The sequence below is a fragment of the Theropithecus gelada genome, chromosome 1 (assembly GCF_003255815.1).
Source record: "Theropithecus gelada isolate Dixy chromosome 1, Tgel_1.0, whole genome shotgun sequence".
Taxonomy (NCBI): Eukaryota; Metazoa; Chordata; class Mammalia; order Primates; family Cercopithecidae; genus Theropithecus; species Theropithecus gelada.
In genome coordinates, this window is record NC_037668.1 from 67,733,937 (window position 1) to 67,805,026 (window position 71,090).

Below are 71,090 nucleotides of genomic sequence, written 5' to 3' on the forward strand. Positions count from 1 at the left end.
GCTTCAAATGACTGCAGTGTGGTCTATCACAGGGGCTAATTAAGCTTATGGGATTTAGAGTCAGACAGACGTGTTTCCTTCAGTTTCAACAGTTATTTTCTGACCTTGGCAAGTTATTCAGCTTCCTCATTTGAAAACCAGAGGACATAATGGTACCAACCACCGAGAGTTGCTATTAGGAGTAAATGAAAATACGCTTGAAGAACTCAGCATAGGTCTGGCAAGTAGTCAGCGTGCAGTAAATGGTAGCTGTTATTATAAGAACTTTAGTTGTTGAATGATTGACTCTGGCATATAACTCCTGCATTCAACTTGAAACACGGAGCTGTCACAGTCTTTCAGCCGAAGGGGCGGGAACTGTGGCACTCGCCAGTTTTTTCTAGAAATAAATCTTTGTGGGAGGATAATGACCGGTTGGAGAGCGTGAGTCTTGAGGGAACAAAGATCGGATCTCCCAGCCCAAGGAGCAAGGAAGTGAATCCTCCCCTGCGCGCGGCAGCCACCGTGCGGAACCTCCCCCTGAACCGAGTAGCAGCCGCCTGGGCCCGCGCAGCCCAGGGCGAGGCTGCCTCAGAAGCCGGATTTCAGCATGGTGGGTGCAGGATCTGCTTTAATTTTGCTCATCTTATTCTCGGGGACCACACCCTGCGCGCCGGGAGGAAGGGCTCCAAAACCACAAGGGCGGAGGCTCTCGCGCGGCCCCAGACCTGACCATCTATGGTCACAAAACACACCGACCAAACAGGAAGTGGGGTGAGAGCGGAGGGTTTCTTACCTTCCCAGTCCCGGGACTGCCAGCCGGGCTGGGGCTGACCCACAGCGCCCTCACTGACCCCCACACCCTGCGCCCAGTCTCCGCAAGTCCTCCCACAACAATGTCCAGACTAATTGCCTTCCCACGTCACAAACGGTGAAACCGAGGTATGCACGCCCAGAGACAGGGGGAGCTTGGCCTCGATCCCCACCAAGAGCTGACGGCCGACCGGATTCCTGCCCTCAGAGAATCCTGGACCCCAGTCGTTCCAAGACCCTTTCCGGACTGCAGCGGAAAGGAACCGGCCTCTGCCACTGAGACCAAACTGACAGAGAACTAGCCACTCTTCTGTTCCTTCCAGAGAGGAGCTTAGCCAGGGACTTCTGCCCTTCCTGCGCCCGGGTCTCGGGGACGATTCCGGGTAGGTAAAGCGGCCCGAGGGCGTGACCTCGCTTGTGAACCTCGCGTCGCTCCCGCCTTGAGGGCGGGGCTCTTCCCCAAGTGCCCTCTGTGCGAGCTGGGCCGCTTTCTCCGGGGCGTGGCAAAGGGGGGCGGAGTCACGAGCGGGGCGGTGAGACTTCCTGCCCAGTCGCGGGCCAGCCTAGCGCTTCAGCCGGCGGCTCATTTCCGGTGGGGGTGCCGCGCCCAGTGAGGGCCCGGAAGTGGGTCGCGCGGAGATTGCTGGGCGGTTCTTGCCGGAAGCGGAGAGCGGCTGATCGTAGTCCGGAGGTGAGGCAGAACTCTGAGGTGAGGGTGTGCAGCTTGGTAGGGACTGGGGTCTCCTCCGGGGCCCATGGGCCCCTGGTGTTGTTAATGGCCCTTCTGGCCTGCGCGCGTGTCGTGAACCCTGCCCAGAGGGCCGGGGCTGAGGCCCTCAGGCCGACCCGGACTCCTGGGCGCGGTCTCTTGAGGTGGGGCCGGGGTGAGCAGCTGAGTCCGGTTGCCCGAGGGAGGCCCCTCTGCCCGATTTCGCAGTGTCGCCCATCATTTTCAGCGGAGGCCTGATTCCTGAGGTGCTCTGACTGGAAGGAACCTCCGAGATCGGAGAGTCTTTCCTGTTCCCTGTTGATGCTCCCATTGCACTGATGGGTAAATTGATCCCTAGAGAAGAGGCTAGTCCGAGATATATAGCGAGTGAGGAAAATAATCAGAATCATGGTCCTGGTTCCTAAGATGACCAGCCCTGGTTCCTTCCCTTGTTGTTCGGAACCTCTCTAACTTGGGATGGTCTTCCGGTCGGTGTTGCCCCTAAGGCTGCTGCAGGTCAAAGGCCATCGCTGGCGTGGAACTTTTTTTTCCCCTCTTCCCAAATTGAGCCGTTTGAAATGCCTAGGGAGTTTTTACAAGAGAGGCGGGCAAATCCTTGTATTTACGGGCAGATATCCTCCTTTTCCTCCTCGGCTGTTGCTCTTGTTTTGAAAAGCCAGGCTAACTTTATTGAAGGTGTGTACTTCTGGACCTGAAACCAGACGGCTCAGGTTTGGTCTGGCCTCAGTGCCAAGTGTCTATGGCCATAGGTGCCTTATTTAACTTCTTTGAGCCTCCTTTTGTTCATCATTTAAGTGGAGATCTCTGCTGACCCCACAGGATTAAATTCAGCGTAACAAACTGTGTTTATTCTGTGCCAGCATTTTCCCAGATGCGGGGAATGCAGCTTTAAAACAAAACAATGTAGACCCTGCCCGCATGGAGCTAGCACTGTTTGCAGGGATGTTTAACAAATAATTATGTTGATGAGAGTTAGGAAAGAACACGGTGCTCTGAAAGTATGTAACGGCCGGGCGCGGTGGCTCAAGCCTGTAATCCCAGCACTTTGGGAGGCCGAGATGGGCGGATCACGAGGTCAGGAGATCGAGACCATCCTGGCTAACACGGTGAAACCCCGTCTCTACTAAGAAATACAAAAAATAGCCGGGCGAGGTGGCGGGCGCCTGTAGTCCCAGCTACTCGGGAGGCTGAGGCCGGAGAATGGCGTGAACCCGGGAGGCGGAGCTTGCAGTGAGCTGAGATCCGGCCACTGCACTCCAGCCTGGGCTACAGAGCGAGACTCCGTCTCAAAAAAAAAAAAAAAAAAAAGAAAGTATGTAACAAGGGGTTCAGGAAAAGCCCTTCTGAAGAAGCAGAGTTTTTAAGATGAATTTTGAAGGATAAATAGGAATGTGTTCGAAGAGGGGAATGAGAACATTTGAGACAGATTAGCATCAGAACTGTGTCAGTTGAAGCTCTTTGTGGGATCTCTCTTCAAGTGAAAATCCTTGAGCAGATCAGCACATTTATCATTTACCAGACTTTAATTAATTTATTTTTTTGTATTTTTTTTTGAGACGGAGTCTCGCGCTGTGTCACCCAGGCTGGAGTGCAGTGGCCGGATCTCAGCTCACTGTATTTTTAGTAGAGATGGGGTTTCCCCGTGAAGGCCAGGCTGCTCTCAAACTCCTGACCTCAGGTGATCCCCCACCTCGGCCTCCCAAAGTGCTGGGATTATGGGCGTGAGCCGCCGTGTCCGGCCCCACCAGATATTTGTTAAGACCTTAGCATGTATGAGGCACATTTTAATGAGACAGCCTTTGTGGCAAAGAATACAGTTCTTCTGGAGTTTACAGTGGGAGAGGAAATAGACAAGTAAATGAGGGATGGCTTACAGTTTCATAGCGCATAGCACAGGGCTACAAGAGCACAGAGGAGAAATACCTAAGCCAGTTGTCCAGGCTTCCAGGAGGAAATGGGAGGCTAACTCTTGAAATATTTATGTAGCTATATAGGGAATCTGGAAAAGGGATTTCCAGGCAGAGACTACTACAGGTGCAAGGACCTGGAGAACTGGACAGCTGAAAGACCACGACTAGTTCAGTGTCACTGGAATTCTAGTAATGGTTGGGGAAGTGGAGGAAGTGAGATGTGGTCAGGTCAGTCATATGTGGAGGACATTGTAAGTCATGCTAAAGAATTTGGATTTTTACCCTGAAAGCTATAGAGATGCTTTGAAGGGTTTTATGCAGGAAAATGATGTCATCAGATTTATATTTTAGAAAGTTCATTCTGTCAAGTAGGAGGGGACCAGGCCTATGGGGGAAGTAAACCAGTGTTTGGAAGCTCTTGCTGTAGACATGAACTAAGACATGAACTAAGACGGTGGAAATGGGAATGTAGAGGGATCATATGTGAGCAATATTAAGAAGATAGAATCCGTAGAATTGGAGGCTGATTATGGGAATGAAGAAGTAAGAGTAGCACGATTGCCTGGCTTTCTGTCTTAGGGAACTGGGTAGTACCATTCAGATAAAGAGTATGAGAGGTAAATTAGGGAAGTGACATGGGAAAAAAATGCATTTTGAATGTTTTTAGTTTGAGGTGTTTGTAGCACATCCAGGCAAAGATGTCTAATAAGGTGGGTCAGCTAAAGGAAACAGCAAGAGTAAAGATAACGGAGACAGGAGAGGGCCTGAATTGTTTAGTGAAATACTGGGGCCTGGAGTTTTGCAGAAGACCAGACTGCAAAAAAGGTTAGATGTCAGCCAAGTTGTGAAGGGCTTTTGTTTGTTTGTTTTGAGACGGAGTCTTGCTCTGTTGCCCAGGCTGGTGTGCAGTGGCACTATCTCAGCTCACTGAAACCTCCATCTCCCAAGTTCAAGCAATTCTCCTGCCTCAGCCTCCCGAGTAACTGGGATTACAGGTGCACGCCACCATGCCCTGCTAATTTTTGTCTTTTTAGTAGAGACAGGGTTTTACCATGCTGGCCAGGCTGGTCTTGAACTCTTGACCTCGTGATCCGCCCGCCTTGGCCTCCCAAAGTGTTGTGATTACAGGTGTGAGCCACCGCGCCCAGGGTAAAGGGCTTTTAATGCCTTGTTGAATTTGTTTGGATTTGATTTTGTGGTTGGCAGTTTGCTGATTGATTTGCCCAGGTCCAGCATAAATACATTTCTGGGCCTGGCACAGTGACTCACATCTGTAATCCTGGCACTCTGGGAGGCTGAGGTGGGCAAATCACTTCATATCAGGAGTTCAAGACCAGCCTGGCCAACATGGTGAAACACCGTCTCTACTAAAAATACAAAAATTAGCTGGGCGTGGTGGCGCACACCTGTAGTCCCAGCTGCTCGGGAGGCTGAGGCAGGAGAATCGCTTGAACCCGGAAGGTGGAGGTTGCAGTGAGCTGAGATTGTACCACTGCCCTCCAGCCTGGGTGACAATGAGACTCTGTCTCAAAAAAAAAGAAAAAAGGAGTTTCTCGCTTTTTCCAGAAATACTTCCTCAATTAGGTGGGCATAATTGATATCTCAGAGAAGTTTAAATAAAATGGTAGCAGTGAAAGTACTTTGTAGAATACAGCCTGATGTGCAAACCAAAGGTGGTGATATTGTTAAGATTCAGTGAGTATATTTTTGCTTTGGAGGTTAGCTATTGAGTCTGTAAAATGTTTTGTTTCCAACCTACAGATGATCTTTTATTCTCATGGATGATCTCTTATTCTCACCCTTTTTCCTGGTTGCAGTTATTTTTTTTAGCTTTTAAAAAGTTACTTTCGGCCGGGCGCGGTGGCTCAAGCCTGTAATCCCAGCACTTCGGGAGGCCGAGATGGGCGGATCACGAGGTCAGGAGATCGAGACCATCCTGGCGAACACAGTGAAACCCCGTCTCTACTAAGAAATACAAAAAATAGCCGGGCGAGATGGCGGGCGCCTGTAGTCCCAGCTACTCGGGAGGCTGAGGCCGGAGAATGGCGTGAACCTGGGAGGCGGAGCTTGCAGTGAGCTGAGATCCGGCCACTGCACTCCAGCCTGGGCTACAGAGCGAGACTCCGTCTCAAAAAAAAAAAAAAAAAAAAAAAGTTACTTTCTTGAGGCTGAATTGGAGACTAACCTGGTCAACATAGTGAGACCCCTGTCTCTACAAGAAAAAAAAAAGGTGACTTCCTCCTTTCAGTTTTTTGTGAAGTATTGTGAATCAAAGATTTTTCTTTTAACTTAAGCAAATGCAAAGTGTCACTGGAAGCTGAACCTCTGGTTTGAAATTTAATGCTGAGATTTGAAATCTGAGAGTTCTTGAGCGGTATCTTACCCAATCCTAGTGATTATTCCTTTGAAATGTTGCCATCAGTTTCTTTCTTTATTTGTGCTAACCTGGCATTCATGACCTATACTTCAGCTTCTCTGTGACAACCAGACTAATCTTTAATTTAAAGTTCTCTAAGAAGAAGCATTTTTCGTCTTGTTACTCTTCACTGACTTCATATTTGCAAAGAATCAATTCTAGACTCTTTTGTCCATCTTACAGAGTTCTCCACAGTTTAGGCCCTTATCTTAATTTTTATTAGATGGTACACGTTGACTTTCTAATTTAGAAAGTCCTGAACTAGCATTTACTTAACCTTTCGCACCTCCCTATGCTCCTTGTTAAATTAGAACAGGGTTTCTCAACATTGGCCCAATTGACATTTTGGACCGTATAATTCTTTATTATGGAGTTGTCCTGTGTATTGTAGGATATTAAGCAGCATCTGTCTCTACCCAGTAGATGCCAATAACACTTCCTCAGTTGTGACAATCAAAAATGTCTTCAGACATTGCCATATGTCTCCTGGAGGACAAAATTGCCCCTGGTTGAGAATTGCTGCATTAGAAAGTATCGTAGCTATGATTGTACAATGTCCCCAACTAAATTCTGTGAGGGCAGGCCCCATAGCCATACTTAGCACAGTCAGTGGTACATGATAAGCACTCAGTACCCTGCAATGAATGAATCATTTGTTTTTGTTGAAGCCTCAAGAAATTACCCTTCAAGGAATTTCTGGGTGTGCAGGTTGGAGTACAATGTTGCAGTCATGGCTCACTGCAACCTCCAACTTCTGGGTTCAAGTAATCTTCTCACCTCAGCCTCCTGAGTCGCTGGGACTACAGTGTTTTTTATTTCTTTTGTTTTTTGTTTTTTTGAGATGGAGTTTCGCTCCGTTGCCCAGGCTGGAGTGCAGTGGCGCGATCTAGGCTCACTGCAGCTTCCCCCTCCCGGGTTCAAGCAATTCTCCTGCCTCAGCCTCCCGAGTAGCTGGGACTACAGGCACACACCACCACACTCAGCTAATTTTTGTATTTTCAGTAGGGACAAGGTTTTGCCATGTTGGGCAGGCTGGTCTCAAACTCCTCGATGGAACCACCCACCTCAGCCTCCCAAAGTGCTGGAATTGCAGGCATGAGCCACTGCACACTTGGCTAAAAGTTTGATTTTTTTCAGAGATAGGGTCTCACTATGTTGTCTGGGCTGATCTCAAACCCCTGGCCTCAGGTGATTCTCTGGCCTCAGTCTCCTGAGTCACTGGGATTACAGGCATGAGCCACCACACCTGGCAGATGTGATCTTAGAGAAATGCCATTGATTTAAGTACTAGAAGCAAGCTTCTTGTTTGCAGTGTAAGTCAGCAGATTTCCCTCTCTATTGAAAATTATGTAAATTCCTGTTTTGTTCGCGTTGCTTGTATTCAGAGTGCTTGGTTTTAGTGGACAGGGTCTATTTATTTTATTTTTTATTTTTGAGATGGAGTTTCGCTCTTGTTGCCTAGGCTGGAGTGCAGTGGCACGATCTCGGCTCACCTCAATCTCCGCCTCCCGGGTTCAAGCAATTCTCCTGTCTCGGCCTCCCGAGTAGCTGGGATTACAGGCATACGCCACCATGCCCAACTAATTTTGTATTTTTTTAGTGGAGATGGGGTTTCTCCTTGTTGGTCAGACTGGTCTCGAACTCCCAACCTCAGGTGATCCACCCACCTCGGCCTCCCAAAGTGCTGGGATTATAGGTGTGAGCCACCGCGCCAGGCCGGGACTATTTATTTTAAAGTTGCGTATATGCTAGGCGTGGTGATTCACGCCTGTAATCCCAGCACTTTGGGAGGCCGAGGTGGGCAGATCACCTGAGGTCAGGAGTTCGAGACCAGCCTGGCCAACATGGTGAAACCCCGTCCCTACGAAAAATACAGAAATTAGCCAGGTGTGGTGGCTATACCTGTAATCCCAACTACTAGGGAGGCTGAGGCAGGAGAATCACTTGAACCTGGGGAGGTGGAGGTTGCAGTGAGCTAAGATCACACCACTGCATGATCTGCGCCAGCCTGAGTGACAGAGCAAGACTCTGTCTCAAAAAAAAACAAAAACAACAACAACAAAAAACAAACACTAAAGTTGCATATAGTTTATCGAGTATTCACATTTATTTTAGTTGATAAAATTATACAGTCATGTGTTGCTTAATGACAGGGATACATCCTGAGAAATTTGTCATTAGGTGATTTCATCATTGTGGGAACATCATAGAGTGTACTTGCACAAATTTAGATGGTACTGCACATCTAGACTATATGGTGTAACTTATTGCTCCTGGGCTACAAACCTGTATAGTATGTTACTGTATCTCATACTGTAGGCAGTTTGTAACACAGTGTAAGTATTTGTTTATCTAAACTGTTTTTTTTTTTTTTTTTTTTTTTGAGACTGAGTCTCGCTCTGCCACCCAGGCTGGAGTGCAGTGGCATGATCTTGGCTCACTGCTCACTGCAACCTCTGCCTCCCGGGTTCAAGCAATTCTTCTGCTTCAGCCTCCCGAGTAGCTGGGACTACAGGCGTGCAACAAAACGCCTGGCTAATTTTTGTATTTTTAGTAGAGATGGGGTTTAACTATATTGGCCAGGCTGGTCTCAAACTCCTGACCTTCTGCCAGCCTCAGCCTCCCAAAGGGCTAGGATTATAGGCATGAGCCACCGTTCCTGGCCACATTTTTAAAGTACAGTAAAAATAGGGTATTGTAATCTTATGGGACCACTGTTGTATATGTGGTCCATCATTGACCAAAATGTCATTACATAATGCATGACTGTAGTTTCATAACCTTAAATTAATGCAGCTACAGCATTCACCATGCAATTTCTTCTTGATGTACTGTATGTTAACCTGATAAAAACAAAGTTCTAAAAATATGCCTCAGCTACAGTGCTGCTTTGTTTGCCTTGTATTACCAGACCTTTTGTACCAAACTTTCCCATTTGGCTGGAAAATAGTTGAAATGTTTAATGGAAGGAGCAGGCTTGCTTTGTTTTGTTTTGTTTTGTTTTCCTCCAGAGGGCATTTTTTTCCCTCCAGAGGGCATTGAAATTCCTATACTTTAGTTAATTATAGACTTAAAATATTCCATATTTCTACTTGTAGATGAATCTTGGCTAAGGACAAACGTCATCCTTGAATCCATCTTTAAATATGAGAGTGGGAAATGCTGTTCTTTTAAAGCAACTATTCAAGCTGAAATCAGCCAATACGGTTTTCCCTTATACGCTATAACACATGTAGAAGTAGAAAGGGACTGCTGAATGCTCTGTGCAATTAGTCTTCATAATATTCTTTGAACGTAGGAGAGAAGAGAACCCATGACCACACAAAGTTACCTGTTTGCCCCAGACATTGAAACAGCTAGTTCCCAAGTCTAATTTCACTTTATACAGTAACTTTACTCACTCCTGGAGTTTCAGATAAAGGACATGCGTAAGGAGGAAACAGGAGGCAGGTGTTGATAATGGGTTGGATTCCTTCTCTCCCTAGAAGATAGGCCATTCTTTTTAAATCTAAACCTCGGGTGGCAGTGACTCAGGCACTAAATGTCATTGGTTTAATCAGTGAAACCAAATGCTTAGAGAAGAACAGTGGCTCCTGATTTGGGTTAGATTTAGATGGCATCTTTTTTTTTTTTTTTTTTTTTGAGATGGTGTCTTGTTCTGTCCAGGCTGGAGTGCAGTGGCCTGACCTCGGCTCACTGCAACTTCTACCTCCCAGGCTCAAGCAATTCTCCTGCCTCAGTCTCTTGAGTAACTGGGATTACAGGTGCCCACCACCATGCCTGGCTAAAGAGACAGGGTTTTGCCACGTTGGCCAGGCTGGTCTCGAACTCCTTACCTTAGGTGATCTGCCCTTCTCGGCCTCCCAAAGTGCTGGGATTACAGGCATGAACCATTGTACCTGGCCTAACTGGCATCTTTACTGGGGTAAAGTGGTTCCTGTTACTTGGTTTCTGTGGTAAGCCAACTTGTATCTTCTGGTAGCATGTGTAGGTTTTACTTTGTGACATGTTAAAACCTAGTGATAAGAATTTATTAGAAGTAGAACTAACTAATATATAGTTTAGTGGTAATTTAGAAGAGATACCTAAGTAGAGATTTTATTATCATTATAAAAGATTATATGTTAAAAGAAAGTTTGGAACACTGAGGTAGAAATTGTCAAAAACCCCATCACCCAAATGTGACAAATATTGTAAATTTTGTGTTCAAGTTTTTTTCACACTCCATTTAGCTGTTCCCCTATAATTAGAAATCCAAGATAGGTACAGATAGATCGATAGATCTAACATTGCAGCAAACATCTCCATGCTTATCACTTTCCTCACATTATGATTTACTTTCTTAGGATAAAACCTCAGGAACAGGATTACAAAATTAAGGGCAAGGGAAGCATTTTGAAGCAAATCAATTGGGCTACCATAGTAGACAGGCTGATTTGTACGGTTGCTTTCTTTTCAATTTTACTTAAGGATGATGACTTAGAAAAACAACTATGGGACAAAGTAGAAAACATTTCAAGCATAGCAACTTCCTACTCAAGTGGAAATTCATGCTACTGGCTTCATTGCCTGGTGGGATGTGACAAGAACTGCACGAGTAACCTGGTTCCATTTACTTCTGAATGACTTCCTTGAATAGGCAGAAGGAATTGGGTTAAGTTGTTAGAAGTATGAGAGTGTGAAGCAGCTTTGGCAGGAATCACTAGCCATTTCTGATTTTTTTTTGAGACAGGGTGTCTCTCTGTCGCCCAGGCTGGAGTGCAGTGGCGCGATCTCGGGTCACTGCAACCTCAGCCTCCTGGGTTCAAGAGATTCTTGTGCCTCAGTTCTGGCATAAGATGGTGTTTTTACAAGATGATTTCTAGGATTACAGGCGTGCACCACCATGCCTGGCTAATTTTTGTATTTTTAGTTGAGACGAGGTTTCGCCATTTTAGCCAGGCTGGTCTCAAACTCTTGACCTCAGGTTATCCACCTGCCTCAGCCTCCCAAAGTGCTGGGATTACAGGCATGAGCCACTGCGCCCGGCCTGGTTGTTTGGTTTCAAACCACAATAGACATTGCTGGAGAATCAAGCTCATAGTTTCTTTTTGCTCTGCATGATATCCCTCCAAGAGCTGGTCTATTCTCATGACTTCATGACAGTTCTTTGCCAATGATTTGCAAACATTATGTCCAGTCTTGATTGTTTCCCAGGTTTCATTTCTAAATACTTGCTAGTCATTTCCACTTAGAAGCTTTGTCTTCTTTTCAAACCCAGCATTTCCAAAACTGACCTCATCTTGTTGCCCTAACTAGAACTTGCCACAACCCATTTCTGCCCATAATGTCATTATTCTCTTAAGGCCCCCATATTTGCAAATCTGGAGTCATCTTTGTCTCCCTTCTCTGAATGCTACTGTGCTCACAGTCAGTACCATACAGTTAGTACTTGTTCTCAGTTTAATGCACACTTGTTTCATGTGACCTCCAAGGGCAGAACCAAGATTCGTGGGTGGAAGTTGCAGGGAGGCAGATTTGCCTCCATATAAGGAAGAACTTTTTAATACTTTGAGCTGTCTGAATGGAATGGGCTGCCTCCAGAAGTCCTGGGTTCTCCATCACTGAAGGTGTTTGAGCAGAGGCTGCCTGACTAATTGCTAATTGAAAGGACTGTTCTGGCATAAGGTGGTATTTTTACAAGATGATTTCTAGAATCCCTCTAATCCTGAGAACCAGTGAGTCAATAGCTTTGTCTCTCCTGCTCTCCTGTCTCTCTTTGACTCCCTTAGGACAGGGAAACTATTTTACCTTTCTTTTCTATTTTTACCTTTCTTTTATATTCCGTACAGCACTTAATTCAGGTGCTGGTCTCTTAATTGCCTAAATTGCTTATTTACAGGTTAATTGATTCTTTTCATTTTGTTCCAATATTTGGTTAGACACCAGATGTTGTGGATTTTTTTCCTTTGAAACATCTTTTGTAGGCTGGGCACCGTAGTTCATGCCTGTCATCCCAGCACTTTGGGAGACCAAGGCGGGTGGATCACCTGAGATCAGGAGTTTGAGACCAGCCAGGCCAACATGGTGAAACCCTGTCTCTACTAAAAATACAAAAATTTACAGGGCATGGTGGTGCATGCATGCCTGTAGTTCCAGCTACTCAAGAGGCTGAGGCAGGAGAATCACTAGAACCTGGGAGGTGGAGGTTGCAGTGAGCTGAGATCATGCCATTGCACTCCAGCCTGGGCAACAGAATGAGACTCCATCTCAAAAAATAACAATAATAATAAATAAATACAAATATCTTTTGTAGTAGCCTTATTTTACAGCTAGATGAATAACAGCTTTTCTATTAGGGTCTGACTTTCTAGACCCTAATATCATCACTTGTCTCCACATCCCATTCTGTTTATCAGAGTACTTGTAAGCACTTTGCTTTCATCATATTATTCTTTCACTCTCAAAACACTTGAGTGACTTCACATTTATCACAACATCAAATTTAAATTTTCCCTGGCTTTCAGTGCCCTCCATAATCTGACCCAGATTGCTCATGCATCCTTGTTTCCTATAATACTCCATATTCTATACAGGCTAACCCACTCACATTTTCTGTGCATAGCCTGCTTGGTCTCCTTTTTTGCTTTTGACTTGCTCTGGAATGGCTTCCCTTTTTTCTCTTACCTCTTCAAGATGCCTCACTTCCTTCCTGAAACCAAACTACTGCCAGTCCTTATTGATTTCCTCTGAACTCTCAGAGCATGTAGTAATATTTATGTAATTCAGAACCATAGCAACAACATTCTGTGAAGAAAAATCTGCAAGAATAGGCTGATAATTTAACTTTCCCTAATCCAACTGGATATTCCCTTAAAACCTTTAAAAATATAGGCTGGGTGTGGTGGTTCACATCTGTAATCCTAGCACTTTGGGAGGCTGAGGCAAGAGGACTGTTTGAGCCCAGGAGTTTGAGACTAGCCTGAGCAACATAGTGAGACTCTGTCTCTACCACACACATACACACACGCATACACACACACACAAAAAGCAAGGCATGGTGGCATGTAGTTATAGTCCTAGTAGTCCCAGCTACTCAGGAGGTCAAGGCCTGCAGTGAGCTGTGAACACACCACTGCACTCCAGTCAGGTCAATAGAGCCAGACCCTGTTTATTTGTTTGTTTGTTTGTTTGTTTGTTTTGAGACAGAGTCTTGCTTTGTTGCCCAGGCTGGAGTGCAGTGGAGCGATCTTGGCTCACCGCAAGCTCTGCCTGCTGGGTTCATGCATGCCATTCTCCTGCCTCAGCCTCTCAAATAGCTGGGACTACAGGTGCCCACAACCACACCCAGCTATTTTTGTATTTTTTTTTTCAGTAGAGACAGGGTTTCACCATGTTAGCCGGGATGGTCTCGATCTCGTGACCTCGTGATCCGCCTGCCTTGGCCCAGCTGGTTTTTTTTTTCTTTAAATAAAAACCAAAAAACGTTAACAAATATAATCTACAGTATTCATTCCATTCACATTTTATTTTGTTGTCCTAACCAATATGTGTGCTTCTGGAAGGGAGGGACCATGTGTCGTCTGTTTCTTCAGTAGGCCCACAATGCTAAGCACTTTGATTTTATTAGCATCTTCTATATGCCTAGTTTTTCTAGGTACTGGAAGATACAGTCAGTGCAGGAGGTAGAATGGACGAATTCCCATCCTTGAGCCTATATTCCAGTACGTAATATGTAGTGCTCACATTTTACATTTGAATTGCATTTTTTTTTTTTTTGAGACAGAGTCTTGCTGTGTTGCCCAGGCTGGAGTGCAGTGGCCGGATCTCAGCTCACTGCAAGCTCCGCCTCCCGGGTTCACGCCATTCTCCTGCCTCAGCCTCCCGAGTAGCTGGGACTACAGGCGCCCGCCACCTCGCCTGGCTAGTTTTTTGTAGTTTTTAGTAGAGACGGGGTTTCACCGTGTTAGCCAGGATGGTCTCAATCTCCTGACCTCATGATCCGCCCGTCTCGGCCTCCCAAAGTGCTGGGATTACAGGCTTGAGCCACCGCGCCCGGCCTTGAATTGCATTTTAAGACTTCTGAAGTGATAAGTCATATCTATGAAATCACCTCTTTTGATCCTTATATATCTCTGTATGCTAGATGAGGATTACAATCCGTTATGTGACTGTGTAAAGTTACACAGTTAGTATGTACAGCTTGGAACTCAGGCCTCAGTCTCCTAATTTTATTTGGATTTGTGTAATTTTGACCACCTCTGTTTCTGAAGCTTTTATGATGAATGCTTAAGTAGTTGGGAATCCAGACATTCATTTATGGAGGTTTACATATAGTTCTTGGTTATTGACAATCAGAAATGGCAAGGAGCAAGATGAGGCAGACATACAGTTCTCTGCTCTGATACTTCTGTATTTGGGAGAAGCCTTATTTATTTATTTTAATAAAAGAGATGAGGTTTTGCTATGTTGCCCAGGCTGGTCTTGAACTTCTGGCCTTAAGCCATCCTCCTGCCTCGGCCTCCCAAAGTGCTGGGATTATAGGTGTGAGCTATCATGCCTGGCCTGAGAAGCCTTATTTTAAACATTTGCTTTCCAAATATGTCTCATCTATTCTATATGTGATTGAAAAAAAGTTGGCCTCCATGGAGAAAATTAAAAGCAGAAAAATGGGAGATGCTGGCCAGGTGTGGTGGCTCACACCTGTAATCCCAGCACTTTGGGAGGCCAAGGCGGGTGGATCACCAGGTCAGGAGACCAAGACCATCCTGGCTAACACGGTGAAACCCCATCTCTAATAAAAATACAAAAAATTAGCCTGGTGTGGTGGCACGCACCTGTAGTCCCAGCTACTCAGGAGACTGAGGCAGGAGAATTGCTTGAACCCAGGAGGTGGAGGTTGCAGTGATCTGAGATCGTACCACTGCACTCCAGCCTGGGCAACAGAGAGAGACTCCATCTCAAAGAAAGAAAAATGGAAGATGCTAATAATGTAACTAAAGACACCATAAAGAGGCCTTGAGCCCATAGTGCTGTGCTTAGCAAACAAGTCAGGACTGGATACTATGATAAACCATGTAGTCACTTAATTTCTTAAAAGCCATTGTGGAGTAGCGAGAAGAGCCGCAGCGTAGGATTCAGAATATTTGTGCTCTAGGCCTGGGTTCTTTACTCACTGGTGGTTTGATCTCTGGCAAGCTTTTAACTGCTGTGAATGTCAGTTCAGTTTCTTCATTCTAAAAGCAGGGATCAATGTCTACATAACATACCGTGCAGGATTATTTTAAGTCTCAAAAGAATCAACAGATTAATAATGTTAAGCATTTACAACTATGATTATTATATTTAATTAATATTATATATTCTAAGAAGAGTACTTTCCTTATGGTACTTAATCAGTGTGATTTGTGCCTGAGAAGGCAACATTTATTTGAAAGACAGGAGGGGTTGTAAGGTCTTGCAAGAGCAGATAAGCAAAAAATTAAACAAAAAAAAGGAAAAAAAACCACTTCTCCATGGATTCAATAAGGAAGATAGCCACGCTGTGTTGAGGGGAGAGTGAGTAAGAGCCTTTATTTATTTGATTTCTTACTTAAACACCCTTATTAGCCTACTTTTTTTTTTTTTTCTTTTTTTGAAACGTAATCTTACTCTGTTGCCTAGGCTGGAGTGCAGTGGCGCAATCTCAGCTTACTGCAGCCTCCTTCTCTCAGGTTCAACTAATTCTTGTATCTTAGTCTCCCAAGTAGCTGGGACTACAGGCACACACCACCACGCCTGGCTAATTTTGTATATTTTAGTAGAGACGAGGTTTCACCACGCTGCCCAGCTGGTCTCGAACTCCTGAGCTCACGCAATCCACCCATCTTGGCGTCCCAAAGTGCTAGGATTACAGGCGTGAGCCAAATATACAGTGTTTTTAATGCCTCCTATGTTTATAGTACTGGAATTACAGCGGCAAGACATGGTCCTTGCCTTAGGGTGGCTAGTTGCCTGTTGACTAGAGGAGATCAGATGCATTCAGGGGAGTATGGCCATAAACTCTTAGACTCTGCTGAAGACTATTAAATAAATTATTTTATTTTATTTTGTTATTACTAATGTTTTGAGACAGAATCTTGCTCTGTCACCCAGGCTGGAGTGCAGGGGTACTATCTTGGCTCATTGTAACCTCCCCTTCCCAGGTTCAAGCCATTCTTGTGCTTCAGCCTCTGTAGTAGCTGAGATTATAGCATGTGGCACCATGCCCAGGTAATTTTTGTATGTTTAGTAGAGACGGGATTTAGTAGAGACGGGGTTTTGCTATGTTGGCCAGGCTGATCTCAAACTCCTGGCCTCAAGTGATTGCCCGCATTGCCCTCCCAAAGTACTGGGATTACAGGCATGAGCCATCACGCCTGGCCAAATAAATGATTTTAAACTAGTGTGGGCAGTGTTGTGACAGAGATAAGTGCATAGTGTTGAGGTAGCACATACTAGAAATACTTCCCCAGGAGGTGATACCTTAGCTGAGACTTAAAGGACAATAAGAGTTCTAGAGGGGCAGATGGGAAAGGGAAAACATCTAAGCAGCGTGGATAGCATTATAAAGACTCAGAAGTGAGAGAAAGCATGACTTTTTCTGGAAAACGCAAGTAGTCCCAGGTTACTGTAGTGTGCTAAGGAAAGGTGTAGCAAGAGATAAAACTGAGGAGTGGTAGAAGATTAAACAGGACCAGATTAGAGGAATTCTTGTTTGGACTTTACCCTGAACGCTCTGGGGTATGTGTCAAATGCAACTGTAATATTATATCTCAAATGCAAATATAAATATTTCTTTAATGCCATTTAATACTCTGGGAAATGTTGAGATATATCACTCTGACTATAATATGGAGAATGGATGAAGAAAGTTTATTACTGTAACTAGGGGAGACTAGCCAAGAAGTCATTGCAGTAATCTTGGTGAAGTCTTGATATCCTTTTTTTTTGAGACAAGATCTTGCTTTGTTACCCAGACTGGAGTGCAGTGGTACAATCATGGCTTACTGAAGCCTCTACCTTCTGGGCCTAAGCCATCCTCCCACCTCAGCCTCCAAGGTAGCTGAGACCACAGTTGTACACCACCATGCTTGGAAAAAATTTTAAATTATTTTTGTAGCGACGAGGTCTCCCTATGTTGCCCAGGCAAGTCTTGAACTCCTGACCTCAAGCAACCCTCCTGCCTTGGCCTCCCAAAGTGCTGGGATTAGAGGAGTGAGCCACTGTGCCTGGCCACTATCCTAACTCTTATCAGTCAGGATGGAGGCAAGGGGCATCTATGCATAAGCCTGTGGATTTTGATGACTGATAAGATGTTGTGGGGGAGTTTGTGGAATCCTTACTATTTTCCAGGACTGTGCCAAGCACTTCTACATGGATTCCTTCATTTATTCTCACTGAAGCCATTTGGATTTTTGTACTATTATTGTCTTCGTTATAAAGATAAGGAAATTGAGTCTCAGAAAGTTTGATAACTCCTTATAGTCACAAAGCCAGTGCATATTGTTATTCAAACCTCCAATCTCTCTGATTTCTCTAAAGAACACTCTTTTTTTTTTTTTTGAGATGGAGTCTCGCTCCATCACCCAGGCTGGAGTGCAGTGGCGCAATCTTGCTTACTGCAAGCTCTGCCTCCCGGATTCATGCCATTCTCCTGCCTCAGCCTCCCAAGTAGTTGGGACTACAGGCGCCCACCACCACACACGCCCGGCCAATTTTTTGTATTTTTAGTAGAGACGGGGTTTCACTGTGTTAGCCAGGATGGTCTCGATCTCCTGACCTGGTGATCCGCCTGCCTCGGCCTCCCAAAGTGCTGGGATTACAGGTGTGAGCCACTGCACCCAGCCTAAAGAACACTCTTACCTACTATATAATACTGCCTAACAGTTTCCAGTTACTGACTTGATCAATCAGGTGATTGATGGCAGTGCTAGAGCAACGTTAGGGAAGATGATTTCTGGTTTTGGACATTTCAGGTTGTCTTTGGGACATCCAGGTAGAGATGTCTAGGTGAAAGCTGGATTTTTATTATTTTTTTATTTTTATTTTTATTTTTATTTTTTGGAGACAGGGTCTCACTCTGTCACCCAGGCTGGAGCGCAGTGGAATACAGTGGTACAATCACTACTCATTGCATCCTCGACCTCCTGGGCTCAGGTAATTCTCCCACCTCAGCCTCCTGGGTAGCTGGGACTATAGGTGTGTACCATCATGCCTGGCTAATTTTTTTATTTTTTGTAGAGATGGAATTTTGCCATGTTGTCCAGGCTGGTCTTGGACTCCTGGGCTTAAACACTTCCTCCCACCTTGGCATTCCAGAGTGTTGGGATTATAGTTGTGAGCCACAGTACTTGACCTGAATCTAAAATTTAATCCAGATGAATGGCCTGAGCTAGATGGATATGCTGCTGTGGTAGTCTTTAGCCTATAGGTGGTTATGGTAGTCTTTAGTCTATAGGTGGTTATGGTGGTACCACCTGGCAAATAGGCTGGCATTACTACAATGAGGGTAGTCAGAGGTTTAGGAGTGTACATGACCACCTGAAGAATGTACATGTGTGTAGGGAATGAGAAAAGGTGTATCTTTCACATTACAATGTCATGCTTCAATTCTGGACATTGTTTTCCATAACATCTCAAATCTCATCTTACTCCCACCAAGAACAAAAAAACAGTTTCTGTTCTTTTGTATTTGGTTAGTGGTAAAATGAGATTAGCTATAAATGGTAGCTGTATTGTCCTTTTTCATTCTGCTTAAGTCAGACAGCAGACTGTAGATTGTTTAGCAGCGAAAGCCTACAAATACAAGTGAAATATGGAAAAAGGGAGCCAAAGTCCCATGAAGCTCTATTATTCAGCATTTAAGATTGGTAAATGTTCACAAACTCTGGCAGCCTCTAGCAACACATGTACTGTGTCTTCATGTTAACAGTGGTCTCAACCTGAAACATCCATGTATGAAGGAACCTGTTTTATAACAGAACCGAGTGGTATCTGTTCATGGAAGGTAGCATAGGAGTTTATTGCATTCCTTGCCTTTTCTCCTGGATTTATAGCGTGGTGGATTGTATATATATGTGAGTCTGTGCCTTGATCAGTATGCATAATGGAACAGGACAGGAATTCAGATATCAGTTGATAGTGTCATAACATCAGGGAAAGTATGTTGACTGTTTATGGTCTTCTCTATTTGAGAGTAGACATAGACCTGGAGGCTTCTGCTGCTGCTGCAGGCCAGGGAATGGAAAGGTTTGTTTGGTTCTCATTCTCATTTTTTTCCTTTGCTTCTCTTTTAAACAACACTCTCTGACAAGTGATTGGGTCCATAGAGACCAGAGCTTGTACACAGAGAAGAATGGACAGAGATTATATTGTTTTCCTTACTTTATCTTGTGAGCTGCTTCTCTCTTCCACAGGGAGGACAATGTGTTAAATTGAGATAATTCTGGCATGCTGTCATCTTTGGGGGAATCATAATTGCTCTGGTCATTTTAGGCAGCTTCAAGGGAGTTGAGTTCATTCAGCTTCAGTTACTTGAACTGAATTCAGTTACCTGAATCGATGCTTTCATGAAATGGAATCTTTTCCAAGTCAAAGCTTGGATTGAAATTTCACTGACTGGTTTTTATGAGATCACTTAGGGTCTCAAATACTTTATGTAGCAGTGCACTGATCGTATTTCACTCTTATGTGTGACTTATGGGCAACTTTTAGCACCCTTGTCCCTCTGGAGTTTTGGAATGCTATTTGTGAGGTTCATAACTTCATAAATATTTATTGAACATCTACTACCTGCCAGGTAGTAGTCTAGATGGTAGAGTATACAATAAGGAACAAGCTATATAAGGTCCTTTCTCTCTTGGAGCTTACTTTCTTTGGGATATTAGACATTGAATTAGGCTAGTTCAGATAAGATAGTACTTGTGAAAGATCTATAACAAGTTCTTTTGGATGTGTCTAGTGTCCTTCCCTACTGCATGTCCAGATCTTTCTCATCTTCATTTGAAGGCTGGCTCAAATGGCAGCTTCTCCATCATATCCTTATCTGATCCTTCCAGCTGATATATTCCTCCCGTCTTTGAAATCTCATGCCTCTCTATCAGCAACTTTCTTATGTCACCTTAACATTTTTTTTCTATTTGTTTCCTAGCTGTTAGTGCATATGTTAAGTCTCCCCATTAGACTATAAATTATTGAGGGCAGACTGGGCACAGTGGCTCACGCCTGCAATTCGAGCACTTTGGGAGGCCAGGGCAGGTGGATTACTTGAAGTCAAGAGTTCGAGACCATCCTAGCCAACATAGTGAAACCCTGTCACTACTAAAACTACAAAAAATTAGCCGGGCATGGTGGTGTGCACCTATAACCGCAGGTACTTGGGAGACTGAGGCAGGAGAATCCCTTGAACCCAGGGGGGCGGAGCTTGCAGTGAGCTGAGATCCTGCCACTGCACTCTAGCCTGGGTGACAGAACGAGACTTTGTCTGAAAAAAAAAAATTATTGAGGGAAGAGTAAATATCCTGTTCATCTTGGTTTGGGATATTTCACATTCAGGCAGAGGATGTTGTGGGAAGAAACACACTGAACTTAGAGCCAGAAGATGAATTGAGTACTGGCTTCTCTATTCACTGGCTGTGTGACTAGGCAAGTCATTTAACTTCACTGAAACTAAGTTTTCTATCACTAAGCATGTAGTAATCATCCTTCTGTTCCTGAATAGTTGTCGGGAGGCTCAAACTGAGATAATATATATGACTATCCTTTGCAAATTCTAACTTTCCACACACAGTATCATAGTAAATATTGAGTAAGTATTTGAATGAGTAAGCATTTACTTCAGTGAACACCTTTTCCTGAGCAGTTCTCTTGCTTACTGAGGTCTTTTGATTTTGTAAATATACTAGACTACTTTTTTATCTGATTTTTTGTATTGTTCCATTTTGCAGATGACATCTTAATTTTATTAAACTATTCTGTTCCTGAGAATTGGCATCCTCTTCATCCACCTGGGGGTGACCAGTAATTTTCTGTTTTTCTCTCTGTAGGTGCTATTTAATATTTAAATAACAAATGACATTTGATCTGTTTCAGCAGGTGGTCCATTATGGCTGACATGCAAAATCTGGTAGAAAGATTGGAGAGGGCAGTGGGCCGCCTGGAGGCAGTGTCCCATACCTCTGACATGCACCGTGGGTATGGAGACAGTCCTTCAAAAGGTAAGCAGTCCACAGCCCAGCAGAATGCTTTCTTTGAGTGTCTTGGCCTGAAAATTTTCTATTATTCTCTCCTTTGGAGCTAACTTCCCAAAACTTAATCTAGATAGTTTATCTTTTGTAATTTGTATTGCTGTGAACAGATAAGAGAGGAAAGGAAATGACTTGTACAGGGAGGCCTGTGGTTAAGTTATTTTAACACAAGAACTTCCTGCTTGTGTGATATTTCCTGTTCTTTCTTTAGCAGAATGACTCCAATATAAGTCAAATGACAAGTGATAATAAAATTCCTGTCTCCAAACAATTGGCAAATTGGACATTTTGCACATGCAGCAATTGAAACATAGAATGTTAGCACTAAAAGAAACCTTGGAGGATCATTTTGTTTATTTTCATTTTATAGATAAAGAAAATTAAGCTCAGAGAGGAAAAGGGATTTAGTCAAGGTCACACACCAGTTAGTGGTGATACTGAACCTAGAACCCAGGTTTCCTTACTCCTGTTCCAGTATCCTGTTGACTGTATTACCTTGCCTCCTCACTTCCATATAGAAGCACATTTTAAAGAAGCCTCCTTCTGATGCATGGCTGATTCTTTGTGGTGTGTTTGTCTTTAGCAGGAGCAGCTCCGTATGTGCAGGCATTTGACTCACTGCTTGCTGGTCCTGTGGCAGAGTACTTGAAGATCAGTAAAGAGATTGGGGGAGACGTGCAGAAACATGTAAGGATGTTTTGCCTTTTTCCCCTTCTTTTAAGGACTGACAGCTTTCTTCAGTCAGCCAAGGTCCTCATCCTTGGTTTAAGAGCTCCTTGAGAAGTGCCTCTTGGTTTGAGGCATTACACATGTTATTTTTCTTTTACCTGTACTGAGGAGTTCAGTCCAGCCACAGAAACGATTCCTCCTATTTTTCTAGGACCCTTGCTTTTATCACATATTTGTACAGAAAGCTTGCTTGGTACATAAAATATGGTTCTGTTCATCTTTGTAGCGAAGAACATGCACTCGTTTGATCCCAACATATTATATAATCAAACTTACAGTGGCTTATTTAAAGGAGTCATTATCATGACTTAGCATTTATAAAACTATGCTTGATAGTTATTAGTTATGCTAATGTGGGTTATTTTCACACTCAACCCACAGCAAGAATATGAAGTAGGCAGTGACAGGTGCCTTTTCTCCCACCTTCCTTTATGCCTCCTACGTCATCACCACCACTGCCTACTCCCACCCCACACACACATATACATTCTACCTCTATTTTTGGGACCCAAAAAACCTTCCTGCTAGCTCACCGAATGATCCTTTATAAACAGTAACCATGCTCGGGATCTTCTTCACCTAAACCTTTCTCCAAGACTGGTTGCTTGGGTTTTGGAAAATCTATTTTGAGCCTCTCAAATACCATCTGTTGCCAATGGTTTTGGCTCTAGAGAGTGGGACTGGGACTTTAATAAGGGTGTGGAGGCTTGCATTTTTACTTTATACAGTTCTGTAACATTTGAAAAAACTTTAAAACATTTATCATTTGTGTTTTAAAAATGCAAATCCAGAAAAAAATAGATTGCTTTCTTTGAATTTTTGTATTTTAATAGTGCTTATAGTCTCATGTTTCTTAAATTCTTTTGACTACGAATGACCCTTAGAAATAAAGAACATATTCGCAACTGAGATAAAAGTTTCACAAAATGATATTTGTACTACTTCTGCTATACTTTTTTTTTTTAACTTTTTATTTGGAAATAACTTGAAGTTGGTGTGCTGCACTCATACTTTTGCTGTATTAAGCTCACTAAATTTATTTATTTATTTATTAATGGGTCATGGTATCTAGCATTTGAGAGATAGCTTTAACCTAAAGGAGTAAATACCTTGAGAATTTTTGGCATAAATTTAGGCCTTTGCCTTTACTCCTGTCTCCAATTTTTGAGAAAAGAAAGGTGTTTTTTTGGTTGCCATTTGTTTTATTTTGCTGATGTGAAATAGGAAGGATTTTTCAGTGCACAGTATCACAATGCATGTGTAAGGTGCTAACATGACTTCATTTAAGGCTAGGTGATTATCCATTTAACTTCACTTCCAACTCTGGATGTGTGTCCCTGATGAGTTCCAGTAGGAACAGTAGTATATGTAATTCTGCTATCAGTCCCTGGAATCCGGAATACATGAGGAGGATAACATGAAGTGCCCTGGGTTGCTATCAGAGTACATGGAAGTAGAGGTTTCAGGTTATTCTTATCAAGACTTCTCCAGTTATAATGTGTCATCAATAGCTGATTCTTCTTTCTGGCAGGCGGAGATGGTCCACACAGGTTTGAAGTTGGAGCGAGCTCTGTTGGTTACAGCTTCTCAGTGTCAACAGCCAGCAGATGTAAGTTCACTACTAGCTGGTTTCATTTTGGTTTGATGCTCAGGACGAGTTGAGAGATTTCTGTCAAGCTATTATAACATTTTAAAATAGACCTACTAGGCTTTTGATAATATATATTCATACCAAGTCCCAGAGGTAGAGCCATACTTCAAGTGCCTTAATGGGAAGGTACTATTGAGTACTTAATGGTCTCTACTGACTTTTTCTCTGTCATTTTGCATAGGCCCGTGGTTATTCCTGGGACTTTGCTTGCCTCCCTCTTTGCTGAGTCCACATTCATCATAGTGTCTCCAAAGCCCTTTAAAGATGATTCTTTTGCTTCACTGTGGATAGGCTTTAGTAGTGCTCCTGTGGAGATCTTAAAACTCCTGTAGTATTGCTTCTCTCTTCATCCTTCACTGGTTGGGAGAATCTCCCTTTAATTTTACTCCCACCTCAGAATTTTATGGTTCAAGATGTGAAAAGCTGAATTAGAGAAAATTTAGATTTCTCTTGGAGTCAAAGAAAATAGGTTTCCTTCTTTTGCATTTGGCTTTCCTACAGAGGAATAATAAAGCAAGTTGTCCTAAATGCTGTATTAAAACCCTTGACTCTCAGCATGCCTAGATAATATAAAAATAATGTCATATATATTAGATTCTGGTTAAGCATACTGGCTTACTTCTGTAATCCCAGCACTTTAGCAAGACCTTGTCTCTACTAAAAATTAAAAAAAAAAAAAAAAAAGTAGCCAGGCAAGGTGGTACATGCCTATAGTCCCACCTACTTGAGAGGCTGAAATGGGAGGAACATTTGGGACTGAAAGTTTGAGGTTGCAGTGAGCCCTGAACACACCATTGCACTCCAGCCTGGGCGACAGAGCAGGACCTTCTCTCAAAAAACAATGTGTGTGTATGTATATATAGATACCATCTAATTCTAATATGTAGAATTAGATTCTAATTCTTAATCTGTCCTGAATGGTTAAGATCTGAGAATTGAGATGTTCAGGAAATGGAGCTTTGGAGGAAGGGTGCAAACAAACAAAATTCATCCATTTTGCCAAGGTGCCTACTTGAATGCTAAGCCCCTAATTGTTTTTTATTTTATTTTATTTTTTTTAAATCTGTTTTTTGAGACAGGGTGTTGTTTTGTCATCCAGACTGGAGTGCAGTAGTGCAATCACAGCTCACTGAAGCCTTGACCTCCCAGGCGTAAATGATCCTCCCACCTCAGCCTCCTGAGTAGCCTTGACTACAGTGTGTGCCACCACGCCTGGCTTGCTTATTTATTTATTTATTTATTTATTTATTTATTTATTTTTGAGATGAAGTCTTACTCTGTTGCCCAGGCTGGAGTGCAGTGGCAGGATCTCGGCTCACTGAAACCTCCACCTCCCAGGCTCAAATGATTCTCCCACCTTAGCCTCCTGAGTAGCTGGGACTACAGGCATGTGCCACCATGCCCAGCTGATTTTTGTATTTTTATAGAGATGGGGTTTCGCCATGTTGCCCAGGCTGATCTTGAACTCCTGGACTCAAGCGATCTGTCTACCTTGGCCTCCCAAAGTGCTGGGATTACAGGCGTGAGCCACCATGCCTGGCCCTAATTCTTTCTATTATTTGTAGAGACAAAGTCGTGCTGTGTTGTCCAGTTTGGTCTCGAACTCCTCGTCTCAAGCATCTCTCCTGTCTTAGCCTCCCAAAGTGCTGAGATTACAGGCGTGAGCCACCATGCCCAGACTAAGCCCCCTAATTGCATTTGATTCATCAGTTCTTTACTCAGCAGCTACTACATGACTAGCAATGCATTGAGGGCTTTAATGATGATAAAAGAGCTCATCTTTGAAGAATTAATGAGAAAGTAAAACATATTCACATGGGTCCATTAATAGTTTGTATTGGTGAGTGATAAAATGCCAAAATTGGTTATTCTGACAACAAATGCACAGGAATGATGTCCTGAGTGTATGTCCTCTAAGTGGAACAGAAAAGAGACAAGTGGCTGAAATGGAGGTATTGTGGTATAGCTGAGGTATGGATCCTGATCATGAAGAACCATCAGGTACAGCCTGAGGAGTTGGAACTCTATGAGGAGAGTGAGATGATGAGCAGTATTTTAGCCTTAGGAATCAGGACAGGACTAATGCAGTTTATTTGGGTACTCACTAGAGTCCATAGAGAATTCGTACCTTCAGGATCGGAAGGCATAGACACCTTTGTGGAAAGATGTTAACCTGAATCTTTTCTTGTATCTTTTCCTAGAATAAGCTTTCCGATTTGTTGGCACCCATCTCAGAGCAGATCAAAGAAGTGATAACCTTTCGGGAGAAGAACCGAGGCAGCAAGTTGTTTAACCACCTGTCAGCTGTCAGCGAAAGTATCCAGGCCCTGGGCTGGGTGGCTATGGTGAGCAGTGCAGATTCCAGGGCTGGGGGTGTGGGTATAGATTCTAAGAGGCAAGGCAATATAGTTGGAGAGGTCCTGAGTCACTGACAGCTTGTTTCTCTCTAGGCTCCCAAGCCTGGCCCTTATGTGAAAGAAATGAATGATGCTGCCATGTTTTATACAAACCGAGTCCTCAAAGAGTACAAAGATGTGTAAGTTCAGCCTTTTCTTTTCTTTCTTTCTTTTTTTCTTTTCTGAGACAGTGTCTCGTGTTGTCACCCAGGCTGAAGTACAGTGGCACAATCACAGCTCACTGCAGCCTCAACCTCCCAGCTCAAACAGTCCTCCTACCTCAGTCCCCCAAGTAGCTGCGACTTCAGGCATGCTGCACCATGCCTGGCTAATTTTTTAATTTTTTCGTAGAGATGAGATCTCACTGTTTCCCAGGTAGGTCTCTAATGATTCTCCTGCCTTGGCCTCCCAAAATGCTGGGGTTACAGATATGAGCCACTGTGCCCAGCCAAGTTCAGCCTTTTTTCAAGGGGTAAAGGATAAACCCATTTGGTTACTTGCTGGAGTAGCACTTTGGAGTTACTGAAGGCTGCCCTTAGCCACTGTGCTGGTTTTATCTCAGGGCTGCTTTCTGGAGAGCTTTATAGATATTGTCTCACAGCTGCATTTGCAAACAGGAAATGTTTCTGCTTCCACTTCTGCTTTCTCTCCTTTGTTGGTAGAGGCCCTTTTAGCCTTCTCGGTTTAGGAAGTTTTGCTGACAGTAACATGGACTAATGCCCTTTATATAAGATTTTGTTTCTTTGTTGAGAATTCGTTATCTGGCCCAATGGCAAAGGGTTCAATAGGACTTAATAGAAATTCTTCATGCAGTCAGTTAAAGTGAGAGTAAGGCTGCCTAGCCAATGCAGGTATTACGTAAGGCAGTCCTTGTATGTCTAACCACATACGTCTACCAGTTCTGACTTCTCCATTGCTGGTTTTGAACTGGAATGATTGCAGGCAAAATTTATTAAGTTGCATGTCTATGCAAACCCTTCCTTTCTTCCATCCTTCATCAATCAACAAACATTTATTAACTACTCTTTTTAAGGAATACTGCACCTTCCTGTGAGTGAAATGTGTCCCAGAACAACAGGCACTTCTTTATCCTTCTAGCAACATGGAATTAAGCATGACAGTGTTTTGATATATCTCACCATTATCCCATCACTTTACAGTTGAGGAAACTAAGTCTCAGGCTAAATAACCTTCCCAGCTAATATACAAGAAGAGAGGGGACTTGGACCATAGGTACAATGCTATTTCTATAATTTAATGCTGATTGTCTCTTCCTAAAGGAAAGTTTAAGTTTGCTTTTGGTGGGGGTGGGCATATTTTGACATGAGGCATTGTCTCGTAAGGCAGTTAAGTTTCTTAGAGTTCCACAGTGATACTTAAGAGCTCTCCTCTCTACCATGGTTTTATGTACAGAATGTCTGCTTGTCTTCTTTTATCAGTTTTACATATTAGATGGTGTTTAGGTTCTACTTTGGAAAAAGTTTCAATAAGCAAATGGTCAAAAGAAAAAAAGTTTTGGTACTTAAAACAGTTTGAGAAACATTGCTATGAGAGATAGAGATAGAATCCAGAGTCTCTATCTTAGTGGAGTTTGGTCTGATTAGGGTAATAGACTAGGTTGTGTATACACAGAAGTTTGGTGATAACAGAAAAGCAGCCATTGAGCAGAGCCTAAGAAACACCACAGGTAGGAGAATGTGAGCCCATAGGAAAGAAGGGTTCTGGAATCACCATTGTTATGTACCTGGACCACCTGTGACAAGTTCTTCTTTAATCCTCCCAGGGATAAGAAGCATGTAGACTGGGTCAAAGCTTATTTAAGTATATGGACAGAGCTGCAGGCTTACATTAAGGAGTTCCATACCACCGGACTGGCCTGGAGCAAAACGGTTAGTGAATCCTTCCTCCCTCCCTCCCTCCCTCCCTCCCTCCCTCCCTCCCTCCCTCCCACTTTCTCTCTCCAGCGTGGGGTCCACAGGTTTCTTAGACTTCAGCACTACCAAAGTCTGTGAGGGAATGCTAGTTTTTTCAGTGGAAGGGAGGAAGAAAAGGCGGAGAAAGAAAGGGAAAAAAGAGTAAAGGAAGCAAGGATCATAGGAGAAGGAATACTTGGTGGTATTCAATTTCAATAAACATGTCAGGGACAGTGATTGGTGCTGGAGTGGGAGACACACACAAATGAGTTACACTGTCCCAGCCTTTAAGGCGCTTAAAAATAGGAACGCAAAACCCCAGTACAATAGTACAAATCACTAAGCCAAATGCTATAATAAAGATACAGACTCTAGAGTATGAGGAAAAGAAGAGTGCTTCTCACTAGAAGAGATTATGCTTTGAAGGTATATACTCTTCTGTGAGACTTGAAAGAAGTATAGGGCAGTGAGAAGTGGGATACTACAAAAGGCACAGCTTAAACAAAATAAATGCAGAGTAAATGTAGAGATTGGTCATCTCTGGCTTCAATAAGGGGAAATGGTCAGATTTTTAGGAGAAAAGGCTGGAAAGGAAGGTAGGCTGAGACTTTGGGATGAGGTATTTGAGCAAGGGAGTGATAATGATCCAATTTGTCTTTAAAAGAGTCTCAGTGTATAGGTTAGGGATAAGGACTCATGCTCGGATTATGAAAGTAGTCATGGTGTTTGGGAGATAGTAGAAAAACATTTGCAGGAGATAGCACCAAGATAATAGAAAGATATTTGATAAGGTTGAAGAAGTTGGAATCCTCAAAGAAGATTGAATAGTCAGCCTTGGATGGTAACATCTTTCACTGAAACAGGGACAAGGGGATGATTATACAGGGAGGGGAGCAGGCAGGAAATGATGAAATCAGTTTTGAACTTGTTGAATCTGAGGTACTGGTAACACACTAAGGAAGATGTCAAATAGATTTGTGGAAAGAGTTTTTAAAGCTGGAATCAGGTGAGGTCAAAGGCAAAATGTGATGGTCAAGAAATAGAACTGAGAGCTGGATCTTCAGGAAAGGGTAAGAAGGCATAAAGCCAAGTTGGGTATGGGTAGGACGCATTAATCATTGCCTCAAAGGCTGTAGTGGGGACCCCATGTGCACTGGCCACATGTAGGGTGCTACTGGGAATGGTACAGTGGGGAAGAGAGAGGATGACGATGTTACCTTCTCTTATTGTTTCAGGGGCCTGTGGCAAAAGAACTGAGTGGACTGCCATCTGGACCCTCTGCTGGATCAGGTCCACCTCCCCCTCCGCCAGGCCCCCCTCCTCCCCCAGTCTCTACCAGTTCAGGCTCAGATGAGTCCGCTTCCCGCTCAGCACTGTTTGCGCAAATTAATCAGGGGGAGAGCATCACACATGGTGAGTGAACACTTTGACACAAACAGTCGGTACAACAAGTTGTGTGGGCCAGACCCCACCAACCAGAACCCAACAACTAGTCTGTAAACCACAACCCCGACTTGTGTGGGAGTCATTTAGTGTGTCCTGTTCCTTTAAGGGACAGCAAAGCTGGCCTAAATAGAAATTGAAAATGATGATCACAGTTGGAGGAAGCCCTCTGCCCCATGGGAAAGTGACTTAATATTAGGTAGCATATATAGAGTACCCTCTTGTGCCAAGGCACAGAGCTGGCAGTTTTCCCCAGAGCTTTTTCCGTAGCACCACATGGCCTCTGGGAAGGCACTGTGTTAGGAGTTAACTTCCTTAGAAGATGCATACTGGTTACATGGAAAATTTGCATGAGAGTGACCTAATGTTGGTATAGAGAAAGTAGATACCCTTAACACAGCTGGTGGAAGTCTGAGTTGTCCAGCCACTTCTAGGAATCATAGTAGCTAAAAATGGTGTAACAACCTAAATCCAACAGTAAGAGAAATGGTTTGTTAACTATCACATGTCCTGTTGATGAAATGTATGCCATCATTACATGTTTTTCTACAGTGAACCACGTAATGTTTAAGAAAAAAAAATCTAGTATGTAAGTTACAACCACGAGGAATAGTGGAGATAAAGGCCATTCAGTATTTGTTATACAGTTAACATAGATCAGGCCATGTTCAAAGCAAGGCGTGTGTCAGCCTGCTGTGGGAGATCATGAATTATTTTTCCCTTAAAACATAAAAGAAATATATTTTTACTTTTATTTTTATTTTATTTTTTTGAGACGGAGTCTCACTTTTTTGCCCAGGCTGGAGTGCGGTGATATGATCTCGGCTCACTGCAACCTCTGCCTCTCAGGTTCAAGCAGTTCTCCTGCCTCAGCCTCCTAAGTAGCTGGGACTACAGGCACCTGCCACCATATCCAACTAATTTTTTTGTACTTTTAGTAGAGACTAAAAATACACCATGTTAGCCAGCCTGGTCTCCAACTCCTAACTTCAGGTGATCCACCTGCCTTGGCCTCCCAGCGAGCTGGGATTACAGGCATGAGCCACAGCGCCTGGCCTAGAAAGATACTAAACTACAGGTTAACATGAGAAAGTTTTTAAGTGTCAATAGTTGAACTAAATGTATTAACAATGTGTATGATCATAACCAACAAAACCATATATATATAGAGAGAGAGAAAACTATTATTGTAGAGTCGCAAATGCCAACACTGACTGAGGAGGTACGGGAAGTAGGGTTAGTTAGCTGTGGGGAGTGAGGGTTTTTTGTTTTGTTTTGTTTTTTCCTTTTACCAAATTTTCTTTACTGCCACTTATTTTTCTTCCTTTATTGCTTTAAAAACTACATATTTGTGCATATATATTTGATATGTCTTTCTAGGTCTTTTTCTGTGCATTTACTCCCTATTGCCAACCACAGTATATACACATTCCATGTTGTTATTGTTAATGGAACCATATAATTTAACCTTGGGGAGAAGAGAAATGATAAAAGTACTTCTTCAAAACTGCTTGCAAGAGAACACCTCAAAGGCTCTGGTTTTTGGCTTTGAATTTTCTGTTAAGGATGTTTAATGTGATGATAGCAGCTCAGAGGTCTGGTATGAAGGACAGGAACAAGGTAGCTGTTGTTCTTACAGCCCTGAAGCATGTATCTGATGACATGAAGACTCACAAGAACCCTGCCCTGAAGGCTCAGAGTGGTCCAGTACGCAGTGGCCCCAAGCCATTCTCTGCACCTAAACCCCAAACCAGCCCGTCCCCCAAACCAGCCACAAAGAAGGAGCCAGCTGTACTTGAACTGGAGGGCAAGAAATGGAGAGTGGTAAGTTAAAAATACCTAGACAGGGGCAGGTATTTTTATTATATTTTTTTGAGATGGAGTCTCACTTTGTCGCCCAGGCTGGAGTGCAGTGGCGCGATTTTGGCTCACTGCAACCTCCGCCTCCCGGGGAAAAGGAGTAGGGACGGGGTTAAATGGAGCTTAGCTAGATGAGGGCAGAGTTCTGGCTTCAATTGCAATAACAAAAAGTTTGGGATAGCCTGGGTTTTTTTTGTTTGGTGTGTGCTTTATGATGAGAATCCTGGGCTCTCTCTAATAGGAAAATCAGGAAAATGTTTCCAACCTGGTGATTGATGACACAGAGCTGAAACAGGTGGCTTACATATACAAGTGTGTCAACACGACATTGCAAATCAAGGGCAAAATTAACTCCATTACAGTAGGTGAGTCTTTGTCGCTGTCCCATGCAAGCCCCGTCCCAGAGCCCGAGAAGGCGAATATCATTTTACCTACCCTATCTTAAAGATTCCTAAATGTATATTACTTTCCTTTAAAGTTATACTGTTGACAAACTCCCTTTCTTCCCCTAGATAACTGTAAGAAACTTGGTCTGGTATTCGATGACGTGGTGGGCATTGTGGAGATAATCAACAGTAGGGATGTCAAAGTTCAGGTAACTCGATATTTTGGCTCCTTCTTTTTGTCCCTGAGGAATTAATTGAAAGAGACATGGTAGACCCACAGATGTTGCTTTCGTGGGAATCTGATTCTACAAAGTCTGTAAGCTGAGATGCTTTGGACGTGGCAGAAGAGGGGTTGGCTCTTCAGGCGAGTTCTTTTCAGGACCCATCCCAACCCACCCAAGTATCCACTGTCTTGCGCACCTGTGAGCTTTTCATGTAGTTGCTGAGTCACATGAAACAGGAAAGCTTTTCCTGCAACTTACTCTTGTCCTCCCCAGCTGCTGGGACTCAGTTCTCTTGGTTTACTCTGCAGGTAATGGGTAAAGTGCCAACCATATCCATCAACAAAACAGATGGCTGCCATGCTTACCTGAGCAAGAATTCCCTGGATTGTGAAATAGTCAGTGCCAAATCTTCCGAGATGAATGTCCTCATTCCTACAGAAGGCGGTGACTTTGTAAGTTTCTTGATCTCTTTAGTATGATGTTAAAAACAGAAGGGACTGAAGATTTCTTGCATTGGAGAAAGCTGTTTCATGAACATTCTGCACTGAGCAGCTAAAAACCCAATAATGCACACCAAAAACACACAGAAATGAGGTAGTCCAGTGTAGTGGAGCTCCAAAGGAAGGTGCTTTCTGCCTAAATGGAGCTCAAGGTAGCAAAAAAGAATGGGGATGAGCCATGGCACTTTGTCAAGCTTTTGCTATAAAGCCATATGTACTGTTATTTACACCCCATAGACTATTGTCTGTCCAAGATCGCTGAACACTAGAACACAGCATGGCTCTATGATTTGTCTCTTGCTACATCCTCCCGTGCTCCTGGGGTTAAGTGGAAGCAAGCATTGGGAGAAATGTGTGAGATTTAGCCCCAGCTCTTCTTTAGCTCAGATTTAAACCTGCTGTCTCTTCTTTATTTGCAGAATGAATTCCCAGTTCCTGAGCAGTTCAAGACCCTCTGGAATGGGCAGAAGTTGGTCACCACAGTGACAGAAATTGCTGGATAAGCGAAGTGCCACTGGGTTCTTTGCCCTCCCTTCACACCATGGGATAAATCTGTATCAAGACGGTTCTTTTCTAGATTTCCTCTACCTTTCTGCTCTTAAAACTGCTTCTCTGCTCTGAGAAGCACAGCTACCTGCCTTCACTGAAATATACCTCAGGCTGAAATTTGGGGTGAGATAGCAGGTCAGTTGATCTTCTGCAGGAAGGTGCAGCTTTTCCATATCAGCTCAACCACGCCGCCAGTCCATTCTTAAGGAACTGCCGACTAGGACTGATGATGCATTTTAGCTTTGAGCTTTTGGGGGTTATTCTACCAACAAACAAACAGTCCATTGGAAAGAAAACAGTCCCAGGAATTAACAGATCAGAATGTTCACACTGGTTAATCTTTTTCTAACAGTGAGCATGAAGGTAGCAGAAGCTGGTGTGTTTCCAGATGGTTCTTCTAACCAAACTAATTTTCACTGTTGACAAGTGAGGCAAGGGTTGCACTGGACCGAAGGCTGAGGCTTGGCCATCTAGCATTCCATGCAGAATGGTTTCCCATAAGCATTCCTTTTATTCTCTGTTCTATCCTGGGTCTGCCTCAACCATGAGATAGGAGAGTCTCCGGTACTAGCTGCTATCCAGGGCAGTTAATGGAGTCTTGAACCCTTTCTTTCTCTGGGATCCCTGACTAGCACCTTCCTATAGAGATGACTTTAAAAGGAAAAAAAAAAAGGAAAAACAACACACCATTTCAAGGAGTCTGGCATTCCTGAATCCTCCTTCCCTGCTAGGTGCCTGTCACCTGTCTTCACTGCCTGCTTTTCCCTGTCATGCTCATCAGCTTATGGCTTCTCTCCAAGCACCTGAACAGAGGACTAAAACCTCCACTGCAGGCTGGTTTTAGGTCTTGATTTATGTAAGAATCTTGCACAGCACTGCTAATGTAAATTTCAGTTTTTCCCCTCTAGGACAAACACTTACCAATATATGCAACTTTTTTTTGGTGGGAAGAGAGATTGTCCTGTGATTTCTACCCATTTCCTGAGGCCTGTGGAAATAAACCTTTATGTACTTAAAGTTATACAGAAAATAGAATAAAGTTAATACCAAACTTGCTTAGTTGTTTACCTGTGATACTTGCTGTACAGGAATGTAAAAAATACTGAAAACACGAAGCATAAGAAACTACTCTTTATTTTAGACAACCTCATAAAATTATTTTCACATCCCCCCCACTTCTTGCTCTTAATCCTCATCTTTTAGTTGAAGAATAAGGCTTGAGAGAGAGAAAGGAAAAACCATAATGGGTAAACTTAGCAGCACCAACACGGTTCTTTCATCAAGGCGTAGCTCATCATTTCTCCAAACTGACATTCTACAGAAATGTCTTCCAAAAAGCGTTAAGTTTTCACAGAGTGGGGACTATGATTTCCATGCTCAAGTAGTGTAGGAAATGGGAGATTGTTAGTTTTGTTTACTGTAACACGAATTCTCAGAGTCCTCAGACCCTCTAATGTGGGTGATCTCCAGAAGGAGAAAGGGAGTGTGTAGTATTTTCCCAGCTTTTTGAGCAAACAATCCTTTTCTCACAGAACCCATCAGAAACAGTTTGGAGTATGCTGGTAAATATGTTTTGGGGATTGAAGTCAGAAAGGCTGATCTTTTCATATGGTTCCTCCTATTCTCTGCTAAAGCCAGCAACAGAGTAAGTTGACTCTAGCATCAAGACCACTAGTCATATTAAGAAAGGGCAGGTTGGTCAAGAATGGAATAGGAAGAACTAGCTGCCTCACTTTTCACTTTCGTGCCTACATTTTCTTCACTCCCTAAGTTATACAAGATGTACATTTCCTCTCTTAAGCAACTTAATTGGATGCTACTTCCCTCCTTTTGTGACAGAGCAACTAATTCATCACTACCTGAGGAGACAAAGTGGGTGCCACAGAAGCAAGACTAGGCCAGTGGGATTTGCCTAATAATAAGATGATAGCACAGAGGGTAACGTATTCAGAGAGGAAGGCAGCCTTAAGAAATGCAGAAATAGCCAAGCAAGATTTTTCCAAGCACTGGTTAAATCACCAGCAAAACAAAGCATTTATGTGAGTACCTCAGGCCTGGGTACCTCTTTGCTTGAAATCCGGCAAGATCTTGGAAAAACGTTTGCCCTCAGAATCTATCTCATTGCTTTAATTAGTTGTCTCCTTTGGGCCTGGGCACAGTTCTGGCACTGATCTGGAACAGACTCCCTTTCTAAAACTGAGCGTGACCACATCAAAAGTTTATAAAACAATCGCCATGGTAATTAAACTTGCATTCAACACCATATGGTAACAGAAGATGGCAAAGGATAAGCTTCAGATCTTAGATCTTTCCAAGTAGGGCATGTTAGATAAGGATAGAAGGATTAGTTGCAAGCTGGATCTGAGCTCAGGCTTGGCATGAAGGAAACTGTCTCCCATGTGGTTTGGAAGAGTTAGGGGCTCCCTGAGCTCTATTGTGAACTGTATGGGTTTCATCCAAGGAATGGTATAATGTGGGCATAAAACCATTCTTCAGACAACTGAAGATGGTCCCCTTCTGTAGCCAGAAACACTAGCTGTCCTGCATTGTCCATTTCTTTTAGCCCCAGGCGGTCCTGCAGAGGGAAAGCCATAATTAATCAAAAAGCTTAATGAAGTTTTGGAGTAAAATGGTAAATATGTTAACTCGAGATATATTGTCAAAATAAAATTGAGGTATATTTTCAAAAATGCCAAAAAGAATATCTCCTAGTTTTTTTTTCTTTCTTTTCTTTTTTTTTTTTTGAGATGGAGTCTTGCTCTGTCACCCAGGCTGGAGTGCAGTGGCACAATCTTGGCTTACTGCAACCTCCACTTCCCGGGTTCAAGCGATTCTCCTGCCTCCGCCTCACGAGTAGCTGGAATTACAGGCGTGTGCCACCACGCCCAGGTAATTTCTTGTATTTTTAGTAGAGATGGGGTTTCACCGTGTTAGGATGGTCTCGATCTCCTGACCTCAGGTGATCAACCCGCCTCGGCCTCCCAAAGTGCTGGGATTACAGGCGTGAGCCACCACACCCGGCCAGTTTTTTCTAAGTATTAAAAATGTATATGCAATTGAGATTGCACTATATAGAGTTCTAGATTCTGCTTTTTGAAAAGCTTCTCAGAGTCAGAGGACTACCTATAGGTGGGCAAGCCATGGACAACACTGCCTCAGCATGCCATAGGTAAGTGGGACTGAGCCAAAGACAGGAGAACATTAGCTAGGTAACTTAAAAAACATCCAACCCAGGCCAGGCGCGGTGGCTCACGCCTGTAATACCAGCACTTTGGGTGGCCAAGGCAGGCGGATCACCTGCGGTCAGGAGTTCAAGACCAGCCTGACCAATATGATAAAACCTCATCTCTAATAAAAATACAAAAATTAGCTGGGCATGGTGGCGGGCACCTGTAATCCCAGCTACTTGGGAGGCTGAGACAGGAGAATTTGCTTGAACCCGGGAAGTGGAGGTTGCAGTGAGCTGAGATCACGCCATTACACTACAGCCTGGGCAATAAGAGCAAAACTTCATCTCAAAAAACAAAACAAAAAAACCATATGCAAGCCTTAGGTAACAAACCCTGGACACTTCCATATTCTGGAGTTGAAAATGTCATTACCCATAGCCTAGGTGCTGGAGAACAACCCTGGTTGGGAAGATAAGCAGTTACGACAGTGCCAGAATGGTGCTTCTGCCATGGCCACCATTATTTTGAGTTTCACAATAGGGAAGTTCTTAGCTGTAATTTCTCAAGCCTTTTTTTTTTTTTAAATCAGACTCTAGCTTCCCTTTTTACCTCACCACTGAAGTTGAGGCACCCAATGCAAAAGAAAAGCCAAGAGGAGACAAATGACCTCTGAAATAACATGGAGGAATTCTAGTAGAAGGTGACTGGTTCAGGTGTAGTACTTATGCATTTTGGAGAGTCTGTCTCCAATATAAAATCCTTAGGGCTGGGCATGGTGGCTCACGCCTGTAATCCCAACACTCTTGGAGGCTGAGGCAGGTGGATCACCTGAGGTAAGGAGTTCAAGACCAGCCTGGCCAACATGGTGAAACCCTGTCTCTACTAAAAAAACAAAATATTAGGCATGGTGGCTTGTGCCTGTAATCCCAGCTACTAGTGAGGCTGAGGCAGGAGAATCGCTTGAACCCAGGAAGTGGAGGTTGCAGTCAGCTGAGACCACACCATTGCACTCCAGCCTAGGTGACAAAGCAAGACTCTGTCTCAAAAAAGAAAAAATCCTTAAAGTGTAGAAGGCCCCAGAACTGGAGGTGGTAAATTACTGCAACTTCTGCTTAAGATACAGGACCTACTGCTAAACAAAATTCACAACGCTAGTCCCAATCAGTCTCCTGCAGGAGCTTCCCTTGCAGTGTGTAATTTAGAAACAGGATTTCACATCTGTTAATGTTTAAAAGTAATGTTCCTTGGCCAGGCACAGTGGCTCACACCTGTAATCCCAGCACTTTGGGAGGCCGAGATGGGTGGATCACCTGAGGTCAGGAGTTTGAGACCAGCCTGGCCAACATGGCGAAACCCCATCTCTCCTAAAAATACAAAAATTAGCCGGGCATGGTGGCACACACCTGTAATCCCAGCTACTAAGGGGGCTGAGGCAGGAGAACTGCTTGAACCCGGGAGGCAGAGGTTGCAGTGAGCAAAGATTGCTCCACTGCACTCCAGCCTGGGAGACAGAGCGAGACTCCATCTCAAAAAAAAAAAAAAAAATGCCCCTCATCATGCCTGGAGGCTTCCTAGATTTGTAGCAGATGCACCTCAGCAAAGGCAGCTAGTTTTAAAACCTTTTTATCAAAAAAAGGGAATCAGACATGAGGTTTCTCTTTTTCTTGCTTGGAAACCATAAGGTTTCAGGATGTGGTGAATTTCTGTAACGCAGTGCCGGATAAGCTAGAGCAATAATCAAGAGCCTAACAAGCTTCACCCATATTGGACATAAGTCAGGTGTTTCAGGCGTACCTAGTGCTCTGAGGTGTACAGGGCAGGGCTCCAGCACCAAAGAATCTAGCAGCTTCAAGAACTGGGAGCTGAAAAAGACAGCACAACCTCCCAAGATAGATTCCCTGCCAGTTACCTGTGTGTACAGGGAGGTCTCCTGTAAGGGAATGGTTTCCTTGGCTTGGCCACTTCTGTAAAATCCAAACCACTGCAGAAGAAGCAAAAGAAATAAGGTCAGATGTGACACACAGCACATACTGCCAAACTAATTTGAGACTGGTTAGAAGCCAAAACTGCCAACAAAGTGAACATCATAAAGCTGTAGCAAGAAGGAAAAATGGATAGGGTGCGTCTGAGTCATCTCTTCTTAAGGGTGGAGCCCGAGGGATGAGTTAATCTTTCTGAGGGGCTGCTTTCCACTTCCCCAGAATTTCTGCTTCCTACATTTATTAAGCAATAAATGTGAAAAATTCCTGGGCTGAGCTCTAGACATTCAAGGATGAATCTATCATCTGTTTCCAAAAACCTCCCAGTCTTGCAAGGCACAGAAACAATTCACTGTTGAGCACAGAGGTCAGCAAATGTTTTTGTAAAGGCCAGATACAAAATATTTTAGGCTTTAAGGGCCATATGGTTGCAACTACTCACTGCTGCCACTGTAACAAAAGCAGCCACAGACAGTATGTGAAAAGTAAAACTGTTCCAATGAGGACACTGAATTTAAATTTTACATAATCTTTATATGTCAAAATACTTTATATGTCTAAGTAAATTTTACATAATCTTTATATGTCAAATTATTTCCCCCAACCATTAAAAAATGTAAAAACCGTTCTTTACGTGTGGGTAACACCAAAACAGGTAGCAGGATGGACTGGGCCTGTGGGCCACAATCAGCCAATCCCTGGTGGTGTGACATAACGTGAGGAGTGTCCTAACACAGGCTGATGATCTACAAAAGAGATCACATTCTGCTTGGAAGGGGGATGGCATCCTGGCCTTGACAGACGAATAGGAACTGTCAGGTGGAGAAGCCAAGGAAGTACATTCTAGAGACAGAAAAACATGAACAAAGTTTGCATACGAGAGGAAAAGCACAAGTAGTACAATATGGCTTGATCAAGAGTGTATGAAGTGTGCAGACAAGGAAGATCAGGCTGGAAAACAGGGTGAAGGCAGATCAAGGCAGACCTTGGAGGCCAAGCTTAGGAACTGATATATTTTGGGCTGCTGATTCTGAACCCGTTTTGGGTCTCTGGTCTCTGGAAAATGGATTAAAATTATAGACCCTTCCCCAGAGAATGCAATTACATAATTTTGCATAGAATTTTGGGGTTGGGGGGTAGATTACAATCTTCAGTATCCCGTTTATGGACCTCAGGTGAAGAACTGTTCTATACAAAAGTTGGTGGAAGGGACTGCAGGATTTTTTCCCCCAGCAGGCAGCTGTATTTTTTCATTTCATTTCACTTCAATTTCATTTTATTTTCTTTTTGAGACAGAGTCTTACTCTGTCAACCAGGCTGGAGTGCAGTGGCACGATCTTGGCTCACTGCAAGCTCTGCCTCCTGGGTTCAAGCGATTCTCCTGCCTCAGCTTCCTAAGCAGCGGGGATTACAGGTGGCTGCCACCACGCCTGGTTAATTTCTTTTTGTATTTTGAGTAGCGATGGGGTTTCACCAAGTTGGCCAGATTGGTCTTGAACTCCTGACCTCAGGTGATCTGCCTGCCTTGGCCTCCCAGAGTGCTGGGATTACAGGCATGAGCCACTATGCCCGGCTGGCAGCCCTATTTTAATGCCATTTACTCTCCTGGCATGTGGCCTAAGTAGTGTCTCACCTCTGAATCTACAGGGTCCACAATGGAATCATTGAGGAATTTCACCATCACAAACTTCTTCAGGGCCATCAGGTTTTTCTTGTAGGACTCATTGATACCCTGAAAGAAAGGCCAGCAACACCTAAGGTCATTACCATCAGATACCAGCAGGGGGAGTAAAGCCTTCCAGTTCTCTGGTCTCCCTGACCCTGTGCCACCATGTTTCTTCCCCATGGATATGGGCTGTTTTCCAGCTTCCTGCCCAGGATATACCTGTACAGCTTTTTTTTTTTTTTTTTTTCCTCTAAAACACAAAACAAAAAAAACCCTTTATTTTATTTTAGATTCAGGGGGGTACATGTGCAGTTTTGTTACAAGGGTATATTGTGTGATGCTGAGGTTTGGAGTTCTGTTGATCCTTTCACCCAAATAGTGAACACAGTGCCCAACAGGAAGTTTTTCAGCCCTAGCCCCTCCCTCCCAGCTTTTGGAGTCTCCAGTGTCTATTGCGCCCATCTTTATATCCACGTGTACCCAATGTGTAGCTCCCAATAATAAGTGAGAGCATGTGATATTTGGTCTTCTGTTTCTGTGTTCATTTGCTTAGGATAATGGCCTCCAGCTGCATCCACGTTGCTGCAAAGAACAGGATTTCATTCTCTTTTATGACTGTGCAATATTCCATGGTGTATATGTACCACATTTTCTTTATCCAGTCCACCGCTGATGGGCACCTAGGTTGGTTTCATGTCTTTGCTATGGTGAACAGTGCTGCAATAAACATGAGTGCAAGTGTCTTTTTGGTAGGACAATTTGTTTTCCTTTGGGTATATACCCAGTCATGGGATTGCTTATACAGCCTTTTTTTTTTTTTTTTTTTGAGATGGAGTCTCGCTCTGTCGCCCAGGCCAGAGTGCAGTGGCACCATCTCAGCTCACTGCAACCTCTGCCTCCGGGTTCAAGCAATTCTCCTGCCTCAGCCTCCCGAGTAGCTGGGATTACAGGTGGCCGCCACCACGTCCAGCTAATTTTGTATTTTTAGTAGAGGTGGGGTTTCACTGTGTCGGCCAGGCTGGTCTCAAACTCCTGACCTCAAGTGATCTGCCCACCTCGGCCTCCCAAAATGCTAGGATTACAGGCGTAAGACACCGCGCCTGGCCTTCCTATCTGACTGACATGCCACCGGCCATGGCATACAGGTACAACTATGAATTTACACCACACTCCATAGGTGTCCATCACATAGGTGAGAGGCTTCTAGTCAGAGAAAGCCAAGACAAAATAAGAAACTGCAAATTCTGGGTGGTTCTGCAAATTCTGGGTGGTTCTGTGTTGTTTTTTGTTTGGCTTGTTTTTCCCTTCAAACTTTCTGTTTAAAAACAAAAAACCAAAAGACTCTCCAGATGAGTCTAATATAAACTGAGCCATCTAGTTTACCAGAACCTACCAAACCATGTTTGTGTCTGGGACATACTCAGTGCCTACTGTATCTCTCATCTAGGTAAATCTCTAGAGAAAAATCCACCCCCAAACTGATCCATCAGGAAAGCTTCCCTCATTAAGACAGCAGCTGTGAATTTCCACCTAGCCCAGTCAGCAACCTACTGAGCGTATCCTGTGTGTTTCAACACTGGGAGAGGGAAAGAACTTAAGGGAAGAAAGGCAATTGAATTTCAACCTCGCTAAAAGGAACTGAATCTCAAAGGCACTGCCTCCCAAAAAAACAGAACTTCTGTTTCCTAGGATCTGCCCAGGACAGTTTGGGTAGTCACCACTGATTTGTTTATGAGGACCTAAACAGGAAAAAGAACGCACATCTATGGGAACAGGGTTTGGGTGCTTACCCGCTCCTGATTTATATCTGCCAAGAAGATGCTGTGGTTGCGATATACATCCTCTTTTATGGGGTCATGCCAGTATTCGGCTTGCACGAGGCTGTAGGAAGAAAAAAGAATGAGGTGATCAAGCTGCAGGTCAGTCAGTATGCCTCGGGCACGCTCAGTGCAAAGGCCACCAAGAGACTTTAAAAGGACAAAAGGCCGGCCGGGAGCAGTGGCTCATGCCTGTAATCCCAGCACTTTGGGAGGCTGAGGCAAGTGGATCACGAGGTCAGGAGTTCAAGACCAGCCTGACCAAGATGGTGAAACCCCGTCTATACTAAAACTACAAAAATTAGCTGGGCGCGGTGGCAGGGGCCTATAATCCCAGCTACTCAGGAGGCTGAGGCCGGAGAATTGCTTGAACCCTGGCGGCAGAGGTTGCAATGAGCCGAGATCGCGTCACTGCACTTCAGCCTGGGCGACGGAGTGAGACTCCGTCTCAAAAAACAAGGACAAAAGGCCAAAGCCCTCAAGTCCCAGGCCTTACCCTTTAATAGAGAAGACAAGACTTGTACCTATAAAACAGTCTGTCAATAAGACAAGGACTATTCAGCATAGTACAGAAATTATAAAAGATGCAGGCAAAGGACTCATCAATATTTGCTTCCCCTGTGACACTGGGGTTTGTCGTACTTATCATGCTGATATAGTTTGGCTGTGTCCTCACCCAAATCTCACCTTGAATTGTAACTCCCACAATTCCCATATGTCATGGGAGGTGACTGAATTATAGGGGTGGGTCTTTCCTGTGCTGTTCTCTTGATAGAGAATAAGTCTCATGAGATCTGATGGTTTCAAAGAGGGGAGCTGGGCTGGGTTCCGTGGCTCATGCCTATAATCTCAGCACTCTGAGAGGCCAAGGAGGGCAGATCACCTGAGGTCAGGAGTTTGAGACCAACCTGGCCAACATGAGGAAACCCTGTCTCTACCAAAAATACAAAACATTAGCCAGGCATGGTGACATGTGCCTGTAATCCCAGCTACTCGGGAGGGTGAGGGAGGGAGAATCGCTTGAACCTGGGAAGAATAGGTTGCAGTGAGCCAAGATCACGCCATTGCACTCCAGCCTGGGAGACAGAGCGAGATTCCATCTCAAAAAAATAACAAATAAAAAATAAAATGAAGAGGGGAGTTTCCCTGCCCAAGCTCTCTTCTTTTGTCTGCTGTCATGTGAGATGTGCCTTTCACCTTCCGCCATGATTGTGAGGCTTCCCCAGCCACATGGAACTGTAAGTCCACTATAAACCTCTATTTGCCCAGTCTCGGGTATGTCTTTATCAATAGCGTGAAAACAGACTAATACAGTAAATAAGTACCAGCAGAGTGGGGTGCTACTGAAAAGTTACCCAAAAATGTGGAAGCGACTTTGGAACTGGGTACCAGGCAGAGCTTGGCACAGTTTGGAGGCCTCAGAAGAAGACAGGAAAATGTGGGAAAGCTTGGAACTTTCTAGAGACTTGTCGAATGGCTTTGACCAAAAGCCTGATAGTGATATAGACAATAAGGTCCAGGCTGAGGTGGTTTCAGATGGAGATGAGGAACTTGTTGGGAACTGGAGCAAAGGGGACTCTTTATACTTTCTTTCCAATCTCTCTCCACTTTCCCTTCCCTTCCAGCCTCCTCAAAACGGGCACTGTTACCACAAGGCCTCACATGGGGAAATTCGAACAAACTCTATCCCGGGTTGGCAGGGAGAGAAACACAAATTTCTACAACATAAGCTCCCCAGCCAGAGTGGAAGAGCTGCCCAGAGGCAGTGGTCCTGAAAACCCCACTCAGCGGGGCAGGGCGGCGTACAGCCCAACGGAGCCAGCTACCTCAGAGGAGCAGATGAGACTGAAGTGAAAGGAAGCAACAGTCAGACTGACATTCTAGAATGTGTTTATACATGTATTTGAAACCTTTTAAAGGTTTAGAACTCTGAACATTTATAGAATGCAAAAAAAAAAAAAAGTTCTTGAGGAAAATTAGAAGTGTTACTTCAGTGAACACACAAATAATAAGGAAGCAAAACAGTCTTATTGCGGATACGGAGAAAATGTGAGTGGTCTAGATAGAAGATCAAACCAGCCACAACATTCCCTTAAGCCAAAGCCTAATCCAGAGCAACGACCTAACTCTCTTCAATTTAATGAAGGCTGAGAGAGGTGAGGAAGCTGCAGAAAAAAAAAGTGTGAAGCTAGCAGAGGTTGGTCTATAAGGTTCAAGGAAAGAAACCATCTCCATAACGTGAGAGTGCAAGATGGGGCAGCAAGTGCTGATGTAGAAGCTGCAGTAAGTTATCCAGGAGATCTAGCTGAGATACTTAATGAAGGTGGCGACCATGAACAACGAATTTTCAGTGTAGATGAAACAGTCTTATATTGGAAGAAGATGCCATCTAGGACTTTCACAGCTATAGAGGAGAAGTCAATGCCTGGCTTCAAAACGTCAAAGGACCGGCTGACTCTCTTGTGAGTGCCGAATGGAGCTGATGACTTTAAGTTGAAGCCAATGCTTGGTTTTTAAATCCTAGGGCCCTTAAGAACTATGCTAAATGACTATGCCTGTGCTCTATAAATGGAACACAAAGCCTGGATGACAGCAGATCTGTTTACAGTGCGGTTTGCTGACTATTTTAAGCCCACTGTTGAGACCTATTGCTCAGAAAAAAAGATTCCTTTCAAAACATTACCACGCAGCTGGGCATGGTGGCTCACACCTGTAATGCCAGCACTTTGGGAGGCCAAGGTAGGAGGACTGTTTGAGGCCAGGAGTTCAAGACTAGCTTGGGCAACATAGCAAGACCCCACCTCTACGAAAGAAAATTCTTTCTAAAATTAGCCGAGCATGGTGGTGCATGCCTGCAGTCCTAGCTATTCAGGAGGCTGAAGTGGGACGATGGCTTGAGTCCAGAAGGTGAAGGCTGCAGTGAGCTGTGATCACACCACTGCACTCTAATCTGGGCAACAGAGCACAACCCTGTCTCAAAAACTATGTTTTTTAATTTAAAAAAGTTTAAAAACAAACTTAAAAAACAAACAAATATTACAGCTCATTAAAAAGCACCTGGTCACCCAAGAGCTCTGATGGAGATGTACAAAGAGATTAATGTGTCTTCATGCCTGCCATAGCACATCCATTCTACAGCCCATGGATCAAGCAGTAATTTCAACTTTCAAGTCTTATTATTTAAGAAATACATTTACAAGGTTGTAGCTGCATAGACAGTGATTCCTTTGATACATCTGGGCAAAGTAAATGGAAGACCTCATGGAAATGATGTATCATTCTAGATGCCATTAAGAACATTAATGGGCTGGGTACCATTCACTTTGGGAGGGTGAGGAGGGAACATCAATGGAGCCCAGGAGTTTGAGACTAGCCTGGGCAACATAAACAAGATCCCATCTCTACAAAATAATTTAAAAATTAGTGGGGTGTGGCCGGGCGCGGTGGCTCAAGCCTGTAATCCCAGCACTTTGGGAGGCCGAGACGGGTGGATCACAAGGTCAGGAGATCGAGACCATCCTAGCTAACACGGTGAAACCCTGTCTCTACTAAAAAATACAAAAAACTAGCCAGGCGAGGTGGCGGGCGCCTGTAATCCCAGTTACTCGGAGGCCGAGGCAGGAGAATGGCGTGAACCCGGGAGGCGGAGCTTGCAGTGAGCTGAGATCTGGCCACTGCACTCCAGCCTGGGCAACAGAGCGAGACTCCGTCTCAAAAAAAAAAAAAAAAAAAAAATTAGTGGGGTGTAGTGGCTAACACCTGTAGTCCCAGCTGCTCAGGAGGCTGAAGTGTGAGGATCGCTTGAGCCTGGGAGGTTGAGGCTGGGTTGCAGTGAGCTGTAATGGCACCACTGCACTCCAACTTGGGTGACAGAGTGAGACTTTGTCTCAAAAACAAACAAAAATTCATGATTCACAGGAAGAGGTCAAAATATCAATAGTAACAGGAGTTTAAAAGTTGATTCCAACCCTCATGAGTGGCTGAGGGATTCAAGACTTCAATGAAGGAAGTAACTGCAGATGTGGAAATAGCAAGAGAACTAGAATTAGAAGTGGAACCTGACGATGTGACTGAATTGCTGCAATCTCATACAACAGATAAGGAATTGCTTCTTACGGATGAGCAAAAAAGTGGCTTCTGGAGATGGAATCTATTCCTGGTGAAGATGCTATGAACACTGATGAAATGACAACAAAGGATTTAGAATAAATATTACATAAGCTTACATAAAAGCAGTGGCAGGGTTTGAGGACTGAGTCCAGTTCTGAAAGATGTTCTACTGTGGCCAAAATGCTACCAAATAGCATCGTAGGCTACAAAGAAATCTTTCATGAAAGGAAGAGTCAATTGATACAAAGTTCATCATTGTCTCACTTTAAGAAATTAGCACAGCCATCCCTACCTTCAGCAACCACCACCCTGATCAGTCAGCAGCCATCAACATCCAGGCAAGACACTCCACCAGCAAAAAGATCACTTGCTGAAGACTCAAATGATCATTAGCATTTTTTAGCATTAAAGTATTTTCTAATTAAGGCATGTACTTTTTTTAGGCATAATGCTACTGCACACTTAACAGCCTTCAGTATAGTGTAAACATAGCTTTTATATGCACTGGGAAACCAATAAATTTGTGTGACTTGCTGTATTGCAGTATTTGCTTTATCGTGGTGGTCTAGAACCGAATCCTCAGTATCTCTGAGGTATGCCTGTAGTTTGGTACATTACTCTCTCACTTTTCTGAATGGCTGAAAAGTCTCTGAGACAGCCTGAGTAGATGCCTCAATATTTCCAGAAAACAAAGTTGCAAGTTCATCAGCTGAGGACAAAGACGTGGGGAAAACGGGACAACTGGGGACAAGCACTCTGAGATCCACTGCAGGTGGGGTGCAAACTGGGAGCAGGGCCCCGAGCAGACCTGGGGAGGGCAAGTTGCTATGAAAATTAAACAGGATATGTAAAGCTCTAGCTTCCCCTGAGCTGGAACAGGGGAAGATGGAGGCCAAGGCCGAGGCCAGGGCAACACTGAAGTATTCATTGTGGCAGGGAGTGTAGGGGTGGGAGGGTACAGCATGGGGCGGGGCATGGCAGAGAGCAAACTGGAGGAAGGAGAAGGCTAGGAAGGGCTGACAGCACCTGCGAAGGCAAAAGGGAACTAGAGGGTAGATTTTACATCCAGGAAGGAGAGCGAGAACTGTTACACCATTCCTCGTTGCCCTCATCATGCCAAGCCGGGGGCTTCCTCACCAGTTACTGTGTGGATTAGGATATCCCGTTTGCTTTGCTAAGGTTAAGTTATCTGAAGAATGTGGAAGACCTCTTTTGGGGTCTCTGCCTAAGTCCCACTCTTGCACTCTTCCTGCCCTGCCTACTGGTTTACAGGGAGGTGGGTATGGGGAGTATGCATGGTTCCACTTCTCTGGCCACAGTTAATGAGAGCAGAGGTGGACACCTGACCTGAGCCGGGGCATGGTCCCTTCCCGAAGAATCTGAATCAGGACAGAGAGATTCTAGCCTCAGACTGAGACAATCTCCTAACAGAAGATTCAACATTTGGAAGCTGTGCGAGGCCACCTTCCATCATGTGGGTGGCAGGGGAAGCTGGTCTGCATGGAGAGAAGCAGCAGCGACACAGAGAGAGAAGCAACAATGGCAATGGAGAGAGAATACCCTGGCTCCTCGTGGCTCCCAATTCTTGATTCCAGGCCCTGTGAGGCCTTAGGCACCAACAGAGTATTACTTTCTTTTAAAATTTACTTTGGCTTGATATGGTTTCCTTCTTGCAACCAGAATTAATCTTCCCTAATACCAGGGGCAACCTAGGACAGTATCACAAAGACAAAATGATTTCTCCTTGTTACTTTAAGCCTTCGCCATCTGCTCTGCTAAAACAGTTCTCACACTCATTCATCTGCTTGCTTGCTTTCAAAAACATGTTGGCATTTTTTATGGTCTCTTACCTCCTTTCTCCCTGTTCTCTCTGCTCTTGTGGGTTTATCACTTTTTATTCTTCTGCTACTACTTCATTAAAATTTAAGGAGGAAGATAAACACATCAATCTACTGCTTTTAATCGTATCTTTTATTTTTATTTTTTGAGACAGAGTCTCACTCTGTCACCTAGGCTGGGGTGCAGAGGCGCGATCTCAGCTCACTGCAACTTCCACCTCCTGGGTGCAAGTGATTCTCTAGCCTCAGCCTCCGGAGTAGCTGAGACTACAGGTGTGCGCCACCACACCTGGCTAATTTTTGTATTTTTAGTAGAGATGGAGTTTCGTCATGTTGGCCAGGCTGGTCTCAAACTCCAGGCCTCAAGTGATCTGCCTACCAAGGCCTCCCAAAGTGCTGGGATAACAGGCATGAGCCACCGCACCCACCTTAATCAGTATTTACGTGTCACTTGTCACCCCCTGATGGACTGCTCACTTAGCATCACTAACAGAATTCTGATTGCCAAGAGCTGTTTTGGTTCACACAAAGAAAGAAAAGTATAGGCTTTTTGGAGGCAACTGGGCAAGAGTGAGAATCAAGAGTAAAGGAGGAAGAATGAAGTCTAAATACCATGCAAATCCATGAGAGCAAAGAATATGTAGAATATAAATAATTAAGTTGTGATTAGCCACAGCCAATCAAACCAGGCAAAGGGGAGAGCCTGGTGTAGCATGAGGGTTAAAAAAAGGAGACAGAGGTACAGAGTATCTTAGTTTTCTATAAAAACCATCAGGTGGTACTGTTGACCCAAAACAGCTTTGTGGCTATTTGTGCAGCCAATGAGTGGGAAGAGAAAAGACAGCTAGCTGTAGGTTGTTCCAACATGAGTCAGTCACAAGGCTGTATCTTGGAAAATGGCTTCAAGAATATACTACAATAAAAAGTTGTTATTTGACAAGAATGAGACACTTGGAAAACCCACAGGATATTAGTTGATCCCAAACTCCAGCTATCATCTAGAGAACATCAGACCTACCATCGCAACTTCTGTTTTTTTTTTTTTTTTTTTTTTTTTTGAGACAGAGTCTCCCTCTGTCACCCAGGCTAGAGTGCGATGCGCAATCTCGGCTCACTGCAAGCTCCGCCTCCTGGGTTTTTTAAGCGATTCTCCTGCCTCAGCCTCCTGAGTAGCTGAGATTACAGGCACCATCGTGCTCAGCTAATTTTTGTATTTTTAGTAGAGACAGGGTTTCACCATGTTGGTCAGGCTGGTCTCAAACTCCTGACCTCATGATCCACCCGCCTCTGCCTCCCAAAGTGCTGGGATTACAGGCGTGAGCCACCGTGCCCGGCCTACAACTTCTAAGGATAGAGCCCGGGAATCCATTTTTAATGAATTTCCCTGTGGTTCTGATATACAATTAAGTTTGGAAACAAATGAACAAGCACACACTACAAAAGTAATTCTGCATCTTTTTTTTTTTTTAAATAGATTTTAATAGAGACAGGGGTCTCACTATGTTGCTCAGACTGGTCTTGAACTTCTGGCTTCAAGCAATCCTCCTGCCTTGGCCTCTCAAAGAGTTGGGGTTTCAAGTGTGAGCCATCGTGCCAGGCTGGCCATGCTAAATACCCAAACACATTTGAGGAGTCAGGGACAGTGATGTAGGGAGTAGCTACCAACATAAAGAATCTGTCCTCTAAATACCAACAATAATTCCTTGAGCTTAGTACTTTCTAAAGGCTTTCTGTTTGTTTTTTAAAGATGGAAATTTATTCTGTTATAATTACATTCTTCTTACATAGAAAAATGCCCTTGTTTGTCTTTCTTTGTTTTTTAATTAATAGACTTTTTGGAGCGAGTTTAGGTTTACAATGAAATTGAGCAGATGGTACAAAAAGATCTCATTTGAAGTCCAGGCGCGGTGGCTCACGCCTGTAATCCCAGCACTTTGGGAGGCCAAGGCGGGTGGATCACCTTAGGTCAGGAGTTGGAGACCAGCCTGACCAACATGGAGAAACCCTGTCTCTTCTGAAAATACAAAATTAGCCGGGCGTGGTGGCACATGCCTGTAACCCCAGCTACTTGGAGGCTGAGGCAGGAGACTTGCTTGAATCTGGGAGGTGGAGGCTTCAGTGAGCCAAGATCACGCCACTGCACTCCAGCCTGGGCAAAAAGAGCGAAACTCTGTTTCAATAAAAAAAAAGATCTCATTTGAATGTCATAAGGAACTACTGCTGGAATCACTGTGAGCATGAAAGTCAGCATGGTATTTTCACACGGTGACAGGTGTGTAATCTTTTCAGCTAACCATACATACCGTTCCTGAACAACTTTGGAGTACGCGCCAGCATTCAGTGTTTTTCTGATAAAGTCACAGATGTGAGAGCTCTCTCCTGGGCATCGAGGGAGTCCAAAAACACCTACAGAGGTAGACGACAAATATTCATTCCTTCAGTAATCATGTATCCAATACCCACTATGCACAAGGCGCTGTGAGAAACAAAACGAACAGGACCAAACTCTGATCTCATTCACTTGTTCCTCATGAAAATAAAGTGCAGAGAACGAATACCATCACCAGCTTCCTCCTGGTGCTGCTTACACTCCTTCCCGCCTAAGGATCTTTGTACCTGCTCATCCCTGGAGGATGTGCTGCATCACATGGCTGGACTCATTTTCAGCTCTCAGGTCTTGGTCCTAGGCAAGTCATATCTGACCAGCTTACCTCAAATAGTACCCATCCTCATTTCCTTCCCCTCCCCCAGTTATACTTCATCCTTAGCATCCTCATCAATAACACTGTTTTGAGTACCACGAATAGTTCTGAGCAAAATATTGGCAATAATTAATGTAATCCTCACAACCAGCCTGTGGAGTAGATATCATTATTTTCCCCATATCACAGATAGAAAACTGTAAAACTGAGAGGTTAAATACCTTGTCCAAGGTTAGACAATAAGGGATAAGGATCAGACACAGGCAGTTTGGCCCCAGAGCCCACTCCTTTAAGCGCTACAACCATTAGTGGGTCCTTCACACAGTATCATGTTGTTCTTGTTTTTTTCCAAGAGATTGGGTCTTGCTATGTTGCCCAGACTAAAGTGCAATGGCTATTTACAGGCACAATTATAGCATGCCACAGTGCCTCGAACTCCTGGCTTCAAATGATCCTCCAGCCTCAACCTCCCAAGTAGCAGGGACTACAGGTATACACCACCTCGTGCCCGGCTATCCTCTATTTTATTGTGTACATATATATGTGTGTATATATATGTGTGTATATAAGTGCATGCATGTGCATATATACGTCTATGTATGTGTGTATATATGTGCATATGTCTATGTATGTATGTGTATATATGTGCACATGCGTGTGTGTATATATTTCATGAACGTAAGGACCTTGTCTGTCTTGTTCCTGGCATATAGTAGGTTTTCAATAAATATTTGTTGAATGAATAATAAAGCTTGTTTTACCAATTTGTGTTTGTATAATCCTTATACTTTTAAAAATGTTTTCCTACCTATTATTTCACTTTATCCTCTGAAAAATTCCTATAAGACAGGCAGGACCATATTTTGGTTTCCTCTGTGAGTGGAACCTAAGATACCAAATTACTTGCCTATGACTAATAGTTAATTGGGTGAGTCCAGGTTTCCTGATTATATGGAGAATCATTCTGCTCCCACATTATACCAGCTAATAGCTATACCCATCGCAACAGAGATGAAATTCCATTCTAAAGACACACCCTTCCCCAAAAGTATGGAATTCTGTCTAAACAGAAAACCTGCTATTTCTCAAAGGGTTTAAATTTAAAGACAAGGCCGGGCGCGGTGGCTCAAGCCTGTAATCCCAGCACTTTGGGAGGCCGAGACGGGTGGATCACGAGGTCAGGAGATCGATACCATCCTGGCTAACACGGTGAAACCCCGTCTCTACTAAAAAATACAAAAAAAAACTAGCCGGGCGAGGTGGCGGGCGCCTGTAGTCCCAGCTACTCTGGAGGCTGAGGCAGGAGAATGGCGTGAACCCGGGAGGCGGAGCTTGCAGTGAGCTGAGATCCGGCCACCACATTCCAGCCTGGGTGACAGAGCGAGACTCCGTCTCAAAAAAAAAAAAAAAAAAAATTTAAAGACAAAAGAGCTTACACACTATTCTTTGCCTAAGCCTAAATTCAAGAGGATATCACCAAGTCAGAGAACAGGAAAGGTCACTCGATTTTCCTAACTCCTCAACCACCACCTGCCAGTGGCTATAACCATCTCACTTCCATGCAATCGTGTCAACAAAATTGGAGAGAAGTAGATGTCAACCTAGTGATGCAGGCCTCTGGAATCCTACGTCTCTTTCTATGTCTCCAGCAATGCTGGCTAGTTTGTTAAAAGCTAGAGAAACAGGATTTTGCAAGGATGGCTGATGTCTTGTGCAAATACAGTTCCTAGATTTTTTTAAAATCACATGGTCATGTCGGTTAGAACAGAGAAAAAAGAAAGCAAAGAGGCAAAGTTACCTTGATGTTGTCCCCCAACTGAGATCAGATTGATCATGGGAGGTGAAGGGCATCTCTGAGCCACTGCCCTCCTATGGAATAAAAGGGAGTTTCAGCTCCGACTGTCAGATGGAAATGTATCATCCACAATCGGCATCACAGATTAAGCTGGTCATCCTCTGTGGTTCCCCAAACCCACAGAGTTTCAGGATTTTCCTCTGATATAGGTGAATGCAAATCTTTCTTTCAACTTTCATAGAAAATAAATTAAGCTCTGGCCGGGCACGGTGGCTCACACCTGTAATTCCAGCACTTTGGGAGGTCAAGGTGGGTGGATCACATGAGGTCAGGAGTTTGAGACCAGCCTAGACAACATGGTGAAACCCCATCTCAACTAAAAATACAAAAAATTAGCTAGGTGTGGTGGTGAGCACCTGTAGTCCCAGCTACTTGGGAGGCTGAGGCAGGAGAATCGCTTGAACCTAGGACGTGGAGGTTGCAGTGAACCAAGATCACACCACTGCACTCCGGCCTGGGCAACAAGAGCAAAACTCCGTCTCAAAAAAAAAAGAAAAGAAATTAAGTTCCATAAAGCTTCATACACGGGAACGTTTTAGGAAATTTCCCTTCCAAGATAGGTGACAATCTTGAATTGTGAAGGAGTGGATTTATCTGAATAAAAGAAAAAAAAAAATCCATTCCATATAAGTGGTACAATGTAACAAAAAGGAACTTACAGAAATTGGCCTCCCTGGGAGAATCCCATAGCATTGTAGCCTTGCTGCAATTTAGGATCCTTAGCAAGTGTCTGACACACTGTTGTTACTTGGGAATTGACATTCAAGAAGAAGCTGTTTTCCACGTCCTAAAAAAGAAGCCAGAGACAAGTGACAGGATGGGACTGAAAACAACCACTGACATCTTCTCTAAGAGGTAAACTCGTTTAGGTTGGTATCCTCACACGAGCCACTCAAGGGTGAAAGTATCATTGTATGATTTGCTGCTAAAAACACAAGGCAAAGCATTTCAACAGTATATGCTATGAAAGCAGTCAGCAACTCCTCAAAGGAACAGCTGTGAAGCGCCTTACCTCCATCAAGGTCTTCCCAATCTCTAAAGATAAGACGTAAATTCCAGGTATTTTCTTCTCAACCATTTTTTTAATAGCACCCATGCTTAAGGGATTGCAACAGCTGTCTCCTAGCCAACAAAAAACAATGATGGAAACTCATAAGTCAAAATATTATTTACTCTTTAAAAACTTTGAGGCCTCAAAGAGCATTATCAAGAATGTGAAAACAATGTACAGAATGGAAGAAAATATTTGCAAAACATTTATCCAATAAGGGCTTAATATCCAGAATATACTAGGAATTTATAACTCACTTACAACTCAAGGATAACCTAATTTAAAAACGGGAAAAGGAATTAAACAGATATTTTTCCAAAGAAGATATACAAATATCTAACAATTAGCATGTGAAAAGCATGTGAAATGCAAACCAAAACCACAATGAGATACCATTTCTCACAGACTAGGATGTCTTTAATAATACTTTTTAATAGAAACCAACAAGTATTGTCAAGGATGTAGAAAAACGGGATCCCTTGGACATTGCTGGTGGGAATGTAATAAGCAGCCACTGTGAAAAACAGTTTGGTGGTTTCTCAAAAAGTTAAACATACAATTACTAAATGACTCAGCAATTCAACTCCTAGTTATACACCCAAAAGAAATAAAAACACACGTCTACACAGAAGCTTGCATATAGATGTTAACAGCAGCAATATTTGTAATAGTCAAAAGGGAGAAACCATCCAGAAGGCCATGAATGAATGACTGAACAAAATGTGGTATATTCACACAATGGAATATTACTCAGTTATAAAAAGGAAGAAAGTGCTGACACATGCTACAACTTGAATGAACCTCAAAAACATTACACTAAGTGAAACAAGCCAGACTCAAAAGGTCACAGAATGCATGATTCCTTTTATATGATCAAAAAGAATAGGCAGATCCACTGATATACAGAAAACTAAGTTGGAGATTATCAAGAAGTAGTAGGAGGGGAGAACAGGGAGTGATTGCTTAATGGCTATGTGTGTTTTCCTGGGGCGTTGAAAAAGAGAGAAGTGTTAGTTGCACAACATAGCAAATACACTAAATGCCACTGAATTGCACAATTTAAAATGGTTAAATTTATATGAATTTTTACCTCAATTTTAAAAAATAGAAGAAAGAACATTTTTTGCTTAGCTCCTGTTCATCAAGTAATAACAAGCTTCAAAAGTCCATACAGGAGCTGGGTGTCGTGGCTCACGTCTGTAATCCCAGCACTTTGGGAGGCCGAGGTGGGTGGATCACGAGGTCAGGAGCTTGAGACCAGCCTGGGCAACATGGTGAAACCCCATCTCTACTAAAAATACAAAAATTAGCCGGGTGTGGAGGCGCGTGTCTGTAGTCCCAGGAACTTGGGGGGCTGAGGCAGAAGAATCACTTGAACCTGAAGGGTGGAGGTTTCAGTGAGCCAAGATCATGCCACTGCACTCCAGCCTGGGCAACAGAGCAAGGCTCCATCTCAAAAAAAAAAAAAAAATTCCATATAGGCCAAGCATGGTGGCTCATACCTATCAACCCAGCGCTTTGGTAAGACGAGGCAGGAGGGTTGCTTGAGGCCAAGAGTTTGAGACCAGTTTGGGCAACAAAATGAGACCCTGTCTCAAAAAACCCAAAAAGCCCACATAGGATAATTAAGACACCATATTTACAAATGAAAAATAAGCACAGGTATACATTCCCTTCCCCTATCACACAGGATATTTGGGGTGAAGAGATGCAAAGTTTTGTCTTCAGAGCCAGGACTAGGGTGAGGCAAATGAAGCATCTAGGACAGCGGTCCTCAACTTTTGGCACCAGGGACCAGTTTCGTGGAAGACAATTTTTCAAAACTGTTCCACCTCAGATCATCAGGCATTCGTTATTTTCTGATAAGGAGCACGCAACCCAGATCCCTCACATGCGCAGTTCACAACAGGATTTGAGCGCCTATGAGAATCTAATGCCACTGCTGACCTGAGAGGAGGTAGAGCTCATGGCCGTAAGGCTCCAGGCTCACTCACCTCCTGCTGTGTGGCCTAGTTCCTAACAGGTCACAGACCCAACCCAGGGAGTTGGGGACCCCTGCTCTAGGGCACAAAATTTAAGGAGGCACTCATTCTCAGGTTTATGTAAGTGCTGACCCTGAATTTGAGAGTGAGTGCCTCCTTAAAATTTGCATTTCAGGAGCCTCTTCATCTTGTCCTAATCCCAAACTTGTTTCTTCTATTTCAAGGAACTAGAACTAGGAACAGGAAGCAAACTGGCTACTGAGTAGGAGAAGTGGAGTGAGATCATTTCCCATTTCGAACTTACTCATTCCATTTTCAACCTGCAAGAAAGCTTAAGCACCAATTTTAGAAGAAGAAAAGGCTATTGCCTAGAGAATCGTCTATTCCTTTTATTTCTCTGAAAACAACGTTCTCCACACTGAGCTGTAATTGTAGGTTACTTAACTGCCTCTGCCTCCCCTGCAACTGACTGTGAGCTCTGGGAAAACACAAAGCTCCTAACTTGTGTCCTCTTTTGACCCCACAGTAGTAGCCCCAGGGCCTGGTGCAGAACCTTGAAAGTGTTTGTATTTGCTTACTCTAATTACTCTGAATATTTTTCTGTAACCCATCCCAATGAAGCTCTCACTGTCACCACTCTCCCAAAACTGCTTTTGTCAAGATTAGTCATCTTTATATTGCTAAATCCAATAATCAGTTGTCAGCCTTTATCTTCCTTGACCCATTAACATTTGATACAGTTACTCAGGACCTATCAACATTTGATGCAGTTGATCATGCCCTTCCTCCTGAAACACTTTCTTCACTTGGCGTCAAGGACACTGAGCTTTCCTGACCCCTCCACTTCACTGGTTGTTCGGATATAGTCTCCTTTGCTAGTTTCTCCTCATTTCCTCCACCTCCAAAGGGAATGGAGTACCTCAGGGCTCAGTCCTCTGTGTATACTCATTTCCTAGGTGATCTCACCAGGCCTTTAACTACTAGCTGTATGCCGAAGACTCCCTACTTAAATCTCCAGCCGGTATCTCTGTCCTAGACTCCACGCTCCATGCCTCTACAACACTTCCTGGATATCTCATGAGGATTTCGAGTTTAGTAAGCCCAAAAGCAGACTCTTGATCTTTCCCCCACCCTAAGTCAGCTTGTCCTACAGACTTCCCCGTCTTGGTAAAATGAAAACTTCACCCTTCCAATTGTCCAGGCCAAAACCTGTGGAGTCATCCTTGGCTCCTTTCTTTCTCTCTTATTCCAAGTCTGATCTGTTAGCAATCCGCCTTCAAAATCTATCCAAACTTTGACCACTTCTCAACACCTCTATTGTTACTCTACAGTTTCAAGCCATCATCATCTCTTGTTTAAATCATTGCAATAGTTTCCTAACCTGTCTCCCTGTGACTATCCATGAACCCCTACAATCTATTCTCAATACAGCAACTAAAGTGATTCTTTAAAAATGTGTCAGATCATGTCACTCATGTGGTCACAAAGTTCCCCATGACACTCTAGCCAAAGTCCCTGCATTAGTCTTACTAGGCCCAATAACTTCTGTAACTGCCCCTCCCTTCCAAACTAAACTCCTAACTTCTTCCCCTTGCTCACTCATTTCCAGCCACACTGACCTGAATGCTGTCTGTTGAATATACCAGACATACTTCTGCATCAGGGCTTTCCCATTTACTGTTCCTTCTACCAGATAGCCAAATGGCAACTGTCCTCATCCACCTGTTTTGCATTCAGATGTCACTTTTTAAATGAATTCTTTCCCAACTTTGCTTTATTAAAAGTGCAAGCCCCCACCTCATCTTTATCCTACACCCTACTATACTTTTCTCCATTGCACTTATCACCATTTCATATGTTATGTTTTACTTATTAATTTCTTTATAATCTGCTCCTCCTACCGGAGAGTAGGTTCCAAAAGAACAAAGACTTTAGCCTGTTTAGTTCCCTACTGTATCCTCAGCACCTAGTAGGTGCTCAATAACTGTGTTAAATTAATATAGGTTGAGCATCCTAATCTGAAAATGCAAAATCCAAAATCTGAAAGTTTTTCAGAGCAGACATAATGCCACAATTGGAAATTTCCACGCCTGACCTCATGTGACAGGTTGCACAAAATTATTTAAAATATTGCATAAAATTCACTTCCAGCAGGCCGGGCGCGGTGGCTCAAGCCTGTAATCCCAGCATTTTGGGAGGCCGAGACGGGCGGATCACAAGGTCAGGAGATCGAGACCATCCTGCCTAACACAGTGAAACCCCGTCTCTACTAAAAAAAAAATACAAAAAACTAGCCGGGCGAGGTAGGTGGCGGGCGCCTGTAGTCCCAGCTACTCGGGAGGCTGAGGCAGGAGAATGGCATAAACCCGGGAGGCGGAGCTTGCAGTGAGCTGAGATCCGGCCACTGCACTCCAGCCTGGGCGACAGAGCGAGACTCTGTCTCAGGAAAAACAAAAAACAAAAAACATTAACTTCCAGGTATGTGTATAAGGTGTATACGAAAAATAAATGAATTTCCTTGGGTCCAACCCCCAAGATATCTTGTTGTATATATGCAAACATTTTTTAAAAATCCGAAATACTTCTCAGTCCCAAGCATTTCAGATAAGGGTTACTCAACTTGTAAATGAACTGTAGGTGCCTAACAAAGCTCTGTTCAATGTGTGAAGGAATAAATAAAAGGGTAGATGCGCCAGTCATGTAGCCAGCCGCAGCTCACCTAGCCTGATCAAGTGCGAGATGCCGCATCCTGACGCCACTACTGTAAGGATTAATCAAGGACAGCATGTAAAACCTCAACGCCGTGCGCGGCTCTCTTTGAGCTCATCAAAGGACGGCTCCTTCCCCTTCTCTCTTTCCAATGCAGATCCTTCAAATCCTTCAAATCCTAAAATGTCGAGGCAGCCGCGAGCTGTGGGACCAGGTCCTCGCCCTCTACACCCGCATTTTGCAGATGCGAACCGAGGCTAGGAGGAGAGAGAATCGCCAAACCCTTTTCAGCTTCTCACTCACTCACCCATCCCATGCCAGATCACCAACGGCAGCGGCGCCGGCGGGTCCAGATGATGCAACGCCCGGGCAGCGCAGGTCCATGGCAGGAGGGCGACAGCCAAGAGCCACAGGCAGCTGGGCGACGCCATCTTCACTGTGTCACATGACCGCGGGCTCGCGCCTCCCGGAGCCGCGCTCCGCCCGCCTGGGCGTGGCGCCGCCGGCTGCAGACTGCAACCTGCGCATCCCGAACGGATGCGCAGCCTGATGGGCGTTGGCCCTACCCTGGAGCTTTCAGCGCAACAGGTCCCCCGCCAGGCTCCGCTGGCCGAGTGGGGCTCCGCGCTCTCGTAGACCACCCTCTGCGGTGAATCAAAACAATTGCTAACATTTATTCAGCGCTGATCAGATACTATCAGGCACTATTCTTACAAACTTTAACTGATTTGCTCCTCATAACAACGCTGTATGCACTCCTCCCCCTCTGACAGGTGAGGACACTGAGGCACTGAGAACTGGCATTGAGTAAGGTGCCCAAGGGCACAGAGATAGCAAATTGGTGGGTCCAAAGTCGTTGCTCTTCACCACTGCCCTGTACTGCCTTTGGAAGAAACATGCACAAAGGAAGGAAGAAAGGGAGGAGGGACAATTTCCAGCCAGGACCAATCATGGCAGGGTGTGGGGTTTGTTCTGGATATTAAAGGAGAGGTAGGATTTCAACAAGCAAAGATGAAATTCAGAAGGACTGAGATGAGCTAAGGTAGAGAGGAGAAAGACAACTGTGTTTTCTAGAAATGTCGGGACTTCAAGACGGACGAAAGCATATGTTGGATGCATAAGAGTGAGGGGAAAACCCATGGCCACTAACTGGCCTAATCTCAGCTGGATTATTTCAAGGGTCTCTCATCAATCATTTCCTTTTCCATTCTCTCCTCTTTAATCCATTTTATGCTCTATTGCCAGATTCATCCCTCAGTCCATCTTCATAATCTCAGTTCTCTGCTCAAGTTTTTTCAACAAAACATCAAAAAAATAGTGTAAAGAATTTGTAAAGAAATTAGAGTGTATCCACTATACAATGGAATAATATGAGGCCAGTTTTATAAAAAGTGAGTATAGGGCCAGGAGCGGTGGCTCACACCTATAATCCCAGCACTTTGGGAGGCCGAGGTGGGCAGATCACCTGAGGTCGGGAGTTCAAGACCAGCCTGACCAATATGGAGAAATCTCGTCTCTACTAAAAATACCAAATTAGCCAGGCGTGGTGGTGCATGCCTGTAATCCCAGCTACTCAGGAGGCCGAGGCAGGAGAATTGCTTGAACCTGGGAGGCAGACGTTGCGGTGAGCTGAGATCATGCCATTGTACTCCAGCCTGGGCAACAAGAGCGAAACTCTGTCTCAAAATAAATAAATAAATAAATAAATAAATAAATAAATAAAAAGTGAATACAGCCCACGCAACATAGCAAGACCCCATCTCCACCCAAAAAAAAAAAAAAATTTTTTTTAAAATTAGCCAGGGGTAGTGGTATGTGCCTATAATCCTGGCTACTAGGGAGGCCGAGGTGGGAGGATCACTTGAGCCCAGGAGTTCAAGGCTGCATTGAGCTATGATCTTGCCATTGCACTACCCTCTGGGCAACAGGGGGTTGTTGTTTCTTTTTTGTCTCTCTCAAAAAAGAAAAATGAGGTGCATTTGCATAAAATGATATGAAAAATGTCTTTAGTATGTTGTAAAAGAAAAGTTGATTACAAACCCACGGGATTTGTAATCAACTTTGCATTCAGATTGCTTCACAAATGTCTTTCAGTTATTGCTCCAGTTTAAAGAAACCTTTAAAGAAATTATAAATAGTTCATTAAAGGCAGGAAACTTCAGACGGCTATATTCATGGAAAAATCCTGAAGCTACTTCAATTTGTAAGTCTTAAGTTAAAAGAAAATGCTTATAAAATAAGCTTATTTTTCTTAAGACAAAACTGTATACTGTATTGTATAATGCTTTATGATTCTGCATTTTTTTTTCTTTGAGACAGAGTTTCGCTCTTGTCGCCCAGGCTGGAGTACAGTGGCGTGATCTCGGCTCACTGTAACCTCCACCTCCCGGGTTCAAGTGATTCTCATGCCTCTGCCTCCCGAGTAGCTGGGATTACAGGCATGCCACCACCATGCCCGGCTAATTTTTTGTATTTTTAGTAGAGATGGGGTTTTGCCATGTTGCCCAGGCTGGTCTCGAACTCCTGAGCTCAGGCAATCTGCCCCACTCAGCCTCCAAAATTCTAGGATTGCAGGTGTGAGCCACCATGCCAGGCCAAAACTCTTTTTGTTTTTTACTTTTATTTTCGATTCAGGGTTACATATGTAGTTTGCTATATAGGTAAATTGTGTGTCAAGGAGGTTGGGTGTACGTTTTATTTTGTCACCACCATAATGAACATAGTACCCAATAAGTAACTTTTCGATCCTCTCTCTCTTCCCCCTTCCACCCTCACGTAGGCCCCAGTGTCTGTTGTTCCCTTCTTTGTGTCCATGTGTACTTAATGTTTAGCTCCCACTTATAAGTGAGAACATGTGGTATTTGGTTTTCTGTTCCTGCATTAGTTTGCTTAGGATCATGACCTCCAGTTCCATCTATGTTGCTGCAGATGGCATTATCTCATTCCTTTTTTGGCTGTGTAGTATTCCATGGTGTATACCTACCACATTTTCTTTATCCAGTCTACTGTTGATGGGCACTTAGGTTAATTCCATGTCTTTGCTATTATGAATAGTGCTATGATGACATTTTTTTTTTTTCCCCGACAGGGTCTTGCTCTATTCGCCAAGTTGGAGTACAGTGACACAATCATAGCTTACTGCAGCCTGGAACTCCTGGGCTCAAGGGATCCTCCCGCCTCAGCCTCTCAAAGTGCTGGGATTACAGGTGTGAGCTACAGTGTTTGGATGTGAAATTATTCTAGGTGGATGAATTTCCACTCTCAGATTTCTGACCCAGAGTTACTTTAACAATCTTTTTTAACAACTTGCCTTTAATAAGCCTTTCCAATGCGTTCAACTTGGTTTTCACAGCAACATCTCTTTTCTCTTTATGCTCATATTTCATGTTTTCAAAAATTTAACTAAATTATGATAGCAAAATCACTGATATATTAATAAATAAGTAAGCCCAAAGTCATTTAGTAGGCAAGTAGCTCAATTGACAGGAACAGAACTATCCAAGAGTTCTGAAAAGCTGCCTCTAGTCATGTTGGCATGCAGTAGGCATAGGTAAGTAGGTAAATACATTTTAGAACTGGGAGAGTAAGTTAAATAGGGCCTAAGAAAATAACTATGTATTTATGTACATATATATATGATGGCTGTACAACTCTATAAATTTGCTAAAAATCATTGGTTTGTACACATAAAATGAATGTACTCCAGCCTGGGCAACAGAGCAAGACCCTGTCTCTAAAAAAAAAAGAGAAGAAAATTAGCTTAATAGAATAAGAACTCAAAACCAAGATAATAAAACAACTGAAGAAGATGAATAGGGAAATTGCACATTTGAGAATCCAAAGACTAATAAATACCTCAAAACAAGGAACCAATAGACATGGCTAGAAGTGGAATTCGTTTTTTCTTTTCTTTTTTTAAGACGTTTACACCCCATAAATGAAATTATTGTTATGTAAAAATTATTGATATGTAAAAAATTATTGATATGTAAAAAATTATTGATATGTAAAAATTATTGATATGTAAAAAAATTATTGATATGTAAAAAAATTATTGATATGTAAAATTCTAACAAAGATTTTAAATAATCAAAATAATGGTAGATGAAAACACAAAGATATTAAAACAATCAGGTAGAAATCAGTAGATATGGAAGACAGCAGTTATTGGTGTCCCTGAAATTGAGAACTCATTAAATGGAACAGAAGTATTCAAAAATATAAAAACAAAAGTTTGCGCCAAAATGAAGTACTAATCTACAGCTTGAAAGGTCAAGACAGAAAGCACTTGATAACAGAATATTCTGTCTTGAAAAATATTGTAATTAACTTATTGAACTTCAGATATCCAGGCAGAAAAAGTAGAATGCCTGCAAGGAGAAAAACTCAGGCTATCCTTACATTTCTCAACAACAACATTCCAGAGACAGAAGCCAATGGAGCACAGGCTACAGAATTCTGAAAGAACAAAAGTATGATCCAAGAATATTCTACCCAGCCAAGATGTCATTTGGAAATAAAGATACTAGGCAGATTCCCACAAATACAAAAGAGCAGAGAAAAGAGCTCTCTCTGGCCGGGCACGGTGGCTCACGCCTGTAATCACAGCACTTTGGGAGGACAAGGTGGGCAGCTCGCCTGAGGTTGGGAATTTGAGACCAGCCTGACCAACATGGAGAAATCCTGTCTCTATTAAAAATACAAAATTAGCTAGGCATGGTGGAACATGCCTATGATCCCAGATACTCGGGAGGCTGAGGCAGGAAAATCACTTGAACCTGGGAGGCGGAGGTTGCCGTGAGCCAAGATCATGCTATTGCACTCCAGCCTGGGCAACAAGAGTGAAAATCTGTCTCAAAAAAAAAAAAAAAAAAGAGCTCTCTCAAATTCTTCTTGAGGAAATGCTTGAAAGTGAAATTCAGCCAATTAAGAAATAGGGCAAAATTAAGACTTCAAGAATTAAGAAGTCTTGGTACAAGGATTTGTGATGATCATTGAATCTGTTTAAATACGGAATTAATACTGAATACCTGTGTGCATCATTGCTTTATACCATGTACATATTATATGAATTAACAGTGTAAAATAGTATGACTAAGAAACACTGGGCCCTGTCGGGGGGGTAATGGAAGATAGTATAGTACGAGTGTGGTCTCTTTGGGCTCACAGTAGATTCTAATTTAAAATGTATTCTTAACTAGAGCTGGGCAGTTGCCTGTAATCCCAGCAACTAGGGAAGCTGTAGCAGAAGGATTTACTTGAGCTCAGGAGTTCAAGACCAGTATGGGCATATTGCAAGACCCCATTCCTAAAAAACAAAAATAAAAAAATTAGCTGGGTGTAGTGGCGCATGCCTGTGGTCCCAGCTACTTGGGAGGTTGGGGTGGGAGGAGTTCAAGGCTGCAATGCCACTGCATTGCTGTCTGGGTGACAAAGCACGACCCTGTCTCATAAAATTAAATTAAAATTAAATTAAATTAAATTCAAATAAACAAAACAACATAATGTCAAAATCACTTTTCCTAACCCTTATTTGAAGTCCAAATTTTTAAAGTTTCTTCTTATACTTATTTCTTTTTTCCTTTTTATTCCTTTTAGTTTCTTTAATTCAAGTAAACTTGAATTTTTGAATTCTTTAATTCAATTAACTTAAATTAGAATTCAGGATTAACAGAATTCAATTAACTGTAACTCAATTCTGTTAAATTCAAGTAAACTTGAATATAATACTTTTTATTTTTTTATTTATTTTTTTATTTTTTTTTTATTTTTATTTTTTGAGACGGAGTCTCGCTCTGCCGCCCAGGCTGGAGTGCAATGGCCGGATCTCAGCTCACTGCAAGCTCCGCCTCCCGGGTTCACGCCATTCTCCTGCCTCAGCCTCCTAAGTAGCTGGGACTACAGGCGCCCGCCACCACGCCCGGCTAGTTTTTTGTATTTTTTAGTAGAGACGGGGTTTCACCGTATTAGCCAGGATGGTCTCGATCTCCTGACCTCGTGATCCACCCGTCTCGGCCTCCCAAAGTGCTGGGATTACAGGCTTGAGCCACCGCGCCCAGCCCAATACTTTTTATTTTTTAATAACACACCTTATGATACCATTTTTAAGTACCTTTGTCTATATACCTATTTATCTATCATTCTATTCATATAAAGGCATAAAAAGATATTTAGAATGATGTTAATCAAATGTTAATAATGACTATTTTTAGATGGTGGGACTTGGGAGTTGTTTTTTTAAAAAAATATTTTCCCCCAGCTTTACTGATGTATAATTGTCAAATAATGAGATTTCAGGGAGGTTTTCCTTTTTCTTTTGCATTGCTTAAATGATTTGCAATGAAAATATATTATTTTCACAAGAACAATAAGTTTATTTTTCTTAAAACAAAGCATAAAACAAACCTTCAACACTTCTCCCTAGTCTTCAGGATGTAGTTCAAGCTTTTGTATTCAAAATAAGAACCCAAACTATCTTCCCAAACCTACTTCCCACATTTAATAATAACACAATTAATCTGTTAATATAAAGAGTATTCCCTGGCCGGGCGCGGTGGCTCAAGCCTGTAATCCCAGCACTTTGGGAGGCCGAGACGGGCGGATCACGAGGTCAGGAGATCGAGACCATCCTGGCTAACACGGTGAAACCCCGTCTCTACTAAAAAATACAAAAAACTAGCCGGGCGAAGTGGCAGGCGCCTGTGGTCCCAGCTACTCGGGAGGCTGAGGCAGGAGAATGGCGTGAACCCGGGAGGCGGAGCTTGCAGTGAGCTGAGATCCGGCCACCGCACTCCAGCCTGGGCGACAGAGCCAGACTCAGTCTCAAAAAAAAAAAAAAAAAAAAAAAAGAGTATTCCCTGAAAATTCCTGCTGCTGTTCCTTTGCCCAAATCATTTTACCATCTGGAAATGCCCAAATCATTTTACCTTCTGGAACAGGCTTGCCATCTTTATCTGTATTAAACAAATGCAACCCATCCCACAAAGCTCAAGTCTTGGTCCATCTCTTCCATTGACCTCCTCAGAGCCCCACAACATTTTCCAATCAAACAGTTAAAAGTATCCATGTAGAAAAATACCTACAGAGTTCCTACTTCCTCTGGATTTGGTTTAAAGAGGAACCATTCAGTGAGAGACAAATAAGTTCTCCCAGTGTAAGTCAATTCTTGACTGTTATTTTAGTAAACAGCCACTGAAGCTTATTAATATAGTAACAAGAAGTGAGAAATTGCAAAGCCTGAATTTCAACCTAACTAGTACTGAAAGTTAATAAGGTGTATATTCTTCCCTGAATAGACTATAATTCAAGGAACAATGGGAACATAGAGAAGTATCTGAATGCTCATCGGTTTCAGTTTTCTTTTTTGACATGAGAAATGAAAACACTTTTTACAGATTAAAATTTTTAATAAAGCTGCTTGCTATTAAAAAGCATACTTATGAATAAGCAAGATCTAGAGACTTACTGGCTTTTCAACAAAATGAGCAGAAATTTCACCAAGTGACTAAATATATTAATACTAAATAATTTTGGACTGAAAAACAACCTAATTCTATTATCTGGGCCATGAAAAAAGACAATGATGCCGTTACCTAGTGGCAGCAATGGATAAAAGCAACATTAAGATTTCTTGGTTTGTTAGCTGTTGAGGGCTACAAAACTGATCATAAAAGTGAGTAAATTATATTAGACATGCCATCTATAGTAAAATCTTTTGAGAAAATGTTTTTTATATTTTCTTCCTTCCTTCCTCCCTTCCCTTCCCTTCCCTTCCTTTCTTTTTTATTTTTGAGACAGTCTCACTCTGTTGCCCAGGCTGGAATATAGTGGCTCAATCTTGGCTCACTGCAACCTCTGCCTCCTGAGTTCAAGGGATTCTCCTGCCTCAGCCTCCCGAGTAGCTGGGACTACAGGTGCACACCACCACGCCCAGCTAATTTTTGTATTTTTAGTAGAGATGAGGTTTCACTATGTTGGCCAGGCTGGTCTCGAACTCCTGACCTCAGGCGCCCCACCTGCCTTGGCCTCCCAAAGTGCTGGGATTACATGCATGAGCCACCAGGCCTGGCCACTTTTATCTATTTTGTTGCCCAATGGAAAAGAATATTAATTTTTTTCTTTTTTTTTTTTTTTTTTTTTTTTGAGACGGAGTCTCGCTCTGTCGCCCAGGCTGGAGTGCAGTGACCGGATCTCGGCTCACTACAAGCTCCACCTCCCGGGTTTACGCCATTCTCCTGCCTCAGCCTCCCGAGTAGCTGGGACTACAGGCGCCCACCGCCTCGCCCGGCTAGTTTTTTTGTATTTTTTGGTAGAGACGGGGTTTCACCATGTTAGCCAGGATGGTCTCGATCTCCTGACCTCGTGATCCGCCCGTCTCGGCCTCCCAAAGTGCTGGGATTACAGGCTTGAGCCACCGCGCCCGGCCAAGAATATTAATTTTTTTCATAGCATTAAGACAACTTTTAAAGTTTTTGAAAATTTTTACCAGGTATACACATACAGACATGCAATATTTACATTTTATGAAGGGCATAAAAGAGAAAATAAAGTCTCTTTTCCTCCACATTTATTTTAGTTTTGTTTTGTTTTTCTACACATTTCTTATTAAATCTTACATCCTAGAGGCAATTCTGTTAACAATTTTTGCTCTTTCGTTTTCTTAATGTTTATCATTAATATAATTATTTTACTTTGATTCAATTAATTTAATTATTTATTGATTTACCACCTTTATACTGTATCTCCCCATAGCGAAAGATACAGAAATGAGAAAACTTGCCTTTCTTTCCACCTCTCCTTTCCATCTCTAAATTTTTGTTAATATTACAAAAATGTGTAATGTTGGCCGGGCGCGGTGGCTCATGCCTGTAATCCCAGCACTTTGGGAGGCCGAGGTGGGTGGATCACTTGAGGTCAGGAGTCCGAGATTAGCCTAACCAACATGGTGAAACCTGTCTCTACTAATAACATAAAAATTAGCTGGGCGTGGTGGCGCATGCCTATAATCCCAGATACTCAGGAGGCTGAGGCAGGAGAATTGCTTGAACCTGGGAGGCGGGGGTTGCAGTGAGCCAAGATCCTGCCTTTGCATTCCAGCCTGGGCCACAGAGCAAGACTCCATGTCGGTGGGGGGAGAAAAGTGTAATGTTTATATTATTTTCTGGAACTAAAAATATTTTGTGATTTGTATATAGATGGGCCAAAAATTAAAAACTCAAACTCAGAATTTACTATCTTATAATCCTCTATATATTTGCTCTAGAGCCAAGTGGTGTGATTAAACCCTTAGTGATGGAAATATATTACTGTGTTACTAAGACTTTGTAACTCAAAAGGGAGCCTTCCACACATCAAAATCTAATGGATTACCAGGCATGGTGGCTCATGCCTGTAATCCCAGCACTTTGGGAGACCAAAGTGGGCAGATCACCGGAGGTCAGGAGTTTGAGACCAGCCTGGCCAACATAATGAAACCCTGTCTGTACTAAAGATACAAAAATTAGCTAGGTGTGGTGGTGCGCACCTGTAATCCCAGCTACTCGGGAGGCTGAGGCAGGAGAATCTCCTAAACCCAGGAGGCGGAGATTGCAGTGAGCTGAGATTGAGCCACTGCATTCTCCAGCCTGGGCGACAGAGTGAGACTCCATCTCAAAAAAAAAAAAAAAAAAAAAAAAACGAATAGATCTTTTATAATTTTCCCCCCAACTTTTGTTCACTTTGTCAGGTCATATACCTCTATTACTTACATCCCATAGGGTCCTCTTTGTTAGATTCCATTTTCATTTTGCTAAAGTCTATCTTTGGGTGATTTTCCACATAGAGTGTGTAGCACTAAACATTCTGAGTTCTGACATATTCCTTACTTTGCCTTTATAATTGTTTGGCAGTGTGTGTGAATACATATCAAATTCTAACAAAGACTCTCTCTTTGACCACACGTTCGACAGGCTCCTCTCAGCCTTCTTTTCAACTGAAGACAGGCCCTAATCTGTCTGTCCTCAGCCTGCTTTACCCAGTTTTAGAGCAACCTTGCTAAATCAGTTTAGAGAGAGAATCCCTTCATCCTTGAAATCTAATCACCAATGATATTTGATCATGATCCTCATTCCCCACCATTGATGTCTAAGTTCTTTGCCTGCCTCTAGCAAGAATCCCGTTAGGCCAGTTTACCAAGAATCTCCCTACCCTTGATGTCTCCTCTTAGAAAATTTCTATTCACTGACTCATCCGGTCTACCTGTTGGCTATGAATCCTTAGCTGTATTTGCTGTATTAAGATTGAGCTCAGTTTTACTGAACTTCTCTTCCCTATTACAATAGCACTGAATATTTGTCTTTACTGCCTTTAACTAGTGTCTAGCTCTGTTTCTCTGTAACAATTCTAGGGTCCTATTCTTTTTCCCTTACAATTTTCAAGACTTTTTTTTTTTTTTTTCCGAGGCAGGATTTTGCTCTTGTTGCCCAGGATGGAGTGCAGTGGTGCAATCACAGCTCATTGCCACTTCTGCCTCTCGGGTTTAAGCGATTCTCCAGCCTCAACCTCCTGAGTAGTTGGGATTACAGGAGTCCACCACCATGCCCGGATTTTGTATTTTTAGTAGAGACAGGGTTTCACCATGTTGGCCAGGCCAGTCTCAAACTCCTGACCTCAGGTGATCCACCCACCTCGGCCTCCCAAAGTGCTGGGATTACAGGTGTGAGCCACCTCGCCCAGCCAATTTTGAAGACATTTATTGTATTTTTTTTTTAGATGGAGTTTCGCTCTTGTTGCCCAGGCTGGAATCCAATGGCGTGATCTTGGCTCACTGCAACCTCCACCTCTCGAGTTCAAGCGATTTTCCTGCCTTAGCCTCCTGAGTAGCTGGGGTTACAGGTGCATGCCATCATGCCGGCTAATTTTTGTATTTTTAGTAGAGACAGGGTTTCATCATATTGGTCAGGCTGGTCTCACACTCCTGACCTCAGGTTATCCGCCCACCTTGGCCTCCCAAAGTGCTGGGATTATAGTCGTGAGCCGCTATGCCCGGCCAAACATTTATTTTTAGTGGTGGTAAGTCTTACCGCTTTTTAGGAAACCTATTTTGTTTTTGCTTTTTTTTCTTTTTGAATGTTTGGCTGCCCACTCAGATTCCTATATAGAGAGATGGCATGAATTTCTTCTACATGTGTATTTTTCCTCTAGGCCTATTCCTTCATCATGGGCTCTATGCAAGCAGAACCACATAATCAGGGAGGCTTCTTTGTAGAATGCATGGGTAGGGAGTAGTCAGGCAGTCTGATGACCCCAAAACTGACTCCATCATGAGGGTGAAGTGCATTACATGAATTACTCCTGAGTGAAGCTGCCACTTTTTTTTTTTTTTTTATCCCATCCTTCTTTTTATGCAAGTCTGATCTACTTTCTCTCAAGCTAAATGTTCTCTCAAGGAGTCCTCTCCAGGCAAATCATTACTTCTTTAGAGAGACATTCTCATACTTTAGTGTTAGAGCAAAAGGTACCAGTATCAGGTACCTTTATAAGGGTGGAAGAATAAAGACCCATTTGTACCAATTGGTTTCTTAAATTGTTTTTAATGTAACACTTGAATAAATTACCCAATAATTAACTTAAATCTCACTTTCGATTGTCTAAAATTTGTTGATTCTGAAAAGAACTGCCCATATCCCCTAATCCTCATCTCAAGCGTGATTTCTTTCCTAGATACCTACTCCTGTGTTCTCTCTTACCCACTCTGTCCTCAACTTATTCAGAGTATCTGCACCCATCTATTTACCTCATTGTCTCACCTTTAGACTAGCAAGTTCTCAAAAGCAGAGGCTAGGTCTAATTCACTTAGTGTTCAGAAGATCTCGCATAACGTTAGTGCTCGACAAGTTCCTATATAATAATTGAATGAGCATCAAAGGCAGACATTGCAAATACACAAATCCTCAAAGGACAACAGTTCCAGAATCTAGTCTGAGGAAAGCGTGGAAGGAGGATCTAGGGAGCCTGCAGTCTACCCATCTACAGCTACTGAAGAAGCCCAGGCTGAAGCTCTGTATCCTCTAGCACAGGAAGAAAGTTGGGTATAGGCACTAGAGAGGTTAACATTTAAAAAATGCAAATCGGCCGGGCGCGGTGGCTCACGCCTATAATCCCAGCACTTTGGGAGGCCGAGGCGGGCGGATCACAAGGTCAGGAGATCGAGACCACGGTGAAACCTCGTCTCTACTAAAAATACAAAAAATTAGCCGGGCGCGGTTGTGGGCGCCTGTAGTCCCAGCTACTTGGGAGGCTGAGGCAGGAGAATGGCGGGAACCCGGGAGGCGGAGCTTGCAGTGAGCTGAGATCCGGCCACTGCACTCCAGCCTGGGCGACAGAGCGAGACTCCGTCTCAAAAAAAAAAAATAAAAAATAAAAAAATAAAAAAATAAAAAAAAAATAAAAAATGCAAATCACCAGCTTGGGCAACATAGCGAGGACCTGTCTCTACAAAAAACATAAAAATTAGCTGGGCATGCCTGTAGTCCCAGCTACTAAGGAGGCTAAGGCAGGAGGATCATTTGAGCTCAGGAGTTTGAGGCTGCAGTGAGTGAGCTATAATCATGCCACTGCACTCCAGCCTGGAGGACAGAATGGGACCTTGTCTCAAAAAAAAAAAAAAACTTAACAGAGCTGTAACTAATAAAGAGGTTGAATCAGTAATAAAAAATCTCGGCCGGGCATAGTGGCTCAAGCCTGTAATCCTAGCACTTTGGGTAGGTGCAAAGTAGGTGGATCACCAGATCAGGAGTTCGAGACCAGCCTGGCCAACATGGTGAAACCCCATCTCTACTAAAAATACAAAAAAATTAGTCAGGTGTGTTGGCACATGCCAGTCATCTCAGCTACTTAGGCGGCTGAAGTAGGAGAATTGCTTGAACCCAGGAGGCAGAGGTTGCAGTGAGCCAAGATCACGCCACTGCACTTCAGAGCTTGAGTGACAGAGTGAGACGCTGTCTGAAAAAAAAACAAAAATTGTCTCCAGGAGTCTTAAAAAAAAATCTCCTAACAAAGAAAATCCCTGGACATGATGGCTTTACCAGTGAATTCTACCTAATATTTAAAGAAGAACAAACACCAATCCTTCTCAAACTTTTCCAAAACCTGGAAGAGGAGGGAACACTTCCTAACTCACTCTATGAGGCCAGAATTACCCTAATTTTAAAAGCCAGATGAAAAAAAGAAAGTTGGCCGGGCGCGGTGGCTCAAGCCTGTAATCCCAGCACTTTGGGAGGCCGAGGCGAGTGGATCACGAGGTCAGGAGATCGAGACTATCCTGGCTAACATGGTGAAACCCCGTCTCTACTAAAAATACAAAAAAAAAACTAGCCGGGCGTGGTGGCGGGCGCCTGTAGTCTCAGCTACTTGGGAGGCTGAGGTGGGAGAATGGCGTGAACCCGGGAGGCGGAGCTTGCAGTGAGCCGAGATCACGCCACTGCACTC

The 71,090-nt window shown here is 43.4% G+C and overlaps 2 protein-coding genes across 16 annotated transcripts; one reads left to right on the forward strand and one right to left on the reverse strand.

The window, feature by feature from the left end:
• The first annotated feature begins 778 nt into the window (after positions 1 to 778).
• Positions 779 to 33,799, forward strand: CAP1 (cyclase associated actin cytoskeleton regulatory protein 1). 13 transcript variants are annotated; one of them, XM_025372212.1, is made up of 14 exons: positions 780 to 1,501; positions 20,942 to 20,960; positions 21,030 to 21,063; positions 21,677 to 21,780; positions 23,354 to 23,431; positions 25,675 to 25,818; positions 25,924 to 26,009; positions 27,653 to 27,758; positions 29,018 to 29,195; positions 30,865 to 31,049; positions 31,327 to 31,450; positions 31,598 to 31,680; positions 32,004 to 32,147; positions 32,615 to 33,799. In XM_025372212.1, exons 2-14 carry the CDS (start codon positions 20,952 to 20,954, stop codon positions 32,696 to 32,698), a joined length of 1,359 nt encoding a protein of 452 aa, XP_025227997.1. In that variant the 5' UTR covers positions 780 to 1,501; positions 20,942 to 20,951; the 3' UTR covers positions 32,699 to 33,799. The 13 variants fall into 13 exon arrangements, with proteins under 13 accessions (XP_025227611.1, XP_025227631.1, XP_025227997.1 ...); XM_025371826.1 differs by having other exon boundaries at positions 779 to 1,175; positions 20,939 to 21,063; XM_025371846.1 differs by having other exon boundaries at positions 779 to 1,175; positions 20,942 to 21,063.
• A 63-nt stretch (positions 33,800 to 33,862) lies between these two features.
• On the reverse strand, positions 33,863 to 58,521 carry PPT1 (palmitoyl-protein thioesterase 1). 3 transcript variants are annotated; one of them, XM_025372324.1, is made up of 9 exons: positions 57,931 to 58,521; positions 52,894 to 53,003; positions 52,541 to 52,668; positions 51,825 to 51,895; positions 49,628 to 49,730; positions 41,350 to 41,440; positions 39,527 to 39,625; positions 37,824 to 37,895; positions 33,863 to 35,319 (listed from the first exon to the last, which is right to left on the reverse strand). In XM_025372324.1, exons 1-9 carry the CDS (start codon positions 58,052 to 58,054, stop codon positions 35,197 to 35,199), a joined length of 921 nt encoding a protein of 306 aa, XP_025228109.1. In that variant the 5' UTR covers positions 58,055 to 58,521; the 3' UTR covers positions 33,863 to 35,196. The 3 variants fall into 3 exon arrangements, with proteins under 3 accessions (XP_025228109.1, XP_025228188.1, XP_025228265.1); XM_025372403.1 differs by lacking the exon at positions 37,824 to 37,895; XM_025372480.1 differs by lacking the exons at positions 51,825 to 51,895; positions 52,541 to 52,668; positions 52,894 to 53,003 and having other exon boundaries at positions 57,931 to 58,510.
• Positions 58,522 to 71,090: the final 12,569 nt, after the last annotated feature.

Bases quoted from the DNA above. Each gene is read 5' to 3' on its own strand.
- PPT1 (XM_025372324.1), bottom strand. From the start codon at position 58,054: ATGGCGTCGCCCAGCTGCCTGTGGCTCTTGGCTGTCGCCCTCCTGCCA. The intron at 53,004-57,930 runs GTGAGTGAGTGA...TTTGTTGGCTAG, and splicing joins GGTGATCTGGCATGGGATGG to GAGACAGCTGTTGCAATCCC. The intron at 39,626-41,349 runs GTAAGCACCCAA...CCTTTCTTTCAG, and splicing joins CAGATATAAATCAGGAGCGG to GGTATCAATGAGTCCTACAA.
- CAP1 (XM_025371544.1), top strand. The intron at 21,064-21,676 runs GTAAGCAGTCCA...GTTTGTCTTTAG, and splicing joins TGGAGACAGTCCTTCAAAAG to CAGGAGCAGCTCCGTATGTG. The intron at 21,781-23,353 runs GTAAGGATGTTT...TCTTTCTGGCAG, and splicing joins GGGGAGACGTGCAGAAACAT to GCGGAGATGGTCCACACAGG.